This window comes from Mirounga angustirostris, unplaced genomic scaffold (genome assembly GCF_029215605.1).
Source record: "Mirounga angustirostris isolate CCGP_5_RB_7025 unplaced genomic scaffold, mMirAng1.0.hap1 SCAF_12, whole genome shotgun sequence".
Classification (NCBI taxonomy): domain Eukaryota; kingdom Metazoa; phylum Chordata; class Mammalia; order Carnivora; family Phocidae; genus Mirounga; species Mirounga angustirostris.
Genome location: NW_026991720.1, coordinates 2,850,390 through 2,911,224, shown reverse-complemented (window position 1 = coordinate 2,911,224; position 60,835 = coordinate 2,850,390). Strand labels below are relative to the sequence as shown.

Genomic DNA, 60,835 nt, shown 5'->3' with positions numbered 1-60,835 from the left:
CCTAAGACACCAGTTACATTGAACTGAGGGCCCACCCTTCACTTGATTCCCTCTGGAAAGACTTTGTTCCCAAATACGGCCACATTCCCAGGTTCATGCATGGTCCTGGATTTGGGGGCACGCAACTGCAGCCAGGGCAGCCAGGACTTGGCATGCAGTGTAGACTGTCTTAAACTCCTCTGGTGTCAAGCCCCGCACCGTGGATTCTGTTCTTACCTTGGGTTTCGGGGTGCAGCCTCTAGAAGTGAGCTCCTCCTGGAGGGCGAGCGTGCAGCGGTCTCCGTGGCTGGGTCTGAGAGCATGCCTTTGTTCTCCGTGTGACACAGCCTTTCAGCTTCCTCTGCTGGGCTGGGTTCTTGCTGACACCACCTCTGACAGGTGGGGCCTGGCCAGCCTGCGTCCGTGTGACCCAGAGAGACATCGTCCCTCCCGTGACTCAGTTCACATGAACTGGCTTCATCAGATGCGGAGCACAAGGTTGCTAGGTTGTCACAACCCTTTCCCCCTCTGTGCCTTGTTTTCCTCCCCTGAAACAGAGAGAGCATATGATAGAGGGTCCTACGTGCGCTCGCTGGTGGCTTAGTGTTAGGCACACGGGATCGGGCCTGGCACGGGGTGGTCACGCTCTGGGTAGGCGTCAGCTCTGATGCTCCTCTTTGCCAAGGTCACCTAGGATGCTTTAGTTGTGAAAGTGTGGAATTATAACTCCTGTGTGCTGCCCTCTGGGTTCCTCAGTTTCAGGTACGCCTCACCCCCTCCTCCACCCTCCCCGGCTCTGCAAGCAGCAGATGCTGAGGAACCTGAGCTTGGGGACCAGCCAGACCTGTCTGTGAACTCAGGTGTCCCCGGCCAAGTCCCTTGTGTGCTCCAGACCCTGCTTTCTTCAAAACAGAATTCTACCCCCCTCAGAGGGTGGTTGGCATTCTGCACGTGTGGGCCTCCCCACAGAGGCCCCTGGTGCTCTGGCCGAGGCGGGGACCGAGGCTGGCCCTCCCGTGGCCCCTCTCGAGCACACCCTGCGCCCTCAGAACGCTTGTTGCTGGGTGCCTGGGTCGTCCCTGTCCCACTAGCTTCCCGTGGGGGCGCGTCTCGTTCCCACAGAGCAGACCAGGGGAGTGTGGGACTGCGTGTCTCAGGCCGGAAGCTGGTGCACCCTGCAGGGCAGACAGCGGAGCCTGTCCTTAGGTGCCCAAGCAGACACCCTGCAGCTAGAGATTCTATTTCAGGCGGAGGGGAACAGAAAGAGAAACGTTAGGTGGAGACCCGCGTCTGCTCTTTCTCAGAGGCCCAGCAGCAAGCTCATCAGCTGTGCAAGGCAAGCACACCCCTGGTCGTAGGCTCTGCCTGTCTTCCATCTCTGGCCACCTCAGGGCCTGCCAAGCGCTGACCCTGACCACTGACAACAGGAACCGCGAGCATTCACTGAACATTTCTGAGTGCTAGGTGCCACGCAAAGCCTGCACAGACTAGCTCACCTCCGGTGGGTGAGCCCTATTACTAGCAAGGTCCTAGCAAGGCCTGGGGAGAGTACAGGACTTCCAAAAGCCACCACCCTGGGACCTGCCAGACCTGAGATTTCCTTTCAGGCAGATGCTTGGCTAATCCCAAGGAGTACCTTGCCAGGATGGATGCTCGGCGTCAAGACATATGTTGGGTAGGGAACTGTGGCAGAGACGTGGTGCTCCCCAAACATTCCATGTGCACCTGTGGGTTTCCCAGCCTCCCTGACAGTTAGGTGGGGACACCAGATTAGCACTGACCAATGATCTTGGGGCAAAGTGGCCCCCTGGCACCCTTGGCTCTGAGGTTACTAAAAGCAGGTATGAGTTCCCCATGTTCTTTCTTTCCTGCCTTCACAGCTCTGGACACCAGGGTTAGATGATGATGTCACGGAGCACTGAGACCCACGTCTGCCTGGGTTCCTAAATGGCTGCATGGAGCAGAGCCGCCAACCCATTTTGGACATGTGGTGGTAGACTCAGCAGACCATGAGATACACGGACTTGTCAGCCGGCCCTGGCCACAGAGTGGCCTTCTGAACCCTGTACCTCACAACAGGACTCTGGGAGCAGCCTGTCCTGAGGGAGGCAGACAGTCTCCCTGCCCTTGACCCTCCAGCTCCGTGTCTTCACTCTCCTCCTCTCCCCATTTGCACGTCCAGGCATCTAGACCCAGAACGCAGAGGCAGACTGAGGCTCACACACTATGCCCAAATCGTCTCCATTGTCATATGCACTTACTGCATAATTATGCAGGGGCATTTGCTACGGAGGGAAAGAGCAGGGTTCAGGAGGATGTGGCATCTTCCATGAGGGCGTGTGTGTCTGCAGCTGCGTGTGAAGCCCTTGGGCATGCCACACGCCCTCCTGCTGCCCGGGGCCCCCCGTAATGTGATGGGATGTGTAGGTGTTTGCCACATTCTGGTAATCTGCTTGGGATGATAAAAATTCAAGGCTAACATGTTTTATTATTCCTACATCCAACCCTCTTTTCTGATGATTCTGGGTGACACTTGTCTAACTCAGATAAATTTACATTTTCATCTCTATTTACCTTAGTAGGAGAAAACCATATGTTTAACCACGTGTTATTGGTTGTATGTCTCGTATGACCCCTCCACCCAAAAATATAGTGCTTATACACCACCGAAAACTGAAAGCAGTGAGTGGGTTTTTTCCTTGCTTTTCAGAGAGCATCCGCTGACCTACATTGGAGTTTCCTGTTATTTGCTAGTATAGAGACCGAAGTGGTCCAGAACCACTGGGCCCACTGTGGGTCCCTCAGACCTTGTTCAGGGTAAAGGGCGTATGTGTGTGGGGGGGGGGCAATGGGGAAAGCATGATCTGTGTCTGAGCCAGCAGCTTGGAACAGGGCCCAGGACCCCTACTATCTCAGGGGTGGGAGGAAGTGGGGAGGGGTGTGCAGGACGCAGATGCCCCCTCTCCCAGACCAGAGGGCTGGAACCAGCCTGAAGCTTTTCTACTGGAGGGGCAGGTAAATGGGGCTCAGGCCTTCGGGCCACATCCTGGGGGATGGAGGTCCGTGGGTGGCCATGAAAGAAGCTGTTGCCTGACTATCCGAGGTCGGGGTGGGATGGTGGGAGATCGTGCAGGCATGCCCACCAGATGCTAGTTCATGCAGGGATGGGGATGTGGAGGCCGACTTCAAGTCGCATCGTGAACAGGCCCAAAGAGATGGCATTCCTAACCACTGACCACTGAACTGCAGGGACAGCTCACTGAGATCCACAACAGATGTGCCCAAGGTGCACCTTGCAGGACCAGGCCAGGGAGGGGGCAGGCAGGGGTGAGAGGGCTGAGGACAGATCCCAGCCGAGGGGCTGAGCAGGCCCAACCAAGCAGGACAGCCTTAGCCTGCCAGTGGAGGTAGGGCCCCTGACCGAAGGAGCCAGATGAGCTGAGGATCCCCAGAGTGGAGTGAGGGAGGCCCCAGGCCCTGTGGCCTGGGTGGGCAGGCAAGGCCCATTTCCCCAGCATCTTAGGCCTCTGGTGAGCACAGCAGTAGGAGAGGACCACTCATCTGCCCCGGGAAAGCTCACGTTCTCGGGAAGCCATCTCTGGAAGTTGACCTGGGGAGTAGGTGTGCATGTGTGCAGGTGAGTGTGCATGTCTGTGTGATGTGTGTTCATGACTATGTGTGATGTGTGCAGCTGTGTGTGTGTGCATGAATGTGCGTGCCTGCATGTGTGTGTGCATGTGTGTGCCCACACGTGTGTGCACACCCTCCTGAGTGTGCGGGCAAGTGTGCATGTATGTGATGCCTGTGCATGACCATGTGTGATGTGTGCAGCCTTGTGTGCATGAGTGTGCACACCCGCCTGTGTGTGCAGGTGCATGTGCATGTCTGTGATGTCTGTGCATGACCACGTGTGATGTGTGCAGCTGTGTGTGTGTGCATGAGTGTGCATGCCTGCGTGTGTGTGCATGAGTGTGCCCACGTGTGTGCACACCCACCTGTGTGTGCATGGTGAGTGTACACATCTGCATATGTGCGTGTGCACGTGTGCATTCGTGTGTGCGTGCACATCTGTGTGTCAGGTGAATAAGGTATCTATGAGGGCAGGTTTCTACTTGTTACTGTATTTGTCATCAAATGCTAATTGCCTTGGGACCTGAAGTCAAACCATGATGTAGTCAACAGGAGGACAGAACCTCTTTTCCCACTAGATTTTTGGGACTAATCGGGCAACTGCTCTGCACACAGGTTAGATCCCCGGGGTCAGTTGGATGTCAGGAGTACCCTGTTCCTAGTTGGGATGGATGAGCCTCAGCCAGCAGGGCTGGGACTGGGGGCATCAGGATCGCTAACAGGGACCCAGGCATCTTGAGAACACCCAGTGCACACTTGCCAGGCTGGTGCCCCTGCCTATGAGCCTGGAAGGGGGCACGTGACGCTGCAGGAGAATCCGCAGACCCACCCCCAGCTGTGCCCACGGGGCGTCCAATTTTGCGGAGGAAAGAAGAAAGCAATCTGGAAACAATCTTGAAAAATAGGAAGAGTTCCATTTTTACTCCTACACAAACTCGAATTGTCTTTCTTGGTCTGGTTGATTCCCATCAGCAGGAGGCCTTTTTAAACATCCAAAACACGAGGGACGCAGCACAGGGCCCGCTGTCCTTTACTATCTGCACACTGAGAAACTGCACAACGAGAAAACATAGTGATGAATTAAGAAATGCTTTTAGATGCACTGATCACAACGGCATCTGCAGATACCAACTTGTATAAACATGAAACACTTCATTTATCCAGCCTGTCAGAATTGCTTAACATAAAATGGATTAACAGTTGTGTCATTTAGGATGCTTTCAATCACAAGAACAGTAAAAGCCAACTCAACCTGGCATAGAAAAGCCCCGCGGTTCAGCTGGATGGCATCAGATCAGGCTTGACCAAGGCTTGCGAAAGTCAGGAGGGCTCATTTCCTTTGTCTTTCCCTTTGCCTGCCATGGTGTCAGCTTCATTCTAAACCTTCTTCCCTGCATGGATACAAGTTGGCTTCCTGCAGAAACGCAGGTCATGAGCTTCCTAGTTCACATCCAGAGGGAAAGCAAACCCTGGCCCCAGGTCCCATCCTTAGAGAGAAGATCCTTCCCAAAGGCTCCCAGCGAGCATTTCTCCACTCTTCACTGGCTTAAATTGGGTCATGTGATTTCCCTGAGCCAATGATCAGGCGAAGAGCTGACTGACCCACCCAGTCAGGGCCCTCCCGGGGTTTGGGGGCGGGGCCAATCCTTCCACGGAAAACCCTGGTCCTGTGTGGAAGGAAGAGTGCCGGGGTGGCACAGGATGGGGCCCACCGGAGGTGGGAGACCTGCAGGCGTGCTCTGTAAGTGGACCTCGCCCCACCCTGGGGAGCACATACTGGTTAAGGCCACCTGCCCTAGGGGCAGGGTCTGCCACTTTCCAGACCTCTCGGTTCTGGCCCCAGCTCTGTTCCAACCCTGGACTGAGACGGGTCAGCTCTTCCCCCCTTAGGACATGTTAGTCTCCTAATGACTCCTCCGGGGCTTCTGCTCCTCATCCTTTCAACTCTGGCCTGCCCCTTCCCACCATGTCCACTGTGGGCCCACACTTGGGGTCCGTGCAAGGCCTGAGCATCTCCTGCTCCAAGTCGTGAGCGGGTGTGCATTTGGGCACTGCTGGCTTCTGCTCCGTATTGGCCCGACAGTGACTTTCAGGGTCTTTGCTGTCCGTTTGTCCAGCCACCAGCTCCTTCTGGAGCCGTGACTCCAGGAGTCATTGTCCCTAAGACCCCATTTTCATCCCAAGAAGAGAACAGCCCCTTTGCCGTCTGGGCTCCAGGTGACCACCTACCCCACACCTGCCTCTGGGCACAGATACGATGAAAACATGCAGGCTGGTGAGGTTTCTTCGATCAGAGCTCCACCCTCGGAGTCGGACAGGGCCTTCCTTGGCTTTAGGAAGCCACCGATGCCTCCCTGTCCCCGTGGCCAGCTGGTCCCTGTGAGCACACTTCCGGGATTCTTCCCGACTCGTCTCCGGCCCTGCTCTCACACTGTCCCTGTGGCCTGGCCCCACCACATTCGTGGGCTCCCTCTCCCGCCAGGGCGCTTCCCGCGGAGCCTCCCAGGCCACTCTCCGCTTGGTCAGGGGTCAGGCTGGATGGGCTCCAGCAGGGGTCTTCCCGGGGAGAATTCCTTGAGCTACAGGTCGCCCACCAGGCCCTCTGACCCTAAGAGGCTTTCAAGGCTGCGGGAGGGGAGACGCCTTTGTGACATCATACCGAGCAAACGTGGGTTCTGCCCTCAGTGTCCCCCTCTCTGAGGCACAGGGAGGAACTGCGGATTGTCGTCATCAGCAGAAAGTGTTGGGTGACCTGTACAAAATTAATTTCCTGGCGGTCGTGTAAATTCCCAGGGGGTGTATTCGCACAGTTGCCTGTAATGTGACAGCCTGAACACAGGCCAGGGGGAGGATGGTGAGACCTGAAGGAGGGGAGGTGACGAGGGTGTCCTCCATGTACCCCCACACTGTGCCATCACCAGCTGCCTTTAGGGAGGACGCACCGCAGGGTGGCCGAGAGCAGGACTCCGGGTTTAGATCTCCAATCAACCACTGCCCAGCTGTGTGAATCCGAGAAAGTCTTTCAGCCTGTCTGTGCCTCAGTTTCCCTATCTCTAATGCTTTCCTCATTAGGCTGTAGGACGATCACCTGTACCCCCACAGGCCAGACACCTGGGCACTCCTGTTTGCCTTGCCTACTCCAAGTCATCTGCTCCGAGAGCCGAGGTCCAGGCTTGCAACGGAGGGTGAGCGGTCAAAGCCCCCAGTGCCCACACAACCTCCTCACAGCAGAGTGCAGACCTCAGGCCTGGCAGCTGTCCGTCTCCGAGCCCCGCGTCCTCCTCTCGAGCCAGGCTTAGGTCTCGTCTGTTGCAATGATTCTCCACCTTTTCAAGTAAAAGCGTCTCTTTTTAACATCCAAATACGGACTCTGAGGTCTATAACCTGATGGTAGTTATCGTTTTAGTACTTTCTGAGAAAAGAGACAAAACCGAAAAACCTTAGCATTTGTCGATCACATTAGCACCCACACGTATTTGAGGCACAATTTATATATGTGTTCATATGTATACACACAAATATGTGCATTCAAAAATACATACACCCATAAATGTATCTTTGTATCAACATAGATAACCACAAATATATATGTATGTATATAATATATACACCTACACATATATATGTATAAATATATACATAAACATATACACCCACAAATGTATACATAAACACATACACCCACAAATACATATGTAACGGTAGGTTGCTATAACAAAGAGGCCCCAAAATACAATGTGTTCTGCAAAGAATACAGAAGTTTACTTTTCTCTGATGACATGCTTCTGCAGGGAAGGGGACGTGGACAGTGGGCCAGCTTTGGTCCAAGGGATCATTTGGAAACCCACGTTCCTCCCCGCTGCTGTCCAACAGGACTCTCCATGATGACGGGAACATTCTGCGTGTGCCCTGTCCAGCACACTAGCCACTAGCCCGCGTGGCCACTGGGCATTCGCAGTGTGGCTGGCGCCACTGAGAAACGGAATTTCAGTTTTATTTAACCTTAGCTCATTTAAATTAGCTGCCCACGGGGCTGGTGGGCACCGGGTGGCCATGGCACGGGACAGCATGACTCCACCCCAGCCCTGCCGGGTCCCAGGCGGGAGACCCTGCTCGGAGGGGGCAGGCCCAAGGGGAGGGGAGCACTGTGTCTGCTCACATTGTCCTAGAGAGTCAGTCCAGGGCCACTCCTCAAGGCAAGGAACCGGGCAAGGGACTGACCAGGCAGCTGCAGTGGGGATGCGCCAAGTTGCGGTGCAGAGACGGGGGGTACTGGAGGACAGTTGTCTGAGCCGTGCCACCTAAACTTGATACGTGTTATTTATTCTGTATGTAGAACTCACTGGTGAGACTAGGGGCTTGCAAGGCCCTTGGCAGTCACTGCACACCCAGGAGTCCTTGACTAGAGGTGGGCCCCCCACCTCGCTCGGCTCCCACTCAGTCCTTCCTCATCTGACACCGGAGCCCATCCTGAGCTGCGTGCCCCCCTGCCTGTCGCTGATCCTTCTGTGATCCGCTTGGACAGGGCTCCCTGCCCCTTGGGGCCCAGCTGCTCTGGGAACTGGCCCCTGTAGCCCTTGAGACACCTCATCCCAGCCCCAGACTCAGAGCAGCCCGAGAGTCCCCCACTTCATTGTCAAAGGACCTGGATGGGTCTTAGCTCATTCCATCTCCCCGGCAGCCCTGAGAGGGACCGTCCGCCCTCCCTGAGGAGCAAACTCGGCCCGACGACCTCTCCTAAGTCCTCTTCCCTCTAATAAAGCCCAGCGTCCAACCCTCCCTTCACACAGAGGGATGCCGGGACGCCCCCCTGCATTCCCCACTTTGTCTAACAGGAAATCTGACCATTTCAAACTTTACTAGTCCATAAATATTTGCTGATCGTTTCTGCACCAGTAGGAGCTGGACGCCCACGCCTCCAGGGTGCTCTGCTCACGCCGGGGCCCTGACCGGATGCTCCCAGCCCTCCCTATTCCAGTGTCTCAAGCTGGACGACAGATTCTGCCTTACAAGCAGCATGACTGTGTATGCACACACTTTACAGTTAGCCCCTCTACTGCTCTGTGCTGTTGAAACTGTCCCCCGCCTGTGTTACAGGCAGAGAAACTGAGGCTCAGAGGGTAGAGCTGGGAATTTAAGGCTGAGCAGTTTCCTTCCCGAAGGAGAGCGCCAGCGGATGGGCAGACCTCTCCTGCGGTCACTCAACAGGAATGCATGCGGTCCTGGGTGGGATGCTCCGTTGGGGACCAGGATCCAGGCCCAGGTAGATGCTTCTCTAGAGTCGCATCCTGTCCCGCTCCTGGACCAGTGCCCGACAGCAAGGAAGGGTCCTGGCGGCCACTGGGTCTGAGACACAGCGGCTGGGTGAAAGTCTGTGTTCAGGGAGGGGGGCACAAATGCTAGCACGTCTAGTGGGGTTTGGGATGGGGGGAGGCCTGCCCGAGGGAGGTCGGAACCCCTCCCTGGCGGCCTGGCTGGGCCAGAGAGGATGCGGAGAACATAGAGGCTGAACAGCAGCAAGGAGCTCGTCTCCGTGGATGGCCTGAGGAGCCGGAGCAGGCCGAGGAGGGCGCTGTGGTCAGACCCAGCTGCCGGAGGCGTTTCTGGTGGCAGAGAAAGGGCGTTGGACGGAGGGCCACAGAGAAGGACTGAGGGCCTGCGCTGGGCATGGAGGCATCGTGGTGAATCCCAAGAAACGGAGGCCGAGAGAGGTGGCCGAGGCAGGCGGGCAACGTGGTGCTGGCGGCTGGCAGGGCAGGCTTGCTCCCACTGAGGCCCGCATCTGCCCCCGCTGGGCCCAGACTCCCTTCTGCTTGGTCAGGGGAGAGCGGGGCCCCGTCCAGGCACCCCCATCCCTTCCACCCAGCACAGGCTGGGGCGACCGAGGCTCAGGGCAGCAACTGCTTTGCTAAGTGTCCTTGGGTGTTCTCATCGGGCGCTCCCCATCCCAACCCTGGGTCAGCCGAGAAGGAGGAATCCTTACAACAGGAAACATTCTCCTGGGGGAGCCCCTCCCAGGGCCCCGGCCCCTGGCCTGCCCCTTGCTCCCAGGGATTGTCCTGAGCACCACTGACCAGGACTTCATGGTTCAGAAGCCAGCAGAAGGAAAGGGTGAATGGCAGCCGTTCGCAGACTCCGCCAGAGCCTGGAAGGGGCTGTGCCGGGCTGCATGCACGGCTGCGTTTTCTGTGTGCCGGGCGTCTTTAAAAGTGGGAAGAGCTGAGGCCCAAAGAGAAAAGGAGGACCATCTCAGGAAGTGATGGGGCATCTGCTCTCCCCACACTCTTTTACATTTCTAATCAGGAGCCAGGCCAGGATGGGCAGGGCTTGGTGTGGGGACAATGAGGCCAGGAGGCATGGCTGTGGGGCAGCTCAGGCAGAGAGTCAGGGATGGGCTTGACTTCGGGGTGCCGGGCTTTCCCAGGAGGAGAAGGGTCAGAAAGTTTTAACGTGCAGCACAGAGGGGCCCCCTCGGCAAGGCTGAACGTCCTCCCCAGCGCGGGGATTGCTACAGGATGGCGTTCTCTTCCATCTTGACGTTAAGGTTCTTAGACACTTAAAATTACCTGATAGTTCTTAGCGACACATGACACTGATGAGCAAGGAGCTCTTTCTCCACTGAGATGCCCTCATGCATAGCCCGTGGCTCAGCCTTGAGACACATGAGGCCGGAGCCATCTAAATACCTGGACTCAGGGCTAGGTGTCCAGAACCTTCTCTCTTTATGCCCCGAGATCCTTTCTGCATGAGGACGGTGCAGCCGGGCGCGCAGATCCCGGAGGCCGGCTGCACCTCTGGCTGTTGCCATGGTTAGCTCCAGGCATCCGCGGGGGCTCCAGGAAACACGGTGGTGGGACTCGATCGGGCAGGAGAGAATGGGCCCATGGGGAAGACGGAAATTTTTCTAAAAGTGTGCAAACAGTTTAGTGAGCCCCACAGAAACAAAAGGAAAAGAAGGGAAGACAAAGCAACAAAGGGCGCGGAGCAAAGCCAGACTCAGCCCTGAGATGAGGCTCATGGGAGGAGCGGGGCAGGGGGGTGAGGGGCAGGGTGGAAGTGTCAGGTGTCACCCCAGCACCAGGGACAGCCAGGGAGAGGAGAGAGCGCAGAGCATCTGAGGGGCTCCTGAGGACAGGAGGGGGCGGACATGGGGAACGGAAGCGGGACCGAAACACGTGGACAGGAGCAGTCGAGGAAGACGGACGGCAACTGCAAAATATCTACGTGCGCATCACTAAGCAGAGCATGACTGCAATGCCACACAATCAGGGAGGAATCAAAGGAGCTTAGCCCTTTCGGTCCCAGGGGAGCCCAGAAACTGAGCCAAGGGTGAGCGGATGGCCCAAGGTCACACTGCCAGGTCTCCTGCATCCCTCTGTTGCAGGCTTTTTCCCGGGCACCACTCGGCCTGCTGTTCATTACTTGCCCTCCCTTCCTTCCTTGCTTGCTTTTTATTGAGGCACAAGGGACGTATAACCTTACAGGCACTTAGGTGTAGGCACAATGATTCGATACTTGTATCTACCGTGAAACAGTGTGATGGGCAGCATGGCCACTGTGGGTGGCAACACCATAGTGCATACTGGAAAGTCGCTAAGAGAGTACATCTTAAAAGTTCTCATCACACACAGATAAGTTGGTAACTGTGTAAGGTGACGGATGTTAACTAGACTTATGGTGGTGTGGCTTTGCTATACATCCAGCCTGCCTTTTAAACACACGGTCATGCTAGAGTTCTGGGATACAGAAACCTGGAAGGAGCAAGAATGATGTTGAGACGGAGGGAAGAAGCAATCGGACAGGAAGCAAGAGGGCCAGGCTTGAGGGCAGGCTGTGAGGACTGCAAGGGCGCAGGGCAAGGAGGCACGGGGTGGGAGGGGCTGGAGGAGAGGGAGCTGATGGAGGAGCAGGGGGGCAGCTGGGGGAGCAGGAGGAGCAGCTGGAGGAGGAGGAGCTGGAGGGGGGGAGCTGCTGGAGGAGGAGCAGCTGCTAGAGGAGGGGGAGCAGCTGGAGGAGGAAGAGCTGCTGGAGGAGGGGGAGCAGCTGGAGGAGGAGGAGCTGCTGGAGGAGGAGCAGCTGGAGTAGGGGGAGCTGCTGGAGGAGGAGCTGCTGGAGGAGGAAGAGCTGGAAGAGGAGCAGCTGGAGGAGGGGGAGCAGTTGGAGGAGGGGGAGCAGCTGGAGGAAGGGGAGCAGCTGGAGTAGGAAGAGCTGCTGGAGGAGGAGCTGCTGGAGGAGGGGGAGCAGCTGGAGGAGAAGTAGCTACTGGAGGAGGGGGAGCAGCTGCTGGAGGATGGGGAGCTGGAGGAGGAGCAGCTGGAGGAGGAGCAGCTGCTGGAGGAGGGGGAGCTGGAGGAGGAGGGGGAGCAGCTGGAAGAGGAGGAGCTGCTGGAGGAGGGGGAGCTGCAGGAGGAGCATCAGGTACCATCTCGGTCCATGGCACCCAGCTGAGCCTGGAGCAGGAACAGACGGAAGAGGTGGCTGATTTGGGGTGGGGGTAGTAAGGTGGAAAGCAGTGCAGTAGGGATGCAGCCACCAGGGAAACAGGAGAGAGCAAGACAGCCCCAGAGGGGGTGCGGGTTCACTTCCTCCTGTGAAATCTCTCTATGGCTGCCGTAGAGCATCTTTGGTAAGGGAGCGATGACCCTGTGTGCGTAGCACAGGAATCCTGACCTCGTGGGGTTGTGAAAACAAGTGAGAGGAAGGGAGAGATTTAGGGGGAGTTACACCTTTGGTTTATGGAAATGGTGGAAGAGTCCAGTTGCCCACTTTTCATTTGGAGTATTTGTTCAATGAATAAATAATCATGTACTGTTCTATTCTTTGGGGTATATACTTCTGGAAACATATGAAATTTGTCTGTATTTTTGGGAGGCTACCTGCCCCCAGAGCGCTTTATCTTGTACAGAATTTTGGCAACGCGGGACCTGAAGACCCAATGGCCACATCCTCCGTTGTAATCAAATATGATAAGTGAAGCTTACAGTTAATATGCCTGTAAATATTTATTTCTTTTAAATCTGAACTTGGTTTGAAGGATTTCTTTAGGCAGTCTTATTACTAATCTTATTACTAATTTTATAGTGCTCCCCAAAATGAGCACTATGGATTGAATTTTTGAGATTTTCTCTGATAAAATAAATCTTCTAATTCCCCCTGTTTGAGCAATCCTGCACGTGTGGCTCAGGTTTGGGTTTTATATTATCAGTAACTCTTTTCCTATTTCCTAAAACGCTTTTTTCAACGTCTTAGGCTTTTGTCAATGGTATTCTTTAGTGATTAGTAAATGTGGTCCAGTGATCTTTGTGGAAGTGTGTCAGGCTGAACTCTCTGGGGCACTAATGGGGAAGAAGACGTCTGAGCCAGCAGTGACCGGTCCTTGCCTTCAGCAGAAGGTCCCGTGTGGGGCTTTGACCTGCTGCGTTGCCTTAGACCAAACAGGAGCCTCTCTGTGCCTCAGTCTCTTCTCCGCACAAATTGACTTCTTTCTGTTTACTTTAGGGCAGGAGTTCTTCGTCGAGATTCTGTGAACTCGGGCAGGGAAAATGCATCCTGTTCTCACTAACCTATGTCTACCAGCAATTTACCAGTTCTTTTCATTATGAAAAAGACCTAATGATACCACGGGAGGATCCAGCCTTGCCTGTGATCCTGTTGCCAAATTCCTTTAAGTTTTTATTTAAATTCCCGTTAGTTCACATACAGGGTAATGTTAGTTTCAGGTGTGCAATGTAGTGATGCAGCCCGTCCGTGCACCAGCCGGTGCTCAGCAGGACAGGTGCGCTCCTTCGTCCCCATCCCCTGTTTCCCCCGTCCCCCACCCCTCCCCTCCGGTGACCAGCAGTGTGTTCTCTGTAGGTAAGAGTCTGTTTCTGGGTTTGTCTCTGTTTCTCTTTTTTTTCCCCTTTGCTCGTTTGTTCTGTGTCTTAGATTCCACCTGTGAGTGAAATCATATGGTATTTGTCTTTCTCCGCCTTATTTCCCTTAGCTTGATACTCTCCCGCTCTCCTGTTGCCAGCTGAAACCACAGACACTTTCATATCCCGCTACCGTTGCTGCAGATGATGGCGGAAGGTCATCTCTGCTTGTCTCTCCTTCAAAATCATTGATGAGCACATCTTATCTAATATATTAGTAAAGAAACACAACACGATTAAAATATATTTTATAAGTATTTTAATCGAATTGGGTTTCTCGTGATCGCGTACATGTTATTTTATGCGTGCATATGTATCCGTCAGAGGAGGGCATGGCCACGGGCTTCCCAAGGCTGCCGGGAGGCTCTATGGCATTAAAAGAGGTTACAAAGCTCTGCTTTAGAAGGGATGTTGAGAGGCGAAATGCACGTTTACTAAAGGACCAGCAGCTCTCTAGGGTAGAAAGGAGAGAAAAGGAAGTTCAAAGAACAGTGTCATTACAATGGAGAACAATCAATGAAGTAGCTCAGAGGAGCGGAGGGCTGACCCTAAATTATTAATATTCAGAGCAGCCAGTCCCTCAGGATGGTTTTTGGGCCCCTGCTCCCGAGTCTGGTTGTGCCCTTGGACGTGGGCACCGTGTCAGCCGCCACCGCCTGGCCGAGCCCAGCCTCCGTGATGCTGCAGGTGGACTCGGTCGCCCCCATCCCTGAGCTCAGCCCCCCACGTGAGGGCTGTGCCCTCTGCCTCCCCTTGACACATACCTTCCTGCATGGTCTTTAGGGGAGATGGCACCATGGACAAGCCCACGTCCCAGCAGCCACAGCGCTGGCCCTAGAGTCCTGCTCTCTGTGCAGCAGACTTCACTCCGGAGCTCTGTGCACAGGGCTCCTGGGGGCTCTGGAGGCGCCGAGCCCAGACGCCCAGTCCTCCCGCGTCATGCCCTCACATCAGAACCCAGAGCACCTCGGAGACTGTCCTGTCCAACCAGTCCGTTTCAGGGGCCCACCTTTACTGCATCGGAGGGCCCCCCTGCTGGTGCTGCAGTCAGGACACCAGGACCCTTGAGCCTGGCCACTCCTGTCTCTCCAGACCCTGGTTTCTTCATCTGCAAGGCGGAGATGAGAATTGTTATTTCTGCACAAGGTTGTGTGAGGGCAACAAGAAGGGGTGCCCGCGGGAGGGCCCAGATAATGCACACTGGGGCCCATCACTGGAGCAATGGCATGCCCCCGGGGGGCCCAGATGACCCAGCAGGGGCTCCGCGCCGCCACCGGACCCCGGGAGGGCTCGGGTTGTCCTGGGACCGAAGACAGGGCATTTCCCAAATGGGAGAGGACTTTTTGGACTCCTCGCGTACAGGGGTGCCAAATCAGGAGGGTAGGTGCCGTTCTAGACTCTGATGGCATCACTGGTCCTATGGGTCCGAGGCTGTCAGAGGCTCTGCCAAAGCAGCAGGAGACCCCAGCGAGGTCCGTGGGAGCGTCATGAGCGACTCACACTCCGCACCCACGCCAGTTTCCCGTCTGCTCAGACTCAGGCTTCCAGATCTGCAACCTCCTCCCAAGCGAAGCCTTTCTGAATTTGCTAAAGATTCAGCTACCAAAAGTCATCTCCGCCTTGTTCACAATAAAAGATTGGAAATAACCTAAGTGACATGGGAGGACAGCTAACTAGAGGTGACGCACCCCAATGGAACTTGTAGGAGAATATCGAGCATGAGAAGAGACTCCAAGCACTCGGAGTGGAGGGCCGGGCCAGAGAGCACCTGGGCACGCACCTGATCCACAAGCTCGTGTGCACACATGCGTACACACAAAAGCGACATTTCTCTAAATACATGTATTTCTTTTTTGCTTATAAGAAAAAATGCAGGGTTTGTGTGTGTGTGTGTGATTTTCCTTCTGTTTTGTCTGGTTTTAAAGGAGACTCAGGCCGCAGAGAGTGAGGTTCCTCCTCGGCAGTCCTCCTGCTCGGGGCACTGGCCGCCACCCCTCCAGTGCACAGCAAGCCCTGGTGGGACTGGTACCTCCCAAGTGTTTGGGGGACCAAGGGTTCCCACAGTGTGGCCCCTGGGGACCCCGACTTGCCCTGCTGCCTCCAGGAGGGGCAGCACCAGGAGGCACTTGGCAATCTTGGATGTGGTCTTCCCAGGAGGACGGGGGAGAAAGACCAGCAGGGTCCGCTCAGTGGGCTCAAGACGGACCAGGTCAGGCGGGCAGACAAACCAGGGATCAGAAGGCCACGGGGTCAGTGGGTCCCTCGATTCCTAGCTCAGGTTGGAGACTCTCTCCTGATGCCAGGCTTTCAGAGGGAAGATGACCAGGATGCAAACTGGTCACAGGCACTTAATCAAATAGATAAATAAAAACTCCAGAGGGGTCCAAGCAATTCCATCTGCTCTCCTCCACCCTGAGCACCCCTTGCACTGTGGGAGCCTAACTGCAAAGAAAAATTATGTGTTTTCTACTCTACTGAAAAATAACAAGAGGAGAAGAAATATATTTACAATCTGAGTTTGTGTTCAGCCTGAAGTAACATGCATGCCCCAAACCTGCCCCTGCGGGCGACCAGGGAAGGCAAGTCCAGGGGACGTCGGCTGCAGGTGCTGCCCAGGCTGCGTATGGTGACGGCCCTTGGGGAGGCGCAGGCCCAGCGTTCTTGCCTGTCCGTCTGCAAGACCGACAGCAGCCCCATGTCAAGTCCGTCTCTGTCTGCGCTGGGATCACAGGCGATGTGGGAGATACCCCTGCAAGGTGCCTGCCAGGGGCGCAGAGGAAAGACCACCCAGCGGCTCTGCCCCCAAACCCCCATGGTCTCTGCCTCTTCCCTCTCAGGGCAGGAGACACTGGGGGTCTGTGTGAGCTCCTCACCCCGTTAGATTCCTCCCCTTGCTCCCACCAACGGCCCCTGAGCAGGGAACACACTCCCAGCCCCCACCTCTCATCGCAGGGGGTCTAGTTAGGGTTTCTTCCCACCACCAGCGGGGGTCTTTTCCGGGTCTGCTTTTCCCACTACTGATCTCAAAAACTGTGGTGGCCCGGGAGGCGGTGGCCTTCTCGAGAACGAAGACGAGGACCCCGTCCTTGTCCAGCATGTGGAGGGCACCAGCATTCACGTCGAGGCCTCCGGCGAGGTCCCCCCACAGCTCCCCTCCCCATGGACAACCCCAACTTCCCATCTGAATGTGGAGGGGGCCCGGCCCACCACCCCTCTGCTTTTCACTGTGGGGTCTTAAGGCATAGACAGGTGTTTGGTGAAACGTGGGGGTCAGCAAGAGTCGCCGTAAAGGGGGACCGTTACCGCGGGGGTGCAGGCTGCCGGGCACCGCAGCCCCAGGCAGGCAGCAGCGAGTCTGTGTGAGCTTGTCCGCCAGGTAGGACGAGGGCCTCGGGTGAGAAGGTTCTCCAGTTCGGGCCCATGGCTCGCTCTGAGCTGAATATGAAGCCCGGATTCAGGGCCCAGCCTGAGAGCAGAGCGGCGAGCGGGGCTCCCATGGAGTAGAGAACAAATGGAAGGGAGCCAGCGCTTTGTTTGAGGCTGGTGGGCTGACCGTGTCGTTTGCTCCTCTGGGACCCAGGGCAAGGACAGCCGGGCTCAAGGGCATGCTCAGGCTGCTCAGAGCAAGGTGGCAGGCCAGCGCCGGACAAAGGGCTGCCCACCTGGGCCCGCTGCCCGAGGGGCCCAGGGTCACGCAGCGGCACTCCCCGGGGGGGCCATGGGGGTCTCCGGGTCACCGTGTGGTTAGTGCATAAGGGAACACTTCCATCTTTGGGAATACGCCGTACGAACCAGAACAAAGGCTTTGCTGGGTTTGACACTCAGTCACCAGGTAGAAGGAAGAGCATTTCTAAAAAAAAGAAAAGAAAGAAAGTATTCTTTTTTTAAGGTTCAAAGCGCCACACCCAATAGGTGGAGAGTCAGCTGCCTCTCTCTGGCCTTGTTTACCGTGTCTGTTCTCACACTGGGGCTGCCCGACGAGGCTTGGCTTTCTGCAGAAGTCCCACAGCATCACTGGTGCCTGGACACGGGACCACGGGGCTTCCTGTGGCTTGCAGAGGGTGAACGGCCACTCCACGGCAGCCACGCATGGCCGGGCCAGAGCCTGGAGGTTTTCACGCTGGAAACTGGTCCAGGCTTCAGAATCCACCAAGTATACAAAATGGAGCAAATTCACAATATCTCCTGTTCACCATTTGGGGTATTGCTAAAAAGCAAAACAAAATAACAACAACAAAGAAACAAACCCCAAAAAACGAAACACAAAAAACCCCCACTCAAGTGGCCATTTAATCTTAGGGCATTAAAATTTAATCACAGCTCTGATTGCATATAAAGGCAGTTCAAGGGTATATTTTTACCTTAAGGTCTAATAATTTAATAACACTTATTGAATCTGCATTTGTATTAGACTTGGCTCTGTTTTAATACCACGTTGCTTTAAATAGGGTCCATTTTTAATGGGGGCCAAATAGTCTATTTTTTGGTTCTCTGCTTTCTTCTACAAACCACAGGGCATGAAGGTGCTTAATCAGCGCCCTTTGATGAAGAACAACAAAGCCATAAAGATCATTTCTATCAGACAATGAAAATCACCTGATTGAAATCTTCTCTCTCTCTGTTGACAATGGTGTCACCTCAAGGATTATCATCAGCCTTTCTCGGCTAATATCAGAGAATGTGCTGTAGAGAAATTCCCACTTGTTCAGAAAGCAGCTTTGAGGCAAACCCTTAATATAAAATGTCAGGAGTACATTCTAACTCTTCAAGTGCCAACCTCGCTATTCACGAAGTTTGAAATTGGTATTAATATTTTAACTTATCACTTACAGGATCTTTCCGAGTCTCGGCCATGCTTAATTAGCTGACATTGGGCATCCAACGTTCCATTATGTAACTTGCATTCCTTAGATACTGGTTTATTAACATCCCCGAAAGGAGGAGGAAGTTCCTGGAGCCTCTGTCTGTTCCAAGGGAAGGCATGTGCGCATCCGAGTTGTATCATGGCTCAGCCAAGTGTGCAGGCAGCTCTCGCCCACACTGTGGTTTGAGGGAACTCAGCGCTCTCTGGCCTATTTAATTGCTCACCTCTCTGTATTGGCTTCTACTTTGTGCCATTATGTTTTGGGGGATACCGTTTTGACCCATGGCTGGTCAAATAAAATCTGTGTTCCATAATAACGAGCCATATCACAATATAATTCTGATATATTTCCAGCACAGTCTCAAAGCTTGTTGTTTTCCAAGAACTTCTTCTTTTTTTTTTAAGATTTTGTTTATTTATTTGACAGAGAGAGACACAGCGAGAGAGGGAACGCAAGCAGGGAGAGTGGGAGAGGGAGAAGCAGGCTTCCCGCTGGGCAGGGAGCCCGATGCGGGGCTCGATCCCAGGACCCCGGGATCACGACCCTAGCCGAAGGCAGACGCTCAACCGACTGAGCCACCCAGGTGCCCCTCCAAGAACTTCTTAACAGATGGAATGTGTTTTGTAAATGTCTTGCTGTTGTGAGGTAGACTATTTTCTCTATGTGTTATAATTTAGGGTATTTTTTTTTCTTTCTTGAAAATCTTGAAAATCAAGATTAAGGAGCACAGGGATGATTTTTTTTTTTTCCTTAAGGAATTACAGAAATTTCCAGACACGTTTTCCTCGGAGATCTCCACCTTGGAGCAATCCCAGCTTCAGCTGACTTCCCTGTGTCCAGACTGCGTTTCTATCTATGGGTGTGGGTTTGTGTGTGTGCACCTGTGTTCCCATCCTCCCACCTGTCTCCTGAGCTCTCCGAGAATCGAGAAAGGCGGAGAACTCTTTCTGATGGCTCAGACTCCACGTCATAAACTGTCCTTAGGAAGCCAAACCGGATTTTTCAGGTAATGTCCTTACAGACAAATGAGCTCATAGTACATTAACTTTAATCACCATCTCCAAGAAGGGCAGGTCCTGAAAATGGATAAAACCAGTGGGCTGTTCCCCCTCAGCAAATACACGTTCAGGGCCAGAGGCAGCAAGTACTAGGAAGAGGACATTGTCATCTGCTGCATCTTATCCTAGGTAACTTAAGGGCAATGAATGTCTATGATTCCATATTTTAATTTCACTTATTTCATTTGGTCTTTTATCTATTTAGTTCCTTGCTATACATATAGGCAAACAATCTGAGGAATTTAGGAAATGTATAAAGGGGCAGTAAGTTATAGGCAGAAAATCATAATAAAACACACACTTGTATCTAACAGGTATTGTGACAATTTAATATCATTGCTAATTGCATTTTGGTATAAAACTATGCAATATGCTATTGTGTGGGCTTCGAGATTTAAGATTAACTCATTTAAGATTAGCTCAAAAATTTGTATCAAATCTTAAAACAGGCCACAAAATCACATCAAAGAATGGCTTTTTCTCATATTCCATTATAATCTGAATTTTAAGAGTGATAGTTTAAAATTTTTTATTTAGATAAAGCCATTACATATATGAATAAATATTAACCCAAGCAGAGAAATAGATAGAACAAATATAACCAGCTATTGACTCTATTTTTTTAGGGCTTGTCTTAGTAAATAAAGTATTGATCTCTGCCATTTGGGACTTTGGCTCAATTCCACTTTCCACTCCTCGGTGGAATGGATTCATTGGTCTTGGCTTATTCTTAGCAAGTAGTAATCCACATAACAAAATATAAACAGTGCATCTCAGCTAATTTGGTTTCTTTTTATAAGAGCAGGTTCCCCGAGTCTTCCAGGGAGATCCAAAGAGCCTGTCTCATAAAAGCACAACTTAAAACCACTTGCCCCAAACGTGTCTACTCTCCCCGTTATTTTAATGAGCATCACCCCCCCCCCCCGCCTTTTAACTCCAAGGAATTTTCTGACACAGAATTAGGTTGCTTTTCATCGACTCTGAGAAACTTTTGTGCCATACTCTGGGTGCTGCCTTTTTTATTTTTCCCAGGCTTTTTGCTTTGTTTTGGTTTTGGTCGATAAACGTCATTAAGAAGGCAGGGCTGTGACTCAGAGGGACGCTAAAGCGAGCAACTACTCTGTCTCATTATTGCTCATTAGCAAAAGTGCACAGCCTGACTGTGCCCTACAGGGAAACTCCCGAATATTTGCAGCCGTAAGAAATGCAGTGGTTTGTGTCTATCCCTCAAACATACATTTAATCAGTAACTCAGTAAGCTGCAATATTTACATGAGTTTAACAAGTTTGCGCTGGAAACAAATTCCTGGAAAGAAAAAGTCAATAAGTCATGAGCTACCAAAAATCTTGGAAGAGACAAGACTATTTTTCCTGGGAAATAAGAAACAACTGAAAAGCCATATTCGGCGAAACCTTCGATGTTCACTATTAGAGGCAAGACGTGTAGTTCGCTCCAGTCAAAGCAAGTGCATCACCATCCGTGAGAAACTTCCATGGGGGAAGGAAGGCGGAGTCCTCATGTTCACTTAGGTTGTTAAGCAGGAGCCCACATTCTTGTATAGTGTATCCTCAGCATTAGCAGTGTCCGCATCTGAGAATTTGTAACAGTTACCAGTGAGAATCTGGGAAGCCTGAGGTCAGACTTCCACAGTCACAGATGTCCAGCTCCAGGGGCACCTGCCAGCCACGGCCTCGGCCATGTTCTCGTGAAGGAATCAGGTTCCTGGGCAGCGCACGTAGGGAGGAAGCCCAAGTTCAGGGGAGGTTCATGACTCGGCGTTATTCGAAATGCTGAACTCATCTTAGATAGACAGGTTTACATAAAGATGTAGGGACTGTGTTGTAAATCACAACTTTACTACCTGACTGAAAAATGGTGCTAATTATTCTGAAATCCTATTTCCATCTTCTATCAGTGCAGGTTTCCTGGGCTACAGTACATAGGGTCTGTCCTCGTTACCCAACTATAGATGTGTCCAGACATCACGTGCCTTTCCGTTTCCCTAAATAAACAAGTGACATGAATTTAAAAATCTGACTTCCAGTAAGAAGCGGGGTGGAAGGAGAAAAGTGGAAACTGCTTCCTCTTAATTTTGGTAAATGTTGCTAAGTTTCAGAACTATCTCCTCCCTAAAGTCTCAGCTCAGTGTTTTCTAGGAAATGATGGAACACATGGCAAGATGGTTTTTGCTCTTTGGGGGCAGAATTTATCTCATCCTAGCTAGTAAATTCTCACCACCACCAACGAGCATTTCTTTTTAAAGAGAAGTGTGTAGAATATGCTCTGACATGTTAAATAATTAAAGTCAGATACCACTGAATGTAAATTTAACAGAGACAATGAAATATCCAAGAGCAATATGATTACTATGTTCTGGTATTAAGTGTGGTCAATAGGTAATTTCTCATAGGGTCCCACCTCCCCTTCATCTCCACACCAATGAAAACACCCAAATTGGGAGAATAATAGGTTAGTTAGTAGCAAAATATACATGCTGTTAGCTGAAGTCTTTCAAAAACCACACACACACAATAGAGCTTGCAGCAAAACAAAACATGGTCATTGGTGTCATCTTTGAAGAATATACAATGTAATAAAAAATCGACTCTCTGAATCATCTCAATTCAGAAGGTCTGCGGGAGAAGGCCACTGTATTGCTCGCTATAAAAATATTCATTATTTTTTACACATTCAATTACATTTTAGAGATTAAAAAGTTTTTAAACTTAGGGTTTAAAGCTGGAAATTTGATTTTCATTCCTGATCTAAAGTAAGTTTGTTTCTTTTATTGATCACCATATATATCCCAGAGACATAATCTGGAATTTGTGGCAACATATTTTCTTAATTTCATGACCAATCAAGTATTTAAGAAATCAAATCAAGTTCTTATCACATAGAACAGGATACTTGTAGACATGCATAAAATATACAGTATGCATTATCAAATCCTAAAATGGTTTCACTTTTTTCTTATTACCAAATTAAATGCTTTACTCCCAGCCCTGTCTGTACCAAAATCCACAAAGGTAATTTGTTTTATGCACTCCCCAGCCTCCCCTGTAGAAAGAACCAGGTTTGTCATGATGCCAAACAACAGATTTTCAATAAAATGTCCTACATGAGACAACAGGGTATAAACGAGAGACATAGCCTTTCTTTTCGTGAAGAAACATAAAGATATGAGCGCAGACGTTGACCTGTGGGCCGTGGCTCTCCTCCCCACTACCTGGTAACACCGGTATCCTAGAGCTCAGTTTGCTTAGCAGAGGTTTCACAGAGATCTGGGAAAAAAAGTTATACGGCATCACACTCACATTTAACCACAGCGTGTGAGTCACTAGCTTTCTGCAAAAAAACCACATTTTTATGGAAACACATTCTAAAACCTTTTTCACTGTGGAAATTTTCAAATACACACAAAAGCAGAAAAAAAGGGTATAATCTACTCCCCTTGACCCCAAACCTGGCCTCAACACCTGTCAGTGCTCTGCTATTCTTGTTCCATCCTCCAGCATTTTTTCCTGGAATACTTAAAAACCAAAGCCCAGGGATCGTACCATTTTGCCCATGGCCTTGGGAGTATTTAAGAAACGCTTTAAATGAGGGCACAGCACGCTTGGCATCTAATCCAAGGAGCAGAGAGGCAAGGGGATGCTCTGACGCGCACTACTTTTCCAACTAGAAGCAATGAATGCCAGCTCTCTTTAGCAAGGCTACGGGTTCTTTTAAGTACATCGTCTATTTGAAACAGGAAATATACCAGCCTTTGAAAGTAACCATTTGGCATATGAGAATTCAATACCACCATTAGTGTTGGGAAGGCTACACAAAAAGGTAAAAATGCTTTTCCTTTAAATGCAGGCTAAACATTTCAAGATACTTGGTACCTTATTCCCTGTGTTGCGTTCAAAATGACCATGTGACAGATTCATCAGTCTAATGGTTTAAATGTGAAGATTTACTATCAAAGCAGAAGTGACGTGTATCCAGAAGACATTTCTGTCTTTCCATCTGTACCCTCACACTCTAGCTAATGAATACCCCCATAGACCTCAGAACATCCATTCATCCATGATCTAGAGTGTTATGTTCTCTACCATCAGTGGAATATAGCTACACTTTTTATCACGACCTGGTATCTTATTAAGATTTTAAAACATCATTTTGATTTCAGGACATTAAAATGACAATCTGGCAAAGCCTGGGTCATGTGCCACAAAATATTCCATCAGGAAAATCTAATGAGCTCACTTTTCTTTTTTTTGCCTAGGGAAAAAAAAAACAACAACAGATTACATAGGGGGTAGCCCTATTACTCTGTCTCACACCCCAAGAACAGGATGTATTTGATAAACTTTTATTTTATGCAGTGAATAAAGCTGCAGGGACATCCACAGACCCATCTGCAATCCTATCGTCTTTCACTGAGGTTTTCTTTACTGATTCAAAAGGTGGCACATAATGTTCGTGAAAATCCCACTGATGTGTTATTTTTAAATCCAAACGGTCATCTTGAGTGTAACAGATGTTTTCTCCATCACTCCCCATTTATATGTTTATGGGTAAGGGGTACACTGTAGAATCCTAATACTTAAAGAGTCCAGTGTTAATTAAGTAGATGGGAGGCTTCTTTCACAACAAACACACATATCAAATCACCACGTTGTACACTTTATACCCCTTACAATTTTATGTCAATTATACCTCAAAAAAGCTGAATTTTTAAAGTCTGTGAATGTGCCCTCATCTGCCCTTATGTAATTACTAAAAAATAAACTGAAATGATCTACAGTAAAGAGAAAAAAGCAGAATTCATATATAGACACATATAACAAATGCATGCACACACGTACACACACATATACATAAAGTATAAAAAGGGACTAACTTTCCAATTAAGACTCTAGTTCTCGAAATACCTATTTAAAAGAAGTTATCTCCCTAAAAGCCTTTAGCAGACCTCAGTAGAGCGTCTTGCATACAGTAGACATTGGGTGATGCGTTACTGGTTAATGCGGGTTCAGAGCCTCCAGGACACACACACGGCTGTATCTTCAAAACATCTTTAAATCGTGGCGATCAATCATAGCAAAGTTGCTGGACAATAGAACAAGATAAAGTATCACCTCGATGAAACAGAGCACGGACGCCATGCTCTGACAGGACACCTGCTATCCTTGTATATACATTACGTTGGAGAGCGCCCGAGTTTTTCTACAATGTGAGCGTCTCACCTTTTACACGGTAATCTGCAACCATCCCAATATGTTAAAACACACTGCTTCTTTGTTGCCGTGGTCATTGCGTGCAATTTTTCTCATTGATGTAGCGCTTTAGGCTTTTCTGGCAATAATTTTTAAGTTTGAAAAAATTATTGAAAAATTGTTATGGGGTGTTACCTTATTTCAACAGTAGGGACTCGGTGGGGGGGGCGAGCCTAGCCTCTTTTTAGGATTAATGTACTCACAGTTTTTAATTTATGAGTGGTTTAGAACATCCATAAATAGGTTTCACAGAGAAACACAGCCTGGAAAAACTCTCCACTGCACTGTGGTTACCCTCTGGGGTGGCTGGCTTGCATTCTCAAGAGTTCTGAGGCACTGATGTTTATGTTTATAGTATAAGTACTTAACCAGTTTTTAAGCAATCAAATGCTATTAAGAATTAATTGTCTAATGTTTTATTCTACACCAGCAGTCCTGCATGTAGCTTAGGTTTCCCCCTTATGTTCGTGTTTTCCCGGGGTTCACGTTAATTTTTATCTCCAATTATAAATACGCGAAAGGAGTGAAAAGACAGTATTATTGAACTTAAGTCAAACTGCTGCATTTAGGAACAGAGTCTTTCCCCCCAGGAACTTATTATTTGGGTCAAGGGCTGTTGTGAAGACTTGGTGAAACTTTCTCAGGCCCTTCTGTAAGTCTGAACAGGTGTCTAGAGAGCAAATTAGTTGCATTTGCCATACAAAGATGATTATGACGAGTCCAAACCCTTTGTGAGGAAAAAATAGGAAAACAGGTATTTTCAGGATCGGTCATCATATTTTTGCTTGTATCTTCAAGCATACATATATCTCCGAATTGTTTGAAAAACTTCAAAAATACTTTCTTCGGAAAATCGTGGCTATGCACTTATTGATGTGAATTTCACAAAATTGCAACATTACGTAGCTGAACTCCATGAAAAAGCTCTCAAACTCCTGAACAATCCTGACTGTATCATTCCACTGTACTCTTCTTCAAACTCCCAACCAAACTGGATTTTATTATTATTTTTCAAACTGGATTTTAAGCAGAAAACAACCCCATTATCTACTCAGAGTAAGAAAACTTTTTCCTATTAATGTGGATTTATAACTTTCTTGTTTAATAACCTTTGATGACATGAATATTTATCTACAAATGGGCAGTAACTATTATTTTAAGGACTTTGGCACTAAAAATTTGATACTTTGGATGCAGGTATATTATACTTTATTATAAACAATTGCTAAATGTCTCAAGCTTCTGCAAGGGCATAAAAGTATTCACAGGACTTTCAATCAGTCTTCATACGTATCATTCATTTGCTCAAAGATATCGGAAAAGACTGCACAACTTGCGCTACATTCTAGTAAGTGTATTAAATAAGCATTATAGTGACACTCCCCTAGAAGGTTCATACTCCACCAAACAGGTGGAAAGGCCAGTGGTGGTAACATGTTTCAACTTTGTATAAATCAAGTTCTGGTAATTTTTTCTAGCTTCTGAGTGTGTGTGTGTGTGTGTGTGTGTGTGAGTGTGTATGTAAGAATATGACTCAAATATCATTTTCTACCCTCTACCAGAAAAGAAAATTTTTTTAAAGAAGAAGTGGATTTCTGGGAAATAAACTTGAAAAAAAAAAAACAAAAACCCAGCACCCTCGCAAATCAGCAAACAAACAAGAAAAACAACTTTCAAAATCCCGTACTAAATAAAGGTCCCACCTTCTGTCAGTGTAGGCAAGTCATAAAGAGATTCTCCTTCCTGATCCAGGATGGAGAATCCCAGCTCTCGGAGTTTAGAAAGAGAAAGTGCTTTGGATCCATCCAAATCTGATGAGCATGTGCTCCTTAACATCTGGAAATCGAGTCCTTTAGACTTCCTCGACAATGCAGAGGAAAGGAAGTGCCACCCGAGAGCCCGGTAGCCCTGTGGTTCTGTTTGTTTGTTTTCTCTCACTTGGTGTCTTTCTGAGTCAGTGGAGAGCTGTTGGTGGCAGGGAGACAGCAAGGCGCGGTTTGAAAAAAAAGCTGGTGCAGTGCAGAGGGAGAGGGGGTGGGCGCGCGGAGGACACATGTTACATCAGACACAGTACCTGCCTTTTTACTGCACAGCTTGTCAGCGAGGTGGTGTGCCTCCTGGGCGATAAGTGAGAATATTTCGTCTTCATGCTCTTCTATTATGGCTTTGCACTGTGGAAACAGAATCACAGCATAGGTGGAAAGACACGCACGCACCGGACGTCTGGTTAGAAGCACTTACCAACATTTTCTTAGCTGAAAATAGAAAATCGTGTTGCCAAGGTGGCCCGTTTTTATTAGCCCCTTTGGTTTAAGACTCCATGGCATTGGATCAACCCTCTCCCCAGAATGTTAACTGCATCATTTTCCTGGGACCTAACCAACTGATTAGTTGTGTTGAAAGACGAGGGTAAGGAAGGAAACTAGTTCTTTGTATTTGTTCCTTTTCCTTAAATTGGAACGCGAGGACTAGGAAGAAATGGGTCTCCTAGGTGGAGCTGAAAAGTCTTAGCTTTCTGTTTTTGTTTTTTTTTTAGAACCCTTTAAAGAACACAGCTCCTTGAAATGGTTAAACCCGGTTCCCTCAGATTTAACATAATAATCCATGTTGTGGTTTTAAAACAGAGTCTGAAGTGTGAAAACAATTAAGCTTTCTCAGCAATCAAAAACAAACGCATCCTCAATTACACTGTGGATAACATGCTTGACAGTTAACTTAAGCAAGTTTCCTTTCATACCATTTAGAGATCCATTCATAATTTCACTCTGCTTCTACCCCCAAATCTAACTTTTCAGAGAAGAGGCAGCCCAAATTTGCCCAGGCATTAAAAAAAATATCTTAAATTCTAAGTGAAGTATGGGTCTGTGTTAGAGACCCACAGGGTTACAGTTTCAGGAACTGGGAAGCTGCAGAAGGGCATTCGCTGGAGACTTGCAAATCATTTTCCAAGTTCATTAAGCAAGACTTTAAAAATTTTAAATGGCATTTAAAAATATTTAAATTCCACTATAATGTGTTTATTTAAAACCTGTGAAATGCAAGCACACTCACTCATTGCAATTTCTCTTCCACGGTGCTTTTAACCTGGAATTATTGCCTTTACTTTTTAATTAAAATGAAATCTTCAAAAGTCAGGTAAAGCCCTTACTTCAGGGTTTCAGCATGCCTGACATTTTGGCCAGTGTGTGAACTTAATACATTTTTTAAACAGGCTTTCCCATTAGTTTGTCTGATTCAACAGCGTTAAGTAAAGTGAAATATATTGGAATATATTTTGCCAGGCACATTCTAGCAAGCCAGAGGCCAGCCTTCATCTAAAATAAACACTATACTGGACGGAAGTTTGGCATTAAGCCAGCTATCATACCTAAGCCTTTGTTTAACTTAGTTTGTGCTAAAATACTTGAATTAACTCAGGAAAGAAATTCTCTCTCTTCTGTGAAGCCTGGTGGTGATGGGGGGGGGGGGGAGGATGATGTGTGTCACTCTTCCTCCATCATTTGGCAATAAATATTTGAAAGTGACATTCATTTTAATTTGGATTTTAACCTAGGAGCCATGACCCCTGATTATTTCTGTGGGAACCTGGAAGAGACCTGCCTCAGCCAGGGGACCCACGGGGACCCACAGGGACCCCTCCCCGAGCCCCACCGCACAGAAACATGCAAACTGTGTCTCCAAGTCCCTGGGAGCAGCAACAGCACTTTCTGGAAAACGTCTCCTGTCTCAAGAGCCCCGTTAGATGTCTCACTGGCGAGTTCCTAAATGCCTGGTCAACACTGAAAAAGCAGGACAGACAACAAAGCAAACAGATAACATGTTAATGTTCAGTGTCTAGAAACTCAACAACCCAAGCAAATAGCGAAAAAGAGTAACCAGAGTGTATTCATGGCGCCCAGGATTCACCTGCCAGGAAGAGAGCTTACCGCGAATTTCAGAGGTCTGTAAGCATCAGAATAAAAATAGAATTTTTAAAATTCTTTGTATGTTTTGTCTCCTTTCCTTGGGGCAAGTCTCTTAAATGCCTTCTCCTTGGTCACGGGGTCTTCTTCCAGCTTGTAGTCGTTCATCGGCTCACACACTCCATCCAACAGGTCTGCTAGGAAAGCCTCCGAGTGGGCTAAGGGGATCTGTGAAGACAACACGGGCAGGGAAGCTGTCCTTCTGTGCACAGGGTTCGAGAGAGCTCGCGATGAGGGCGTATGGAAACACCCGCCACCCCCATGAACGCCAACATGCGTTAGTCTCCTAACATAATACGTATGCAATTGTACTACTTACAGAATTTAAGAAGTTAGCTTAAATGGTGCTTTTGAAAAAGTGCGGATGTTTGAAAGTGGACAGAAAAAAACCCTATACTCAAACTAGAAAGTGCACTTACACAGGTAATCATTTCTAAAAGTCCCCGAACATGCAGACTAAGGCACTGAGGACAGAAAACGGCTGTGATTATTTACTTGCAATAGAGAGGGAGAGGGAGGGAGCGAGAGCGCGCGGCAGAGAGCGAGGGAGACCTGGAACCTGGGGAGGACAAGACGGGGACAGGGAGGGATGGAGACCCGGCGAGGCAGCGCGCCCCTCCATCCCGGACAAGTTCGGCCGAGCCAACAGTTGCGCCCCGGGCGCGGGTCCTGGGCGCGGGTCCCCGGCCGCCGCGCTGACGCCCGCGGGCGCCGGGGGAGAGGGGCGGGCAGGGCGGCCCCGGGCGCGGCCGCGGGCTCTGGGGACAGCTGGTGCCCGGCTCCGCGCGCCCGGCGCCCTCCGGGATCCGGCGAGGATTCGGAGGACCCTCTGGCCACCACCTCCGCCCCGCGCGGGGGTCAAAGAGCACCCCTCGCCCTTGGTAACCGACACGAAAACTCGGGGCGCGTCTAGACAGGTCAAGGTGCAGGATGCCGCGTCCCCGCGGCTCCTTCCGGAAGGGGGCGGGGACCCGCCAAGGGCGCCGCGGACGCGCCGCGGCCGGGCCTCCGCGGCCCTTCTCCCCCTCCACCCTCTGCTGATCAAAGTAGGAAGTTTGCATGACAAGCCTGGTGAAAGGGGCTGAATCACAAATGAACTCGATTTCTGCGATGTTGATCTATCCAGACTCCATTGTCCCCTTTCAGACGCAGTGTGAACCCTTCCGGTGCCGGCGACCGCGCGGCTTTGAGGCGCGCGCTCCGGGCGCACAAAGGGTCCCCGCGCCTCCCGCCATCTGGCCGCGGGTTCCCGGGCGAGCGCAGCGCCCGGCGCGGTGGCCCTGCCTGCGCCTTCGGACCGCCGCTCCCGGGGAGGCCGCTCCGCTGTCACCGCCGTCAGCCCCCACTCCAGGGAGGAGTGGACTCTGAAAAACGGGCTTAGAGAAACGGGGACGAGGAAAAAGCCCAAGGAAAACACCACTGATTAACTTCCCGCTGCCCCACCATGTGCACGGTAATGACGCCCCCCCATCTCCCGAAACTTGATTTGAGGTTGATTCTTTCGAGGCCCATGCACTCACTTTTCGCAGTTAGATCGTTTATTAAACTGGAATGTGCCACCACATTTATTCGTTCACTAAGCCATCAAGTTTTTAAAAACTCCCGAGTGTGTATGTGTGTGTTTAATGTCTCAGTCAAAAGACCCTAAAGGAAGCGGCTTAAAGTGCATTCCCAATACAAATTGCGTTTAACGTACACTTTTAATGATGCCAATCGAGCACTGTAAGTTGTAAAACAACAACAACAACAACAACACCGGATAATACATGGGTTAACAAGCAAACCGAAAATCTGTTTTATTAACTTACAGGAGCTAGGGATTAAATTTGTATTGGGTCTGCAAGTTGTAAAACACAGAGGTAAATTCTTAATTACAGTTAATCAAGCAGATCATTAGCAGAATTATGAGGGTTTTTTCCTGCCAGGTGTGTGCCTTCAGTGTATCTCCTTCGCTGATACGTTTGAGATCCGTTCGGGGTACTTTGTCCATGTCAGCAAAACAGCATTTTACTTCCCAGTGATGAGCAGACTCACCTAAAAAATCTGACTCCGACGACGGAGACACCCATTCTCCCTCCTCTCCCTCCCCCCTCCTTCCCCAATCGGAAAAGTAAACAGGGTGGGGGTGGTAATCTCAGGAGGGCAGGGGTCTGAGCCTGGAAGAGCTTGGGGAACCCTCAGCGCCATCCTAATACATCCCAGTATTTCACGTTGACTTGAGACCACTCTCGAAAATGTTTTTCAAAATTGGCCTGACGTCCTGAGCTGGGTGCAGAAATCCCCGAGCATCTCAGATGTGAGCAGATCAGAGGCTAATGAGTGCAAGGCCGCCACAACTGACTTTTGAGAGGCTTTTTGTTTGTTTCCAGGGCTGGGGATTTTTAAAACAGTCCCCACATTAAAACTTGACACAAAACGGGATTTTTTTTTTTCAATTTTGAGGTGTAAATTTACATGTTTGAATATACGAGTATGGGGCCTATTTTAACACAAATATGTTGTAGCAAGAGATCAACACGTGAATTTTGTTGGTTTTATGAGTCTGAAGGCGAGCGGGCTTTTAAAAATGTCATTAGCTGGCTCTTTTGTGTAAGCATTCTCGAATAGTAGAAAATGTTTGCCAGTAGATAGCTCAGAAAATGCTTCATTACGATCACCACTAAAAACAAGAAAGGAAAAACACCCAACGGGAGATTACTGGAGGCTGTTTTTAGAAGATTTTAAAAAAATAGATTTTAAAAATCTCAATCAAAGCATCCAATTTTATGAGAAAACGCTAAAGAAAAAGATGCTTAAGCATCGCAGCTCTTCCCACGTTTGTTAAAACGCACACACGATTGGAGTTTGAAATGAGTCCACTTAGTCGAACCGCCTTGGGGAAATTTAAAGACTGTTCATAGAATAATTGGGCCCTTTTCTCCCCTCAAAGTGTTTTGATTATAAGAGTGCAGTAAGTATTGAGACAAGTGGAATAAAACGAAGTCTTTCTTTCTGTACTATGAAGGTTTTGAATAGTACTTGTCAATAAAGCAACTCCTATTGTAATCTTAGGGGAGGGTTGTCTCCACCCTGGAAGGACTGTCTCTGAGATACCGGCCTCATTACAATATGAATGGCAACGGCCGCCATCATTGTATCCCGAGAAAACCCGATTCACTGGCAGTTTTCTTATCACCCTTACTTTTCTACATGCGCTCATTGGTTTGAGTTATACATCCAGAAGCGATCCGTTATGACTTCATTGTACACGAAGTAGAGCCTAACTTTGGCGTTCCGAAACCTACCTACAACTCTGAATCCTGCTTGGTATACATAGTGTCTGTTTCTGCTTTCCTTCAGGCTTCTTCTGACCATGTGCTTGTTCTGCAAGCAATGAAATGGGGGTGGAAGGACGTACCCATACTTGAAAGCGGGGGGGAAAAAAGTAGCTGGAAGTTTTGGCTCTGGGTTCTCTAGAAAGCTGGAGAGAGGGGTTTATTCAGACACACCTTCCTGACAGTCGGCTACAGAGAGCCTCGCCTGAGCGTTCATTACTGTGTCTCTGTTCATCTTGTAGCGAATTTCTTGCTTGATAGCTATCACAATTAGGCAGGAATACAATTACGTTACAGTGTACAATTGGACGCGGAAACGTCCTTGTGGTGGCTCTGTCTTTTGCATACCAGTCTGGCAATCTCAAATAAATCTCACTTATCTTTTTCCTCAGATATGAAACCAGTACTTAACCTGCTTAGTGACTGATAATTGATTTCGTATTGTTGCAGAGATTCTCTTTGTAGAGGTTTAGTTAATGGAGAAATGTTAATTGCATTATAGCAAATATTGCATCTAGCTTCATCACTAACTCTTCATCCATAAAAATATTGCAATCACTTCTGATATTAGTTAAAAGTCAATATTTAGAAGTGAAAACTCAAGCCTCCTTTGCTCTAGGCTACAACAGGGGAAGCGTGAATTCAGAAACTTGTAAGATGATGAGATATATAATTAGCTTTTATGTTAATTGACTGCTATGAGTTTGTTGTATGACACTTCTTCATATAATATGCAAATAGCATTGACTGTTTAGTTTTATTAGACAATATAATTAGAAGGCTAAAGGAGCTCATTTCGATGAGGAATAACACAGCCTGACAAATCTGCCCGTGTTCTGTGTATCAGAAGAAGTGAATTCCATCTGGACTTAATCAATAACAGGGATTTTAAGTAGCCTTTGTTTAGGGAACTAAAGCCAACCAACAGATAACAGAATTAATATCAGTTTTTCCAGTTACCATCAATTCCATGTTAAAACAGGTGAATTTCTGCAATCAATAAATAAAACGTTGGGGACAAAAATACAAAGATTTCAGCATGATTTGCCACAAAGACACAGTAAATTCATGAAAATAACATCAACATCTTGCTTTCTTTAATTTGAATAATGAAAAGAGTCATTCTTATCATTTAAAATAAAACATTTTACAAGTGTCTCCTATTCTTATTCTTGGACATCTTAGGTTATAACAAAGTATATGCTCAGGTTGTTAGGAAAACAGAAATAAGGAAAAAGAATAATGTAATTTGGGGGGAAATTTTCCTAGAATTCAAACTGTGAAAGTTTCAATCACTTTTTTTTTAATTCTTGAGCCTATTTCCAACTTCACAGTGATAAACAGAATCAGAGAAAAATTGCGTAATGGGTCATCATTGATGAACTCCAAATGGGCTCATTGAACTCCATTTGACTTTTCCCTAAAGTTTAAAAAAACTTCCATTATCAAATGCAAACTTGGCACTCACATTTGATTTCCCCATTCTAAAAAGTATTCTGTTCATCTTCAAGAAAACCCTTAATATTCATGCATTTTAGGTAAAATGGGAAAAAATGCATTTATCCCCATGAAAATGTCACAGTTTTTCAATCTTTTAAAAGAATCACCCGAAGCAAGGGCTCTGGGCGCCCTTCCCGTGGTGTGTTCCTGAGCTGTGCCCTCCTCTGGCATACCCCGGAAGCATTTGGCAGATTCAAGGAAAGTGTCTAGAAAAGAGCATAAAAGGGCAGAGGCAGTGGTTCGGCACTGTTCACAGAGTGAGATGTGACTCTGTCCATTCATTCAACACATACTTATTGAACTCCATTACGTGTCAGACAGATCGTTCAGGTGGTTTGGAAGGGGACTCCTCTGTGATGCTGAATAAAAATTAAGATACTGGAAGAAGAAGGGTCTGGTAGAGGTCCAGCAAATGCTGATGAACGATAATGTGGTTCCTTGTCCGTCGGTGGAGCTAAAGGTCTCATTAATTCAGTATCTGTCTCCTTAACTAACAGGTTCCTGCCCTCTTCCCAAATCTGAGTATCCTTCACCATCTAGTTGCCGAAAACATGACTGAATCAAGGGGCTATTTGTTTCTAACCAGCTCCGCAGAACACTTTCCCCAAACGGAAAAGGTGAAAACTCACGTTTGTGGAATCTCTTGTGGCATTTCCCAAGTTGGGGGGCAAATGGTAAGATTTCCTTAGAAAACGCGGGTGGCTCAGAGGAAGAGGGACAGATACCCGGGATCCTGAAAGCCCGTGTTGTTCCTTCTCCGCAGATGTGGAAATGTGTAACACACACTGGTTTCCTCGGACTAGAAATACAGTGCTTGTTTTTCTTATAGAAAGAGTAACACATTCACTTGATTGAAAAAAAAATCCAAAAGGAACAAAAGGGCAGAGTCAAAAGTGAGGCTGATACCCCAGACCCTAAGCACCCCCGTTCTCCTCCAGCCAGAAACCTTCCACATGCACATCCATACATGTGTGTCTGCATGTGCACACGTGACCGTGTGTGCATACAATACACGTGACTCTGTGTGTACCTGTGACCCTGTGTGTGTATACACATACACGTGACCGTGTGTGTACATACATATACATGTGACCGTGTGTGTGTGCATACAATACACGTGACCCTGTGTGTGCATATATGTGACCATGTGTGTGTATATAAGACATGTGACAGTGTGTGTGTACCTGTGACCCTGTGTGTGTATACACATACACATGACCCTGTGTGTACGTACATATACATGTGACCATGTGTGTACATACAATACACGTGACCCTGTGTGTGCATACACGTGACCATGTGTGTATACAAGACACATGACAGTGTGTGTGTACCTGTGACCCTGTGTGTGTACATATACATGTGACCATATACATGTATGTACATATACATGTGACCGTGTGTGTGCATACAATACACGTGACCCTGTGTGTGCATATATGTGACCCTGTGTGTACCGGTGACCCTGTGTGTGTGTATACACATACACGTGACCTTGTGTATGTACATATACATGTGACCATATACATGTACGTACATATACATGTGACCGTGTGTGCATACAATACACGTGACCTTGTGTGTATACAAGACACGTGACTGTGTGCATACCTGTGACCCTGTGTGTGTATACACGTGACTGTGTATGTGCATTTGGGAGTGCCCCTTGTCCTCTTTGCACACGGACTAGAGCAGAGTGCACACACGGTCTGCTGTGCCCTTCCTCACCTGGTGACAAGGGGGCTCAGCCACGTCCGTCCCTGAGCGGCCCCTGGACGGAGGCACACTCACTGTGGAGACGTCAAATCGGAAACCCATTCCCGTGGGAGAATGAGTCAAAGGCGCCGCACACCCGAGTGCAGGTTCAAAAGAGGAGCTGCTGACTGTCGTGAGTGGTGGCAAATCCCCGGAGTATTTGTTAAAAATCCATTTTTTTGATGAGTCTTACCTTATTCTAACCCCAGACACTAGTTTTGCGTGGGACAAGGGGAGCGTTTTTGCCCCCATTTCCTGGGTGAGGAGCCGAGTGTTGAAGGGCCTGCTGGGGGGTGGTGGCTGTCACAGCAAGGCCATCGCTCTCGTCCCCCCCCGCCCCCACTCGGCTGCTGGACACGAGGGCAGTGGAGCTTGGAGACCTTGCAGCCAGCATCCCACATGCCAGGGGAGGGGACAGGCACGGAGAGGACAGAGCCAGGGTCAGAGCCCGGCCAGGGGACGTCGCCGGCCAGTCCTCAGGGGCAGCCTGTTTCCTAACCACCTTCAGCCCTAGCCGCATGCCACGCCCCCACCAAGGGACCAGGAAGGGGCACTCTGGGGCTGAATTGTGTCCCCCAAGTTCCTGTGTTGAAACCCTAAGCCTCGGGACCTCAGAATGTGGCCTCATGTGGACATGGGGCCTTCACAGAGGTCATGAAGGTAAACTGAGGCCGCTAGGGTGGGCCCTGATCCAATAGTACAGTTGTCCTTATATGAGGAGGAGGTCAGGACACAGACACGCGGGGGGACGACCGTGTGCGGCGGGAAGAAGGCGGCGCCCACACACCGGGGAGGGAGGCCTCAGGAGGAGCCAGCCCTGTGCACGCCTGCATCGCGGACTCCCCGCCTCTAGAACCATGAGACTAGGTTTCTGGTGTTTAAGCCCCACTGCCGCTCTTGGGCACTTTTTGGTGGCGGCCCGAGCTGCAAATACAGCCACAGACCCTGAGGCTCCCAGCCTGAAGCCTTGCTAGCCACGGCTCAAGCCCATCGAACCAAATATTGACGGAGCTGGTCGGGCTGCGGGACAAGCTGCACATCACGAGGAGCCACTGGCCTGGCCATGACCGCTGAGCAGCACGAGGTGCACACGGGTCCGTCCTGGTGCGCGTGCAGGGACCCCATCTTCAGCGCTTGTCCCGCCGCCGTGCTGGGTGGGGAGAGCCTGCAGACGCCTCCATTCTGGTCTGTCGTGGCCCGGCCAGCTGCCGGCCTGCCCTTCCGTCTATGGTCCTCAAAATAACACCACTGTGCTGAATCGGATCGGCCGAGTAACTGATAGCAAATCCTTCTTGAGCCCGACAAATCAATGGCAAGTGCCATTATTACTTCCACTTTGCTGGATGCTGTTTTAGTTTGTCGATGTCCTTCAAGTGACGCCAGTTTAAGGAGCACAGACTGATTTCTGTGCTCTCCTTCCTGATGGGCTGGAGGGAGAGGAGCTGCCGTCCTTCACGCGTCCGAGAAGTAGGACACACTGGCCGCTCTCCTTGCCGCCCCTTTCCCCTTCCTGTCTGCTCAGAACCGAGAGCTGCCAGGAGGGGCATCTAGGCCCTTGGCACTCCGAGTGTGTCCCGGACCAGCAGCATTGCAGTCCAGAGCCCTGGCCGCCCCCAGACGTTATCAAGGCGCTCAGGCAGCCTGTGTGCACAGGGAAGCTTGGGCCGTGCGGCTCAGAGTCCTGAGGATGAAGTGGGTGGTAGAGACAAGCGTGTAGCTGCCCAAGCTGCTGAGCTCCGTCTAGAAGAAGCCCGTCAACAGAGACAAGACAAGGGCCATATAGTGAGAGATCTGGCTGAAAGGCTTATCTTTAGAAACACGGTGTGTGATGGCCTGAAAAAGATGCCTCCATCCTCAGACCCAAATGGCAAGCAGACAGCACATTTGGGAGAGCCAGATGCTCCCATTTTCTTGATGAGGGCTGAGTGCAGTGAGACACCATATTGCTGTTAGAGAACACGCTTCCAGACCGAGATCTTTTATCGACACTCAGAGAAAACTGAGAGAAGCGAAGGACAATAAAGGGTGCCTGGCAGCTCCTCGGCACCTGGCTTACGAGGAAGATCTTTTATTGTATCCCACGGCTGAACATGCTCGAAGCCGTTGCTTAGCTCCTTCTCTGTGGCATTATTTCTCGTGTGCATTTCTGACCGTCCCCCCATTCTGCGGACCCACAGCAGGCAGGTGAGTGGGTGCCAAGTGCGACTTTGCTGTGCGGGGCTGGAAGCTCCGTGGAAATGCATGCCCTCTGCTCCGGAGCCCCGCAGTAAGATGGGCAGGGGGAGAAGGTGGCGTTTTCTCTGCTGAACCAAATCCAGGCGGCTTGGAAGCGGCTCTGCCACTTCACACGGGGACGCTGCCTCTCCGCCTGCCTCAGCAGGCTCTCTGTCCCAGAAACACCCAATTCTGAGCAGCCAGTCATGGGGGGTGACCGTGCGCTATAGCTTAGCTGCCAAGGGGGGGGGGGTCATTAGGAAACTCTCGGAGTGTTTGAGGGGACCAGAGGGGCCCTCTGTGTCTTTGCTGTCCCAACGATGCTGGGACCATCTCCTCTGGCCTGGGAAGACCAGGTGCAAACGTGAGAACTGACAGAGACCAAACCCAACCCATGTCTGTAGCAAAGAGACTACGAATAAATCAACTTTGTTCCTGTTAAAGAACATGTTTTTGTTTGGCTTGGTTTGGTTTTCCTCATTTAGGGACGCCGAGTCTTCATAAATCAGTATGCTCACAAGCTAAGTGTGCAACCTAATGCTCCTTCTACTGGAGCAACGGGACTGGCACGTGGCCACCCAGCGGCGTCCCCTTCCAGCTTCCAGCCCCGTGGAACCGTGCACACGGTGGCACCAACCGCAGACCCGCCCTCTGGTGTCACGGTCTGGTGTCCGCCTTCGCGGGTAGCAGAGCGCTCCGTGAGAATTTAGAACCCATCTCGCAGCTCCCTGACTTTGGGACATCTAGGGTATCACCCACGTTTAAAAAATAACCCCGCTCTGTGCATTGTTGTATATGCAGCGTTTCTTCTGTTGGATTATTTTCTCGGGCTGTGGTCCTAAGCGTGGGGTAACGAAGTCATTCTTGATACACACTTCCACGTGGGTTTTTTTTGCGACTTGACTCTCCCTGGTCAGCCCATTAAACCTATGCAGGCTAATAACAGAAAGACATCTCTAAAAATAAACCATTAGCCAAATCACTGAATTTCTCCAATGGTTTCCATAAGGAGAACCAACACCACAGGCTGCCCGGGTCCCGAGGCTCCTCAGATACCCTAGGTCTTTCTCCTCTTCATTCCAGCTTGAGAGCAGATGGTGGAAGGACCCATCGCTCAGATCCATCATGGCGGCACGAGGCGCCTCCACCACCTGGAGGCCGGTCTCAGTGCCGTTCTGGTGGCGACCACCAGCCTCTGTACTCCTTCTCGGCGCTCAATGTCACTGTGGCCTCTGCCGAGGTGTTCGGAAGTAGATAGATATGAGATTATTTTGCTCCGTTGGAACTGAATTATTTTTTCACTATTTAAAAATTATTAATCCCAGGAGATAATATTAAATCTGTTCCTTCCTGACTCTCTATGTATTTAGATAAATACTATCTTTCTGCTAGTTAGTACCCAGACCTTAGAAGGTTACATTTCTAAATCGAGGGTAAGAAAGACTCCCTGTATAGCTCCTAAAGAGAAGAAATCCTGGTCCACCATCCTTGCAGGTCCTGGGACCCTTGGTTGAGGGTGTGACCAGCCTTCCAGGGAGGTTGGCAGCTGGGCCCTATGATGGTGGAGGCCGAGCACATTCTCCAAGATCGGTCCACTGAGTGCCGTGCTGGGGACCAGATGTCCAGGACAAGTGGTCTGTTCTAACGGGCCAGGCAAGGAGAAGGCAGGTCGAGGCGGCACCTATAGGAGAGAGAGTCCAGGATGGCTCACAACCCACACGGTGATGTTTGGTCACGTGGCCACTGCCTGTTGACCATCTGCTGCGTGCTAACTTGTGCTAGACACGAGGAGACGGCAGCGAACAAAATTCAGGTGGTCCTTGTCCTCCCAGCCTGGGGGCACTGGTGGTCTGGGTCCCCACCGGAAGTCATGCAGGGACCATATTGGCCTTGGGTGGAGCCCCCCCTTGGTGCCGGGGTCCCCCAGGCCACCACCTGTGTGTGCGCAGCCTGTGAGCCAAGACTGGTTTTTACATTTTTTTTTAAGATTGTATCTATTTATTTGACAGAGAGAGACACAGCGAGAGAGGGACCACAAGCAGGGGGAGCGGGAGAGGGAGAAGCAGGCTTCCTGCGGAGCAGGGAGCCCGATGCGGGGCTCGATCCCAGGACCCCGGGATCACGACCTGAGCCGAAGGCAGACGCTTAACGACTGAGCCACCCAGGCGCCCCTGGTTTTTACATTTTAGAGTGGCTGAAAAAATTAAAAGAATCATATTTTGTGACACGTGAAAATAGATACAAAATTCAAATACCGGTGTCCACAATAAAGCTTCATGGGAGGCAGCCACACCTGTCCACACGCATCCTGTCCACCCACAGCTGCTGCCCAGCTTCAGTGGCAGAGAGGCCCACAGATCCTAAACCATCCACCGTCTGGTTCTTTCCAGAAGCCGCTTGCCCAGCCCTGCTCCTGCCCATCCATCTCCGTTGGCAGCCCCGAAAGGGAGGGCTCTTGCTCAAGGTCACAAACCAGTGTCTATGCTGAAGCCAGAAGACGACCAGGTCTACCTGATGCTCAAGTCCTTCTCCGCGTGTCAGGGGCCAGAGGGAGCGACCCCTCCCAGCTGGGGATCTCGGCAGTCCTTCCGAGAGCCCCCCACACGGATCTCTACTTCTGTGCACGCCCCCGAGCAGCACCGAGGAGGTGCCCCCAAGGTCACCGTGCCTAGGAGAATTAGTGTCCCGGAACTCAGTCTCCCGTCTGGTGATCTTTGTCAACGGCTCTCAAAGCCTCCCTTTCCCTCCAAAGTTTCCACGGAAAGAACGTGCAAACACCTCAGGCTCAGCCGCAGCCCAGGAGACCCGGCCTCCCTGCTCGCGGCGGGCTGCTCGGCGCCCACCGTCAGGCCTCGCCCCCTTTGTCCTGGGGGAAAAACAGTGGCAATCCTCTAAATGCGTCCCCATTATCCCTCCATTCTTCACCCGATTTGAGGATTCCAACAACCCGTATTCAGAGGAATAAGGAGCAATTAACAGGACTAGGGATTTATTAAGGATAAGTCATGCAGACAGTTTTGACAGCTTGGTTTGAGTGTGACAGAATTACGAAATGCATTATGTATTTAGACTTTTGTGCAGCGTCTAATACCAGGCTTGTGAAATTATTCTTGCCAAATGGGCTGAACCAGCCTGGATGAGAACAGTCTCATGTACCGGAAATGAACTCAAACATCAGAGACAAAGGGTAAATGGCATCCAGCCGCACACCCAGATGGGGGTCGGGAGGGGCGGGGGAAGGGAGCAGTGTTTCCTGAGGGGCCGTGGAGGTCAATGTTAGGGTTGGTTTCCCTTAACACCTCTCTTACTGATCTGCAGGGAGAGGGCGCGGTGCCCACTACAGGGGTATATGGGGGGGGGGGCGGCGTGCCAGCCCCAGCCAGGCAGCCCTCCGCCAGCAGCCTAGCAGTCTGCCAACAAGAAGAGGGGCGGCAGAGGGGACGTCACCCCACCCTTCCAGCACCCCCATCGCCTGAGACAGCCTGGCAGATGACTGGGTAGAGAGGAGAAACCCACTCAGCCTCATGGAATCAGAGAGACAGCAGGAAGGCCCCAGGTCATCAACTCTGAAGCCTGTTGTGGGTCACACTGTGTTCCCCCAGAAACGACATGCTTCCATCCAAACCCTTGGTACCTGTGAATGCAGCCTTATTTGTCAACAGGGTCTTTGTAGGTATAATTAGCTCAGACGAGGTCGTAGTCATTTAGGATGGGTTTTAACCCGACATGACTGGTGTCCTTATAAGACCTGGAGAAGACACGGACACTCAGAGAGGGGACCGCCGTGTCCCACAGAGGCAGAGATGAGGGGCGGGGTACAGCCACCAGCAGAAGCTAGGCGGGACAGGGAATCCGTGTTTCCTGAGCGCTCAAGAAAGAACCAAGCCTGCCAACACCTTCGTTTGGACTTTGGGCCTCCTGACCGATGAGAAAATCTGGTTTCTGTTTCAGCCACCCCGTCTGTGGTATTCCTTCACGGCAGTCCCGGGAGACATGCTAGTCCGGTGTCAGGCACAAAGAACTGATGGGGGGTCCAATGGGCCTGCCTCTCTGAGCTAGAGGTGGAGCTATGGAGGCACCCCCAGGACAGGCATGGCCAGAGGAAGGTTTTCCATCCTCTCCAGGGCCCAGGGGATGACTTAGGTCCTCGGGGAGCGGCACATCCCAGCACACTTTTTGTTTGTACCGATGCAAAGAAGCCTGCATGGCCAGCATCTGGTTAATTAACCCTCTTCTGTGCCAAGCTACTACAATCCTTCATTCTCTCCCATCACTTTATGCCCTCTGATAATTATTCTTTTTAATCTGTTCAGGGGTGTTGAATCATCTGTTTTATTTCTTCTCCCTGAGGATGGTATAGCATTTAATCCATCTACATGCCCAAATGCTAAAGCTGCTCTTTTCTCCCTTGGCTAGAATATTCTGGTTCATGGGAACACGGTGCCTCTGCCCCCGTGACAGAGCGTGGTCAACTCTCAAGCCCATCCCGGGCAGAGTGCGTGCACGAGCGCAGGGAAGAAGGCGGCACCGGGGACGCAGGGACCTGTCACAGGCTCACCTCCTGGACCAGAGGCTCGCGGTGGGAAGCTGCCCTCTGGGGAAGCAGGACTGACCAGAGCACAAAGCCGCAGCTCCCAAGTCTTGCCTAGAAATGCCAACCTCATCTAGAGACTGTTGCCCTACTGTGCCCGGCTTGATCAGCACACACCTCGACCACAGACACGTATCCTCAAATTAACTGCTCAGGGGGCTAACAGGTGACGGATCCTCTTTTTTCCTTGACATTCTATCACTTTCCTAGAGTCTTCACAAAACAGCGCAAATCGTCCCCAAACACGACACAGAACCAATAGAGAAGTGGCACCTCTACGGGCAGAGGTTTATTCTTTTATCCTTTCATTTCACAGACATTGAGAACACACGGGAAGCAGATCCTCTGCTGTGAGGTGCAGGGAGCGGGGGTGCAAGGAGAAGATGAGGTTCGGGACAGACGTAGGACAGTGTACCAACTGGAAAGTAACACACGCTCTAAAGAAGCCACAGAAACACTTCTGGTGTTAGGAAAATGTGAGGGAAAGTTTGTGTTTCAGTCTCTGACAAAGTCATCTTCATAAAGAGCTGACAGGGTGTCATCTGAGCCCCGGGAGGGGGGGCATGGCTCGCTTCCTAACCGGGACTTCCACCGTCAGGGAGGGGAAGCTGGACCGCACCGCACGCCACGCCAAAGCCGTGCTCCGCGCAGATGCAACACTTACACCTAAGAGCACAAACTCCTGGGAGAAAATTCAGAAAACTGTTAGTATGACAGAGTGGGGAGGCCTCCTTCAGCAAGAGGAGAAACCCCCAGCTGTCGAGAGTCAAGGCTGTGCGTGCGCCGAAAGGGGCAAGGCCACCCACACACCGTGACCAGGGACACGCGGGCGCAGCGGGGAGGGCGGACGAGAGGTCCCGTCCCTGTCCGCTGAGTTGTGGAATAATCATGATGTAAGACCCAAGCCAACAGACAACGGGTAAAGAACACACACACACACACACACACCTGGAAGCACAGGGAATCTAACCCCATGGTGTGCTACTGGAAAAATGCATCACTTCCTTCGGAGCCAATGAAAGCAAAAGTGAGATGAGTGAAATACCACCTTTCGTTGATCAGGTTACCAAAAATAAAGAATGATGTAATCCAGAGCAGGAGAAAATGCAAGAAAGCTCTCATCCTCCTCGGGCGGGGGGATCAAATGCCGCAAGCCTCAGGGGAGAATAATGGGCAGCGGCTCAATCGAAAGCGCGCACGTGGTGGGACCCCTGCCCCTCGGGGCGTCCGCGCCGTGGGAAGCGCGCTCACCATGCGGGAGGACATGCCGCCAGGGTCTGACTGCGAAACTGCTGGGTCCTGCAGCACACGGGACACGCCGCTTGGCGGGACGGTCGGCGGGGGGCAGACATTGGCCGAAATGGGTGGGGTCTCTGTCCATTGGGCTGGAGGGGTTCTGACGCATCTTCGATAGGGGGGTGTCCTAGTCTGCTCAGGCTGCACTGTCCAGGGGCTTAGGCAACAGGAATGGACTTCTCCTGGTTCTGGAGGCTGGGAGCCCAGGATGGCGGCGCCACCAGGTTCTGTTCCCGGTGGGGACTGTCCTGCTGGCTTGCTCTGTCCTCACACGGCAGAGGCTGCGCTTTGGAACCTCCTTCTCTTCCCATGAGGACCCCAGTCCCATCGGATTGGGGCCCCAGCCTTGTGGCCTCCTTGAACCTGACTCACCTCCCTAAGAGCCCCATGTCCAATGTGCTCACGTGGGGGGCTAGTGCTTCGACATACGGGTGGGGCGGCGTGCAATTCAGTCTAGAGAATGGGGAAAGCATGGAAACTGCACATTTGAGTTTATTTTATTTAACATTTCCGCGTTCTTCAGAGGGATGTATAGAGCATGATTTTAGTATTACTTTAAACTGACAAAAAGACAACATCAGAAAAAATACTGAATGTGTGGATGTTTGTGGGAGTTCAGGTGAGCATGGGGAAAGCTGGTGGGGGCTCTCTGACTGCTGACCATCCGAGTGGGTGGGAAGGTGGGTCACACAAGCGTCTGCATACCTCCAGCTAAGATCACTGTGTGTTACTTGGGTAATGTAAAATTTTTAATGAAAAAAAAATTTAGAAAGCCCAAAGTGGAGTCATCAGACTAAAGTGTCCCTGTTCCGACTTCCTCCCACCCGAGAGCCACTCACAGCCCAGCAGGAGCCCCCAGCCCCCGGGAACCCACAGAGACCCAGCCTCCGGGCGGCATCGCCTGACCCCCTCCATCAGAACTCGGTGCCTTCAGGACAGCCCGAGAGCTACCTGGCTAAACAGATGATCTTGTTAGTGAAATCTAGCCTCTACCATATTAGAGATGACCCTAATTCTACATTTTCATACGGAAGGGAGAGTAGAGCTCTCCAGACGGGCCCAGACTCCAATAGTTCATCATGGCTGGAGAGACTCTCTCCCTCTCATGTTTCCAGAAAGTTCACAGAGAAAGACATGAGAAGGGCCCAAAGAGCCTAATTATTTTTTCACTTGACTTAAACAATGGGCAGGAGAATAAGACCTTCTTAATCTAAAATTTAAAGTCTCTCAATCAAAGCTTTGTCCACCCCAACACTTCCCTTCACAGATTTCCACTCCTCTTCCTGGCGTGGGATGGCCGAGGGGCTGCCAGGTCTCAGGCTGCTGGGCAACGCTGGCCCTGGTCACAGCTCACCTCCCCTTCTCCGTCCCACATGAAGCTCTGCGGGAGGGATGGGCTACTGTCCCCAATGTGCCGGTCACGTGGAGACCGGAGATAAGGATGTTCAGGTTAGGCACTGAATTAGACCCTCTGTGCTGCGCCAGGCAGCCCCTCGTCTAGAGCCAAACTCCAAAGACGGGGAGCTTGTCTGTACTTCCTTCCACAGGACATCCCGAGGCTCCCATTTTTCTCCAAACACGTGGCATCTTGATCTTTTAAAAGGTGCCTCTGTTGTTAGAGACCTGGTTGTGGACCCAGACCATCCACCTGTATGGAAAGCACTGTGCCCCAGCGGTGAGCACTGGGCTTGGCGGCCTGGGAGGCCACCGGAGGGCGGTGGACACCGCAGAGGACATGCTGGGCGGAGGGATGACCGAGGCCCAGGGGCCGGTCTCCAGATCACCCAGAGAAACCAGACACACGACTGTTGGTAGGAAGTCTTCCATACATGACTGTTGGCTCCAGGTCTTGTCTTGGTTTTCACGCTGTGAGGACTGGATGTGCCCGAGCCTCCAATCTCTCTCCCCTGCGGGACTGCGCGCTTCACCCCTGCCGTGCTCCGGCCTTGCTTGCTTCTGCACACGGTGGCTTAAAACAGCAAAACTCTGCTCTCACCCTTCTGGAGGCCAGAGTGTGACACTGAGGTGTCGGCAGGGCCTCGCTCCCTCTGAAGGCTCCAGGGAGCGTCCTTCCGGGCCCGGCTCCAGCTGCCGGGGTCCCGGCCCTCCTCGGGGACCCTGGCTTGCAGTGGCACCCTCCGATCCCTGCCTCTCTTCCCGAGGCGACCTCCCCCCCGCGTAAATGTCTCTGCTGGCCTTCTGGGAAGGACTGCAGTCCTTGGATTAGGGCTTACCTCAATCCAGGACGACCCCGTCTTAACTAAGAACATCTGTGAAGATCCTACTGAAAGATAAGGTCACATTCTGAGGTTCCGGGTGGACGTGAATTTGGGGGGCACTGTCGCCCCAGTGCACTGCCTCATCAGACTTGGGTACCTCAACTCCTCAGTGTCCTCCTGACGCGTCCCTCTCTCCCAGCCGGATCTGACCACAGTCCAGGTCCAGAGCGGGCAGCAAGCGTTCTTCAATCCTAAGAGAGCGATGCACCTCGAGTGGGGCGTCTCTGTAGTTAGAGCCATGACTTTCCCCAAACACTGGAATTCCCCATCTGAGGAAAGAAAACTCCTGGTCTCCGCAGAACAGGGCTTCTCCCCCTAAGCACTGCTGACATTTAAGACCGGAGAATCCTCTGCTGTGGGGCCTCTCCTGTGCTTGCAGGACGTCTAACAACACCCCAGCTCTACTCACTAGAGGCCAGGGGCAATTCCTCTCCCCAGGCTGTACGTGTCTGCAGGGGCTCATCAGGCCTCCGAGTCACTGCCCTGGGCTCCCATGGAGTGGCATCCCGGCTGAACTCCAGGGTGTTTAGTCTTGGCATCCTTGGCCGTTAAGCCCAGGCCAGTCCCACCTGCTGGCCCTCAGTGCACATGCCCGCCGGACAGGCCTCTGCAGCCCGCCCGCGCTGTGATATGTGGGACCGTTTCCTTGTTCATAGACTTCTTTTTTTTTTTTAAAGATTTTATTTATTTATTTGAGAGAGAGAATGAGAGACAGAGAGAGAGCACATGAGAAGGGGGAGGGTCAGAGGGAGAAGCAGACCCCCCGCTGAGCAGGGAGCCCGATATGGGACTCGATCCCGGGACTCCAGGATCATGACCTGAGCCGAAGGCAGTCACTTAACCGACTGAGCCACCCAGGCGCCCTATTTATTTATTTTTTAAAAGATTTTATTTATTGAGAGGGAGAGAGAAGGATAGCATGAGAGGGAGGAGTGTCAGAGGGAGAAGCAGACTCCCCGCTGAGCAGGGAGCCCGATGCGGGACTCGATCCAGGGACTCCAGGATCATGACCTGAGCTGAAGGCAGTCGCTTAACCAACTGAGCCACCCAGGCTCCCTGTTCGTAGACTTCTTGTTGTAGAGCGGCTCTTTGCAAAAGAAAAAATTGGGTCGTAGTATGCCAAATCCTTGACCATTAATCTCTGCCTTCTACATTCAGTGTTTATTTTTTAAAATCGAAACTCAAAGAACACTGTCCATATTTGGCACTCGGCTCTGTTGCTTAACACTAAGCTAAACAACAGGATTTCTTTCCCTCAACGCCGTGTGACTCTCGCATGTAGGTCGTTACACTGGTCATGGCATTTAAAACTGGGAGGTTCAGAGAACACTGAGCAAGTCCACAGAGTGCGTGGTGCAGCAAGGGCCTGCCGAGCACACAGCGGGGTTGGGGTGGTGGCAGCCTTCCACCGGGCGGGCCATCCTGCTCGGCTCACCCTCCTGGCAGGTCAGGACCCGGGCACCATCTTGTCAGACGGAGGTGTGCCCGAAGACACAAGCCCACACTCAGAAACGGGATAATTCCTTCTTGGTATTTCTGCTTCCTGAGAGCTGCTCAGCTGAGAGTTGGGGAGCTCTGGCTGCCTTCAGCCTCACACAGTCCAACCACAGGAAACCCCAGGCAGGGCGTCAGGCGAGTGGTGACAGCTGAAGGGATAGAGTTCCGGGGAAATGCCTCGGAAACGGGGAAGGGGGATTGCGCCTCGTCCGCTGCCTAGACGTCTAAGTCTTGAGCCCCTGAACACCATCAACCTAGGATGTCCAGAAGCATTAGAAGGGACCTCAGCGAAAAGGGGTCCCCTCCTTGCTGTAAATTATCCTAACCCCCACTGCACATTTTGCATTAAAGTGTGACAACCAAGTCAGCTTGGATTCCAGATGACAGTTCGAGTGCATAAAACAGAATCTGTGCAAATATTGGCTCAAAATAATAAATAGGAGTTTACTTAGATCGATGGCTAGTAGGATACTCCATAGGTAAAAGTGATATTGATATTTGCTTGTTTGTTTATTTATAGCAGGCTGCACACCCAGCATGGAGCCCAATGTGGGGCTGGAACTCATAACCCCGCCTGAGATCAGACCTGAGCTCAAATCGAGAGTAGGGCACTTCACCGACTGAGCCACCCAGGTGCCCCGATAGTGACATTTAGAGAGGAAAAAAATTTGTTCGGAAAGTTCAGTCTGATTTTTCAAGCCAATATGTTAACAGTGAAGGTTTCTGTCTTTTCTGCTTGCCCAAGAGACGTATCTGTAGACAGTCCTGAGGCTATTTCTTTCCCACGGTCATTGTCTTTTTATACGATTCTTTGACAGTAATTCTTCGCCATTTTGGAACCAGGAAACCTTTATATACCATTGCTTTATTTTACGTTGCCTACCATCTCCTCCTAGAAATATTGCCAGAAATTTTTCTTAAACCCAAAGGAGAAGAACTTGCATTGAAAATTCCCACTATACCCTTACTAAATTATCCCATATCCCAAGAATGAAAAGCTTGCCACGTGGATGGAGTACCTTTCAGCCTGGCCACAGGCCAGGGCCGTGGCTTCTCCTGCCCACGGGCATCTCCAGCCCCTGGGGAACATTGCTACAAAGTCCGTCTCGCAAATCAGAAAGACGCCCCAAAGATTCTCAAAGCAACTTAATGTTCGAGTTCCCTTTTTGTTTTTTTTCCAGTTTGTGGCCAAGAGAGAGGCTGGAGGAGGCCGCAGATCACCCGGGTCACAGCGGGCTAGAGAGGCCCGGCACGAGAATGAAGAGAAGACCCCGTGTACCCACCCGGCGTCAGGGAGTCCTGGGGATTCCCACGGCTCACTCCCCACGGTCCTTGCCCAGTTCGAAACCCCGGGGAGGCGCAAGAGGGCATCGAGCCTGAATCCCACCCGCCTGCAATACCAGGCGTAGGAAGATCTGAGCCTGCACGGGAGAAGCAGTCTGGGCTGCAGGCCATCTTGTCACTGTGGAAGTCTGTGAGCGGACCGGTCTTGGCGGCTGACCTTCGCGCGCCAGCCGAACGGGGCAAATGGTCCGCTGCTCTGCCCCTGGTTGCTGCAGTACCCACCAAGAGGATTAAAATAATCTCTTGCCCTTTTAATTTTCATCCCCCGCCGCCCCCCTTCCCTGGGGACGCAGGACTGTTTGATCCGCGGTTGGGGCGGGGAAGGCCGTGGCCAGGATGGGAAGCCCTGTGGTCCCCCTGCTGGCCCCTCCAGGAAGAGCACTAGCACCCCCACGCTGGGGCAAACAGTTGGGCGGCGGAAAGGTGCCTTCGCCCCACCCGGGGCCAAACAGTCCTGCTGCCTGAGGGCCCCCCTTGGGTCCCAGCCAGGCCTGCCCACCCTCCTGGGTCATGAGACCGAGTCTCGCACTCTCTGTTCTGTGACAGGTAGCCCCAAGCTAGTGCGTTTGCTCCCGTCCTCGGGCCTGCATTCTCACCCCGGCCCCCCTGGAGACCTCACAGGCTGAGAAGGAGGCGGTTTGTGGGCAGGAGTGGTTTCAGTCTGGGGGGGTGGCCAATGGCCCTGACCCAGAGGCAGCCCCGGGACAGGTCCTGGGCGATTCAGAGGTGGGGGCGCAGAGGGGCTGCGTGAGACGGGAAAGTGGGTGAAGGAGGACTCGGCGGTCCCGCAGGACCCAGAAGGCCTGCAGCTGCATGGGTTCCCAGACACGGAGTGAGCAAGGGCTGGGCAGCCCAGCAGGTGACACAAACAGGGCGAAGGATCGGGAACCTTCAGCCCTCGCTCAGCGCTCGGCGTCTGGCAGGCAAGGGAAGGTGGAGCCTGTCACCTTTCCCGGAGGGATGCGGTTGAAAAAGGCCTGTGGTGGAGGAGGTGGGTACTTTCTGGGTCAGGAATATTCTCCGGAAGGGGGCGAAGGTAGCTGGAGGCTACCTGGCTAATGAGGAGCATCTGGGCTGAGTAGGAGCAGAAGAGGTGGCGGGATGTGTGGGGGGAGGTAGAGAGCACGAGGACGGCTCCTCCCACCCCAGAACAAGCAGACAAAACCAGGGGCCGGCCCCAGTTCCCGAATGCAGATTCCGCACCCACAGAGTCCCGGCTGTCATGTGCAAACCCCCTGCTGACGCTCTGGGACGGACCCATGTTGGCGCCACGAGGCGTCATCCAGGTGCATCTGCGTGTTTTCTGCCCGTTGTCGGCGCCCTGCCTGCCCTTCCTGCTCCTGCCTCCAGGGAGGTGAGTGCTGCGGGGCCAAGACCCAGGGTCAGCCGCCCTCGGCCAGTGTGGGGCTTCCCGGCTGGGGAGAGCGGAGCACCGGAGGGAGTGTTCCAAAGACCGGGAGAGGCCCGAGCCTAGGTCCACGGTCACAGTAACCACAAAGGTACCCTGGGTCCAAGAAGGAACTTTGGGCTTCACGGAACCCTTGGGACTAAGACGAGCAGGTGTCACTGGAGGACAAAGAAGCCGCGGATACGCAGCGCAAACACCTGGATCACGGTGCTGAGGGCCGCCCCACGGACAGGCCGCCACTCTGCTCCGGAAGCCGGCGGGCCGGGCGGATGGGGAAGCTGGCACGCGGCCCCCAGCCCCCCGCCTCCACCGGGCAAGGGGGGCCGGACGCCTCGGCCCTCTTGGCAGCTGGGGTTCTTTCTGGGACTGAGGTCTTGCCAACTGGATGCATTCCCATGTGACTGGGAAGATGGGGGAGGGGAGGCCATCTATCCGCGGCTTGCGCGGTCCGGCTCCGGCCAGCATGTCTGCACCCCCCACCCCGTGCTTCCTGAGCGGTTCCCAGCACCCCAGCGTGGGAACCGTAGTAGTAGGACGGGGCTGGGGGTGAGGGCTTCCATTTTCTTCCTTCTGTGGCAGCGGACCCAGCAGGCAGGTCCCGGCTGCAAGGTCAGCGGCCACAGTCACTTGCTGGGCCCTGAGTCACAGCTCACAACAGTTCCCCTGAATCCAGGTGGGCCGCTCAACCATGGCCTCTGGACTCTCCCTTCTCCAGCGGGCAGTTCCCTGGTGGTCTGGGTGTGCTGTGTGGAAGCATCTAAAAGCCTCGATCAAATTCCTTTCTGTTTCAAATAGTTGGAGGGATTCTTACTCTCTGTAGAGCCCTGACTGCTAGTGTTTGCTAGAAGAATTGGCCACAGGCAAGAAACCCTCAGGGGTCAGAGTACGGGCGAGGCTGGTCTCACCTGGTAACAGGCAAGCCCTGTGGGGCGAGCCGGTGTTTCCACCTGCCCTGGGAGGCTGACGAGCTTTGGGCTGCTCCGTACTCGAGCTCTGTTAACGCTTCTGCGGAAACTTCGCGCACACACGGAGCCCCGGGATGCGCGCCGTGTCACCGGGCACAACTGCAAAATGGTCACCGTACTGTCCCTTTCTTCTCCTGGACACATAGCTCAGCCGTTTCCATGGCATGTGGGCAGAAGTAAGGCATCTCACTTTTCATTAGGTCTGCCCAGAAAACCTTCCCAAGGAATCCTCCCTCCCCCACCATCCTGCTCATGACCAGGACTCTAAGGACAGTGACGAGGAGTCTGGGTGGAGCAGACTCCCTGCAGACCCACACGGGACCCCCGCGTGAGCAAGGACTTGGCTCCCACCATGGGACACTAAAGGATTATGCTGCACTTTCAGTGAAAGCTTGAGTAGTAATATTTCTCTTTTTAAAGAATCTAGAGAAGGAAAATAAAAGACGATACACAATAAAAGTCACCAAACACATTTTCCTCACAAGTGCACAGAAAGAACCCCAAGTGTTATGGTCTTGAGGACTAGGTTTCACTCCGCTTGCTCTTCCTTGGGAGGAAAGCAAGATGAAGAGCGTGAGCAGACCAGTCAGTGTTTCGGACTGAACACACTAACACCTGTTCATTTCCTAGTAGGAGGTTGGGAGAGACGAGACCTGAGTCCCAGGGGAGGTTCTTGGCCAGCAAGGGCTACAGGGAGAAGATAGCGCCTGACCAGAGACAGAGCTGAAGAGCCACCCAGTCCGATACCATCTTCCTGAGACTCTCACAACGTCCAGAGGACAAGTGCGTGCCGACTGAGTTACTCATACGCCAGTATGAGCCCAGGAACGGGCACTGAGCAAATCAGGAGAAAGCCACAGTATAGCTTTATGTCAAGTATTTCGTAGAAAAGAAAATCACGAGTCCATGCGTGGCTTTCCAACAAGAATAGTGCTACATTTAAGCATTGGGGAATTCTTGAAATGACATGGAATTCTTTTGATTTCTCAAAAAAAAATGAATGCACACTTTGGGTTTTTAAATTATAGTGATAATGTGTTCACTATGGAAAAAAATGTAAAAGACAAGCAAAAAGAGAAGACAGTCACAGTAATACCCAAAGATAACCGCGACCACCACTGTGATGTATATTCTGGAAGATTTCTGCCCACAACATACGAGTACACATAGGGTAGTCTGTACGCACTGGCAAATAACCTCTTTTTTTGCACTTAAAAACTGGAAAACAACTTTCTGGCTTGTTTTTTGGGTTGTTTTTTTTTTTTTTTTTCTGTTGGTGAACTACAGTTTCCTGGAGACATAATTTTATTCACAACTATTATCAAAGTAACATTTATTACAATGTTATCTGTGGGCTGACAATGTCCACAGGCCAACTTAGGGGTGATCCCCCAAATTCCTGCTTGCTCGGTAGAGTTCCCAGCCCTACAATCCATCCACACACCATCTCTTCCTCTTGCTGACCAGAAAATGCAAGGAAGGACGCCTGACTGGTCCCCACCACCATCTCCAGGCTCCCCCACCACACTGGGGTTCCCACCAGCTGCTTGTCCCCCCGACTCCCCGAGCACTCCACACTTAGCACCAGATGCTGAACGGTCAAGAGCCGCCCTCCAGTCTCCCATGAACGGACCCTGCTCCTGCCACTCCCTTCCTGTGTTCAAGCAGGCACCCCCAGGAGACCCGAGTCGGGGTCTCCATCAGTGGAGACCATCAGTGGGCTGGTTCCCTTGCCCAGAGAGGGGTTTAGCCGTGGGTCTTTAAAGCTCTCCTGGCCCTGACCTAGGAGAGAAGTGCTTTGGGGCTGGGGTGGGGCTGGGGCTTCAGGACAAATTTCCCATGTGTTTTTTTTTTAATATTTTATTTATTTATTTGAGAGAGAGAGCATGGGGGGGGAGGGTCAGAAGGAGGGGGAGAAACAGGCTCCCTTCTGAGCAGGGAGCCAGCACGGTGGGTACTCCATCCCAGGACCCCGAGATCACGACCTGAGCTAAAGTCAGATGCTTAACCAACTGAGCCACCCAGGCGCGCCCCCCTGCTTTTTTTTGTTTTTTTTTTTTTTTGGTGGGCAGCAAAGCAAGGTTATTGAGCGATATAGCAAGGTGATAGTACGAAGCTCCCAAGGGGGAGGGGAACCAAGAGGGTTGCCCCAAATCTCCCACGTGTTAAAAGAGGAACATGATACAAAGCTTTCCCTTTCATACTCTTGAGTGTTGTGATGGAGCTTTCATTTCGTAGGTGTGGTTGATTGAATCATCGGCTATTGGTGATTGAACGTTGCCTCCAGCCCCCTCCCCTCCCCAGGGGCCTGGGTGGGGTTGAGAGTTCAACCCCAAGGGTCACTTCATTAGCATCAGCTCTCATCCCTTTCACTCAGGACACTACCCGGGTTCCAGGAGCTCTGTGCCAGGAGCAGGTCTTATGGTTATCACTCGTGGTGTTCACGGCGGTCAGGGTGTCGCTCCTTCCGGGTGAGAACTCGTCTTGTCTACACCACACTTAGCACGGGCTGAACTTGCACCTGGATCCTGAGGCAGAGAGGCCACGGCGTCGGGCCCAGCCGCTGAGACTGCAGGAGCCAGGAGCCAGGCCGCTGGGGCCACCTCTGTGCTGGGAAGACATCAGCCCCCCCGCTGCCCTGCATCCTTGGCCTAGGAACTGCATAGACCACCAAACTCCCAGCTATGTCTGCCATAGTGTATGGTCTCAGACAAGTCCTGGCGGTTTCTGCAGAGGGAGTCAGGAATTACTGCAGCACTGTTTGGGTATTAACGATCTTCCCAAATGAAGTATCTTTAGGCTACTGTCCCATGCTGAGAACAGCCATCTGCTATGGTGGCTTTCAGTTTTTTGGACATGACCCACTTTTTGCATCGCAGCTCGTTACATGGTGTCATGAGATAGCAGTTTCCTTTGCTATAAGATGCATTCTGACACTTTATGTATATTTTCACATGCTGGTTTCCCCCCACCACACCGATTTCATGGCCCACTGGCAGGTGGCAGACTACAGTCTGAAAATCACCAAGGGACTAAATTCCCCTCTGCTTCCTAGCTGGTCTATTACAAAAGCCCATGCCTCTCCTCACAATAGCAAACAGGGCCCCACATACAGTTTTGCAAGTTGTGCACTGCATAACTCCAAGATGCCGTAGGAATCCGGTGTTATACAGGATGTAACAGGATGTGGTAGCTCTATGGATAGCAAATGATGTGGAATCTGTCTAAATTGACTTACCAGCAAATTAAATTAATACCAGTTTGCCAAAATTTAGGGAGTCACTAAAGCTTTCTGAGCCTCAACTGTATTTCTAAAATGAAGCCAATTAGAGGTGCCTGGCTGGCCCCATCAGTAGAACATGCAACTCTTGATCTTGGGGTTGTGAGTTCGAGCCCCACGTTGGGCGTGGAAATTACTTGGAAAAAAAAAAAAGAAAATGAAGCCAATTAAAGTGGCCTTATTTACCTTCCAGACGTGTCAAAAGAATCTACCAAAAAAGGCATTACCTTCTAGTCTACACCATCATCGTTATCGATTGATGGGATTTGCTGTTTGAACTTTGCAAGTTTAGAGAACTTGGCATATTCTCCGTCAGCCGAGGCAAAGCCGGCCTTCAGGCTCTGCATTTGCATCTCCTGCTCGTACCCGACACAGACGTGTCCGGGGCCCCGCCAGGCAGGAGCGCATAGGACTGGAGGTCCTGTGTCCAGTGGACGGACTGTACGTCCGCAAACCACTGACTCCGGTCTCCACCACGAGAGCACAGGTTCGCTTCCACCCCACTCCTGCAGGTCTGGCTGTTGTAGTTTTTAGGAGAGCAGGATACACGCTTGCTGAGCAAGCAAACAAAACCTAACTGCCTCCAGGTTGGATTGTGCTGTGTCGCTCACTGTGTGGAAACACCAGCCGTCCACCCAGTTGTTGAAAACAAGGAAGACGGGACCGAGGAGCCCATGGCACTGCCCCTTGCCACATGGGCTTGGCGTTGTCACGGAGCAGGGGAGGTGTTGGTGGGACAGGCCGCTCGTGCGGCACCGGGCACCGGGGGAGGGCTCGGTGCGCCCTCTGCCCCACTCGCCTGCAGGGACGCCACCGGCAAGAGGAGGACAGGCGCGCGCGTCTCCTTAACAACGTCAGACAAAACGTGGCTGTGTGTGAACTCAGTGTCTCCATTTGGAACGAGGAGCAGGGAGAACATTCCCAGCACAGCCTCGTACATAAGTCTCTGGGGATGGTGGCCCGCGTGCTGCGCGTCCCTCCCCGGGACCGGTACGGACCCTAACACCGGACACCGAAGGCCTCCGAGCTACCTGGAAGATGATGTCAATCAAAGCAAAGGAGACAGTTCTCAGACCCCTGCCCCATGTGCCATCCCCTTGCAGCCTGCTCAGGTGGGGGGGGTCCTCGGACCCCTGCAGCCCGCTGAATCTGTGCAGCAGCTGCGTGTTGGCCTGGCCCCATCACAACTCGGAGATTTGGGGGCATCCTCCCTCAGGGTCTGGCTACCGCCCCCATGCTGGGTAGAGAGCTGGCAGGGGCTCCCGCCTCCGTCCGGGAGCACCCACACTTTCACGCTCAGATCTGTGAGCATAACTCAAAGGAAACGTGGAGGCCCACGGAGCGGTGGTGTGCCTGAGGGGGGCCTTCAGTGACTGCGTGTTTGGGGGCCCCCAGGCTTGGGAGCGGAAGGGGCAGAGCTATGGGAAGTGGGGGCCCAGTAGAGGCGTGCTCTCCGGGAGGAGCTCGGGCCTAATTCCACTGGGGACTTTCCAGAAGCTGTGCCCAGCACACTTGAGAAGTACTCTGAAGATCCCAAGAAGGATTGAAAGCCCCATTCCTGGGGCCACTCCCTGGGGGGTTATTCCCTTCTCGCTCAGCCGGGGAAAAACGGTCAGGCACAGGGAAGGTCTTGCAGGAAGTCAGCTGCAGCCCCAGGGAACTGGGAGTCTCTGCACCTGCCATGGCGCCCCCACTCCCCTAGCCCTGTCCCCGACCACCGGGGCCCCACCCAGTCCTCTAAGGGACAGCTCCTGCAGCGTCCCCACCTCCCAGCATCCTGCTGGTGGCCACGTGGGTGGCCACGTCTGGGAGTCTGTGGCTCTAGCGAGTGACCCCAGGGGCAGGCAAGCCCTTGCTTGTGTGTGGACGATGCTGAGGGAGGAGAGACCGAAGCGAGGGCTCAACACAAGGCCAGCTCAGAGCCAGCAAGGGACAGGGAGATGGCACGGCCCACCAGAACACAGTGGGGCCAGCAAGGGGGCGGCGGCCCAGCGGGCACGCAGGGGCAGGGCGTCTGTGGCCACAGCTCAGGGCTGCTTTCTCCCTGGCCGCCCTCTGGGGGTAGAATATGCCCCCTCGAATCTTCTCACCAAGCGAGACCTGGCCCAGAGTAGCTGGGGCACACGTGCCTCCCGTCCATGCTGCCCTCGCCAGACCAGCCCCAGCACCAGGCCAGACACAGAATGAAAGCCCTGCGTGGACGTGGGCCATCTTGTGCATTTATTACCCACGCTGTGCTCGGAAGGCCAACTCACGTCGCTTCATCCTCTGTCCCCTCAGAACCTGGACTCTCTCAGGGGGCGCTCCCACTTGTGCTCTGAGGAAGGGGAGGCTTTCTAAGGACCCACTCTGCTCTGAGGACACAGCATGCACATTTCCTTTTATCCTTGGAGAAACACAGAATGAGAAGGGGAGAGAAAAAGCAGAAAAATGCAGGAAGGTGTGTGGTGTCGCCCGTCTGGCCAGCCACGTCCCTGAGGCCCAGGAGGGGACCCTGGCATCCGAAGCCTCTCCCAGCCTGGGCGGCTGGTGCGAACCCTCCCTCCTTCAGTGTCCTGCTAGGCGCTTCTTTTGTTCCTTGCTGAATGCCAAGCTGAGCACACACATCCTGCAAGCTCACAGCAGAAGGACAGAGAAATGCCTCTGGATCCACACCAGCAAGAACCACCTGGCTCCCATCCAAGATGGGCATTTGAAGGGCCTGACTTCATGCCGCGAGGCTCCCCTGCATTTCAAGTTTGGCCAAGCAGCCTGCTGGCCGAAGAAAACAACGCCACAGGGTTTTGAATCACGGCAGGGGAGAGTTAGCTGAGTTGGAGGATGCAAGACGTTCCAGTAGCTTCCTGGGGAAGGTTGCAGGGCTCTTTAAACAATGGGGGCCGTTGGGGTCCTTCTGCTGTGAGTTGGCCAGAGGCAGGAAAACTGACCTCCACCCCGACCTCAAAACCACATGGTTCCCAAACAGGGGGGCTTTAAAGACCCGCCTTCTCGGGGCACTGCAGACCCACCCACACGCCTGCTGGGGGGAGCCCTGCTCCAGGGCCGGCGGCACCTCCAAGCGGAGCACGACCCAGGGTAGCACCCACTTCTGGTAGCCGGGACTGTGAGGTCACCCTGGTCAAACCGATGAACCCGGTGGAAGGATGGCTTTCCAATAGCCCTGTAGACCGAGTGTTTCCGGCAAAATCGAACAAGTTATTTCAACCCGATTGACTCAAAGTGGAATGTCCTTGGCAACAGGAGGAAGGGGAGAGCAGGCCTATATTCTCCAGGTGAACATAAGACTCTGTTTGGAGGGACCTGAGCCAGGACGCGGGAGGGCCGGGTGTGCCCCCGCAAGCCCCGTGCGGCCCTCCACCCACCGCGGGCCCAGAGCTCTGCGTACCTGCCGCGTTCCCTCTGCCTGGGACCCTCCCCTTTGCCCTGTTACTCTTTAAAGACAGATGTCTTCCTTTCTCGTGGCCTTGGTGCACTAACAGTGTGTCAGATAGCCCACATTTTAACCTACTCTGATCTTAACACCCCATTCGTTTCCGAAGCTGTGTTGGCCTGTCCGCAAGCATCCTCCCTGCCCTGCCTGACCGTGGGGGTCTGCTTCGGCGGGCGCCAGGGCCCCGGGCTGCTCCTCCGCAGTCTGCTGTGACCCCGTGGGGCCGGGGGGTACCTGGGGATAAGCAGGGCCTGCAGCCTGCAGTTAGCATGATCCTTTTGGTGACACGATCTGAACTTTCGGGGTCTGTCCTTGGCGGACACAACCAATCCAAGAAAGACCTGAGCACCCGCCCTCGCAGATGCGCTGACTTGGAGGAGAGCGTCCCGCCCTCCTGATTGAGGCAAATATCACACCGAGGCCCTCCCTAAAGGCTGTCACGTTCACGCAGTGCAACACCTCATGGAGTCCTCTGCTGGACCTTGTCCTCCCCTCCTGCCTTCCTCTCTGATGGGCGTGCAATCCCAGAAGACGGGGAAAAAGCAGACAGCCCTCTTCGATTATTTGCTCTAAAATAGAGTGCAGTGCATTGGACTAAAGAGCAAGAAACCCCAAACTTGTTTCTGTTTAGCTCGGAGTGAATTAAGTGATGCTGTAGAATAACTTCTCCAATTGTATTTTGTTTAGGATGGCATTGCAGTCGGCTTCCGTGTTTGGAGCATTAGGACCTTAGTGCCAGGCTGGGGAGGAGACGAGCCGGCGCTCACAGTGGCCCCACCCGACCCTCCCAGCTTCTCAGACCCACTGTCAGAGCCGCCAGAGGGTCTCTGCGAGGAAGCACATCCTTCTTTCCCTTCGGACAAGTGCCGGCGTCTGTCCCGGACGGAGATGGGTCTTACCTTCCCACCCCACTAGCAATCTCTGTAGACCTTGGAGGGAGGGGTGGGAGCCTGGGGAGGGTGCTCAGCTTTTTAGTGGCTCCAGTCAGCCCCGGAAGCTGCTCTGGGACCCCTGCTGGCCTCGCCGAGAACCATGGAAGTGCTATTTTTATCCTGATGAACAACAGTGCCGCAATGTCTTCAGACATGACAAGACACAAAATTTAGGTGCTGGGAGAGAGACTTCAATTTCAAGCTTAAAGATTACTTTGGGTCCCCCAGGACTCAGAAGCAATTTAGAGCTGATACCCTGAACAAGAGGAAGGTTACAAGATTAAGACCAACTGCTGTTTGGATAAATGGTTGGTAATTGCCCACATCCGCAATTATACATTGGCTCATGATTTCTTTTCCGCTACCTTTCTCCTCTCCTGCGTCCTGTCAGGATTTATTCGGAAGGAGCCCACCTTGGTCTTCTTCTGCCGAGCCTTGGTGACATCATACTCCACCTCGTCCATCAGGTCCCTGCATGCTAAACCAGGCACAAAGCATCTGTTACCTCTGGAAGGGGCAGAGGAAGGCCCCCTCCGAGCCCTTCTCTAGCTGGACCCTCAGCAAGTACACACTTCCCAGAAACAGGGAATGGTTCTCGTCCTCTGACTGCTTCTCCACAAGCAGAAATGTGCAGAGTTTTCAAAGACAGTCGACTGAGACTAGTTTTCTTTGTATACTCTTTCGTACAGTGTCTTTTTTTAAACCACATACAGTTGACTTTTTCATTTAAAATATGCTTTTTTAAAGAATAGAGAGACCCTTGCTCCTAGCCTGTCAGAGATCCCCAAGCCCCACTGGGCCGCATTAATTACACTCAGGGAACCTCTGCATTATGGGAAAGGTTTGCCCCAAACTGGGCCCTGCTCCCAATGACACATTTTTGCTGGATTTAAAACCTCAGGGAGCCTCTGAAACTTACCTCTAATGGGCTATATGGCCAATTTAGCCCTTCTTTCTAGGTACCTCCTGCCCAGCTGAGAATTGTCACCATTAACAAGTAAATGAAATGATGCCTCCAACATCAGCCTCATTTGCTCAACAGGAAACTGATTCTGGACTTGCTGTCTTTGCCCCAACCGTGGATGAGGGGTGTTGGAGGAACCTGGCTTTCTGAAAGACCCCCTCCTCCCAAGCGAGGCCCCCACCATTCAGGACTGCTCTGGTGTAGAAGGAGGCATGAGCACGTTCTTACTCAAACATTTCAGTCCCTTTGTTAGAACAGCATAACCTTTAAATGCCCGGAATGTGAATTCTGGCACCGGAGACCCCACCACTTTAGCGCTATCTCCTGATCAGACATCGGAACGGGACGGCTGAGGGCTCAGCCCGCACCGGTGAGAACAAAGCCAACCAGAATCCTGCCGGCCGCTAACACCCTTGTCTGCTCCCTGCCTTCCAGGCGTGGACTAAGCTGTGCTCCCACGTGGCGTGCCTTCCACACGCACACAGCCCCGTGAGAGCGACCCCAGGACCACCCCCATCTCTCGGCCGGGACTGGGAGATCAAGCACCTTTCCCCAGGATTCACCCCTGAGTCGCTGGGGCGCGTGGGCCAGCCCGGGCGCCGTCCCGCCTCCATCCCTCCTGGCCAGGTGACTCTCAGCCCTTGTGAGCAGCCGTGGACCACTTTGATTACCTATTATGGAACGATAAGTCCTGTCTGTGTCCCCAGGACCACACGCGTCTCATGGTGGGGACTTCAAATTGTTTTGCAAGCTTGTTTCGGACAGAGTTGTATGTGGTTTGAACCTGTTTTGAATAACTTGTTTTGATCCCAGAAAGAAACTGCTGACACTGGGGAGGCCGTGTCAGGATGATGTCATCAAAATCGCTGAGCTGGGGCGCCTGGGTGGCTCAGTCGTTGAGCGTCTGCCTTCGGCTCAGGTCATGATCCTGGAGTCCTGGGATTGAGTCCCTCATTGGGCTCCCTGCTCAGCGGGGAGTCTGCTTCTCCTTCTGACCCTCCCTCCTCTCGTGCTCTCTCACTCTTTCTCTCAAATAAATAAATAAAATCTTTAAAAAAAACCAAAAGGTGCCTGGGTGGCTCAGTCGGTTAAGCGTCTGCCTTCGGCTCAGGTCATGATCCCAGGGTCCTGGGATCGAGTCCCACATCGGGCTCCCTGTTCTGCGGGAAGCCTGCTTCTCCCTCTCCCTCTCCCCCTGCTTGTGATCCTGCTCTCACTGTGTCTCTCTCTGTCAAATAAATAAATAAAATCTCTAAAAAAAAAAATCGCTGAGCTACTGAGTGCTTTTCAGTAGGAACCTACCGAGCAGCTGTTATCACGTGATCTCACTTAGCGCTTAAATACCGAGAACGCGTGAGGCCTTCCGAAGAGTGTTCTGTCTGGGCAAGTC

At 51.7% G+C, this 60,835-nt stretch overlaps 1 protein-coding gene across 1 annotated transcript; it reads right to left on the bottom strand.

Annotated features, from left to right (window-relative positions):
- Nucleotides 1–22,693: 22,693 nt before the first annotated feature.
- On the bottom strand, nt 22,694–58,945 carry CNPY1 (canopy FGF signaling regulator 1). Its single transcript, XM_045865065.1, is given in 4 exon segments — nt 22,694–22,731; nt 26,789–26,885; nt 28,641–28,844; nt 58,847–58,945. Coding segments are annotated over 4 exon segments (438 nt in total).
- Nucleotides 58,946–60,835: the final 1,890 nt, after the last annotated feature.